Below are 65,162 nucleotides of genomic sequence, written 5' to 3'. Positions count from 1 at the left end.
TCCACACGCGGGGAGGAACAAGGCGAACAGGTGAGTCCGTTTAACAAAGGTTTATTAGAGGCACACACTGGAACACTGAAACAATGACACGACAGGGAACACAGAACAGAAGGGGTTTAAATACAAGAGGAGCGGGAGCTATGGTGATTGGGAAACAAGAGGCACGTGGGAGCAATTAACGGAGAACAGACAAAACCTAAGAGTAGACAGGACAGGGCGTGACAGGCAGTTGTGAATCGACCACCATCACAACCTGTCCAGCTGCAAGATTGTCTGTATTCTTGTGCCACTTGTGTCGCTTCTGTAGGTTAGGAAGATGATAGCGAATAAAGTTGGACCAGAAGTGGTCTGCCAGGACCTGGCTGTGTCACCATCGCTGTCTGCCCAATGAGTTCGCTGGAAGCGTAAATGACTTGTGGAAGCGATGCATCACGACGTCCCATGAGTAGTAAGTTCGGGGTGACTGGGTCTGGATCAGCAGCATCTGAGGAAATATATCCCTGTGACTTCGCATTGAGAATTCCCTCCACCTCAATCAAAACTGTCTGCAGAACAGATTCTGTGACAGTTTGGTCCTGCAGTACCACTCGAAGGGCTGCCTTCACTGACTTGATCTCCCGTTCCCATGCCCCCCCAAAATGAGGGGAACCTGGCGGGTTAAATCGGAACTCTATTTTCTGTCCAGCCAGCTGCTCTTGGATAGGAGCTTCTAAAGTTGGGAAGCTGGTCTGTAGTTCAGCTGCTCCACCTCAGAAATTGGTCCCTCTGTCTGCCAGGATTTCAAAGGGTTTGCCACGGCGAGCGATGACGCGACGTAATCCCATCAGAAAAGCATCAGTGTCAATGCTCTCCAGCAGGTCGAGGTGCACACAACTCGTTGTCATGCATATAAAGATGATCCCCCATCGCTTCTCTGTGCGTCGACCCACTTGATATTTTAAGGGCCGAAGCAGTCAACTCCGGTAGACCAGAAAGTGGCTTGTATAGACGGAGTTTTGCTGGGGGAAGGTCTGCCATTTGTGGGACTACAGGACTAGCACGCCACTTTTGACATTCCACACAGCTGTACTGATGCGTTTGATAGATTCTCTTCCGCGTAGGATCCAGTATCTTCTCCGAATTTCAGCGAATACACGCTCGGGACCCGGATGCAGGAGCTGGTTGTCATATTTCTTGATGAGGAGCCTGGTAACATGATGTTTCAGGTCAAGGATAATTGGATGCATGGTATCTAGATCCAGATCTTCTGCTCTTCGCAGCCTGCCTCCCACTCTTATCAGCCCGACAGCTATATCATACTCAGGAGCAAGCATGATTAGGCGGCTTTGTTTGGAGATGGGCTTCCCCACAGCAAGGAGTTTCACCTCTTCCTGGAAGGTCTCACTTTGGGATTGTCGTAGGAGATGTAATTCAGCTTCTTGTCCATCTGCAGCTGTCATGGTGGGGCTCACCAGGTCTTTGGCCGCCCCATGAAGGCTCGTATGAGTGGCTCTAACGAGGTCATCCCAGCTGTCGATGTTAGTAACATCCACTTCATGAGAAGAACAGGTAGCTGCTGCACAAAACACTGTCTTGCGTAGCGCATCCTCATCTTCTTCCTGAGCTACTTCCATTTGTAGCTCTGGCCAGGTGTCAGTAGGCTGGTGAAGAAATTGTGGACCCTGACTCCACCGGTTGGGCTGACTGAGCTCATGGAGTGTCTTCCCGTGGGTAAGGTCATCTGCTGGATTATCAGAGGTGCTGACATACTGCCAAGTTGACCCTTCGGTAAGTTCTTGGATTTCAGCGACCCTCGTTCCAACAAAAACCTTGTATCGACTTGAGTCTGATATCAGCCATGTCAACACTGTAGTTGAGTTGGTCCATAGTGTTATTGCTCCGTAGGCTCTTTCGGAGGCATCACAGAAGATGTGCGCTGGTCTGTTAGGCACTTCAGGGGCCAAGGTTCCTGGAACATAGCATCTTGGGATTTCCACTTGTGGGAGGTAGACCAGCTCGCTCTCCCATTGTGTCCATATTTCCAGTAGAGTCTTGGGTTGAATCTGCTCATCCCAGTCAACTCCCACTTTCCACAGGTCCTGGATGAGGATCTTGGCTCGAGTGGTGAATGGGATAAGATAGCCCAGTGGGTCATACTGCGAGGCCATCACCTTGTAGATGTTTCTCAGAGTCGGCTGAGAATACTTTACCGGTCGGTGTCTGTAGCCGAGGCGATCAGAGAGGCAGTTCCAACGTAGGCCTAAAGGTGGTTCCTCTGGGTCTTGTCGGGATTGGGAAAGCCACAGCTCGGAACTAGCCACTTTGGCTTCAGCAGGAAGGTGTTCCAAAACATTTGGATCGTCGCTGGCCCACTGCCTTATATCGAACCCTCCAGCAGAGAGTAGACTGCGCAGTCGGTCAACTAGGGCTTTAGCTTTATCAGCAGTGGTGATGCTTGTTAGACAGTTGTCCACATAAAATGCACTTTCAACTGTATGCAGGATGTCTTCATGTGCCTCTGGAGGGCATATGTTGCACAGCAAGGACTGCATGTTGTTCCAAATGGCAGAACCTGCCACTCATATACAGTCAGTTCCTCCTCTCTCTTCATACCTCTCCACAAGAAACGGAGCAGCGGTTTGTCTTCTGGTTGTAAGCAAACTTGGTGGAACATCGCTTTGATGTCACCGCTGACAGCCACACTGTGTTCTCGGAACCGAAGGAGTACGCCGAGAAGTGAAGGACCTAGGGTCGGCCCGGGCAGGAGCTGGCTATTTAGACAGTGTCCGTTGTGTTGGTAGGAACAGTTGTAGAGAATTCCTGCCTTTCTATTATGGTGGACAACATGGTGAGGCAGATGCCATGACTCCTGGGAGCTGTCTACTGTAGCTGAAGGAAGAGGTTTGGCATAACCTAACTGTTCAAGTTTATGGATTTCTTGACAGTAGGTATCTGCCAGAGCTGGATCTTTAGCTAGACGACGTTCAGTACTACGTAGCTGTGGGAGCAAAGTGTTCTTTGATGCCCAGAGGAGGGGACTATCCTTGCGCCTGAGAAGTGGAGTAGCATATCTAGTCACTCCATCCACTTCCACTTAAGTGGTGCGTTGCTCTAACAGGTATACAGCCTGTTGATCCTCTTTAGAATGTGTGGCAGTCTTTATGTTCACATAAGGCGAGATGTCAACTTCCCACAGACGTTCTACATGGCGCTGGAGCTCTGAGTTGGAAACATGGTGCTTTTATTGCTTTAGTCTTGTTTAAATTTAATGACAACTTATTGCTGTCTATCCATCTTTTAACAGCAATCAATTCTTCATTTATTTTTTAATAAGATTTGGATAATTGTCACTGCTATAAAATATATTTGTATCATCTGCAAATAAAATAAATTTTAGTGATGTAGATGTTTCAAAAATATCATTAATGTACAAATTGAACAAACTAGGTCCCAGTAATGATCCCTGGGGTACACCACAAACAATATCAAGATTTTTTGACTTTTTCTGTCCAATATTAATATACTGTACCATTCCACCTAAATAACTTCTTACCCAGTTCAATGCCACTCCTCTAATCCCATCCATGCTATCCAATTTGTCAAACAGAATTGAGTGATTTATTGTATCAAAAGCTTTTTTGAAGTCAATAAAAATTTCAATTGCATTTTTTTGTCAAGTGCACTGGTGATTTCTTCTATGACATATATTATAGCCATAGAAGCTGTTGTTTTATTTCTGAAGCCATATTGTCCATCATTAACTATGTCATGTTTATCAATGAGATTTTCTAGTCGTGTATTAAAGAGTTTTTCCAACATTTTTGAAAACTGAGGCAACAATGAGATCGGTTTATAGTTGGTAAACACGTGTTTATCATTATTTTTGTAGATGGTATTTCATTTTGTTTGGAACAGTGCCGGTTTGAAATGATAAGTTACAAATGCAGGTGTGTGGTTTGGCGATATGATTTATAACTTTTTTCACCAGGAACATATCTATGTCATGACAGTCAGTAGATTGATTGCTTTTGCATTTATAAACAAAATTTACAAGTTCTTGTTTGGTTATAGCTGCAAAAAACATTGAGTGTGTGTTTACTTTATTCTTTTCATTAAATTGTCTAATTGGGATGTCTAGAATTTCACCTGCTAAATCTGGTCCAATATTAACAAAAAAATCATCTATTGCTAATTCCATATTACATTTGTTTCCACGTGCATCTTGAAAATAGTTTACATGTCCTGTCTTTGTGGATTTGTATTTAATCAAACCATTCAATATGTCCCATGTTCTTTTTAGATAATTTTTATCATATAATATATTCCTATAGTACAGTTTTTTTACTGTCTCTTATTATATTAGTTAATTTATTTTTGTATATCTTATATCGTTGTTCTGCTTCTTTAGTTTTGGAATTGATAATTTTTTTATAAAGATTATTTTTCTTTTTACAAGCATTCAATATTCCTTTTGTAAGCCAAGGAGATATAGATTTATTTTTCTTGGAGCATTTTATAATGGGACAGTATTTATTATATAAGGAATCAAAAATTTCTAAGAAGGAGTTATATGCTTTGTCCACATTGGTCTCTCTATAAATCGAACTCCAATCCTGTGACAACAAGCTATTATTGAAAGCTTTAATGGTTTCCTCTGTTTCTTTTCGTTTGTGACCATGTCAGGTACTTTGTCTTTCTTTACTTCACACCCAGTAATGATAAAATGGGCAAATGGTCATTAATATCAGATATGAAGTGAAAATATATGTATCAACCTTATAAGCTTCTTTTATAAAATATATGTATCAACCTTATAAGCTTCTTTTATAAATTTACCTTGTAAGCTCTTCTGTTTTATTCTATGCTATTTTATATTATGGAGACCTGCTCAGATACTCAAGGCCTCTCAGTGTTCTTCTGCACAAAGATTAATAGCTGTATATCTTCTCCTGCACCAAAGAAAGGAGTGAACACATTCCATCTCTGCTCAGTTCCTCTCCGGCACCGGTGTATGTATCTTTTCCTGTCAAGGACGTACCAGGATGTTCCTAGTTATCTCACGGATGCATGTTCTCGTGATGTATTAACTGTCCACTAATAAGGCTGTTATTTTTCACCTGTCATGACCAATGACGTGTGTATATGGCAAACTGCGTATGTAAAATTCCTGTATTCCTCAATAAAAATCAGCCGTTTCAGCAGAGCAGGGAGAGTGTCTGAAGGCAACAGACAGGAGCAGAACACGGGTTCTGCTGGAGTTGCACGCTCTCCCCCTCATGAGCGGTGAAACAGTGACTGGACTTCTGATCATTTGACTCCACATTCTACCAACGAAAGGTGTTTATCTCCATCTTCTCCGTACCTGTGTTTGGTCTAACAGAAGAAAGACCAACAAAATTTGGCGTCACGAACAGGATTTTTTCTTTTTGAAGAAAAAGGAGTTTTTGGAGGACGATTTGACCAACCGACCCAGCGAACGATCTTGGCACAAAACACCGCGGTGGAAAACAAGGTAAGCAGAACCTTCTTTCTAAAATCTGCTCATTGGATTTATCCAAAGCCTTTGTGTCCAGAATCATAGTAGCTGTGGTCCTAAAATAATCGTTGGAGAAGAAAGTGGAGACAAGTGCAGAAAAAAGAGATTTTTTGTAATGGTTTAATGGTAAAATAAGATAAGGATTTTTACAATGGTTTAATGATAAATGAGATAAGAAAATAGAACAGAACAAGGGGTTGGAGGCCCAGGGTAATAAAAAGCCCTAAATTCCACTTAGAGAAGGGTTGGAGGCCCAGGACAAGGTCCTAAATTCCATTTTCCAGGTCGTGACTGACCACACTATTTACTGACGAGTGAATAGAAAATATAACGAGGTTATATAACGCTTGGTTGGAGTCCATAGGTGTGGGAAGCCTAAAATTCTACAGGTCAGGGACCTGGTTCGGGTTAAGGCCCTGGGAGGCGAGAGAACTCCCTAAATTTTATAGGTCGAGGACCTTTGCATGAAATGAGAAAAATGTTCTAATGTAACTGTTTTTGCATGAAATGAGAAAAATGTTTTAATGTAACTGTTTTTTGACACAAAACACACGCCACAGTTAGGGAACACGCTGTATGAATGTCAAGTCTCAATCAGCTTTGTCGGTAAAACAGATGGAGCTGACTGATTAACTTGAATTACATAATAAAAGAGACAGAATAAACTCCACATGAGAGTAAATAAGTCTCTTTAGACTAAACATATTATCTGCACTCACAATAGTGCAGATAGTAAGGATAAGAGTAAAAACACATAGATTTTTCATATCACAACCAATAGGGATTAGTTGAATAAGCGGTGATCACCACACCCACCACAGATAAGAAGGGTAATGAATGAATGAACTGTACTAACAATTGTATGTGTAAGTGAGAGAAATACAGCACGCCTTTGTGGATGCACTAGGTAAGATCTCCTCACTTGGATAAGGTTGAAGCAGGAGATACCTCAAAGGTCATTAGCGTTGTCTCACTAATTAATACTGGTGATTTAGAGCCCCCTATGGGCTAAAACCTCATCAGTCCAAATTGTCACCAAAATCAGCAACATACTAACAGATTGATGGAAAAAGAATATGATTGTGGAACGGAGGATGATGGATGGAGACCTAATGACATTCTGAGTACACTGGGAGAGCAATTAGCCTGCATAGAGACTGTAATAAATATGACAAGCAGCCCAGTAGAAGCTACGAAAAATAAGGTTTTATTGAGAAAGTCAGCAGAAAAAGCGATGAAGGAAAAAGGAGCAGATGTTAACAGCAGAGGAAACTGGAGTAAGATTTGGGAGAAAAAAGCTGCAGAGGCTAGAGAAAAAAGAGAAGAAGCTAAAGAAACTCTAAAGGTAGCTGGAGTGTTGAAAAGAAAGAAAATAAAAGTGAGGTTGAACAGCAGGCAGCTCGTGTGAGTAAGTACATGCAGTGGATAATGTTATGGAACACAGCCAGACCTAATATGAAGAAAGTGAAGAAGGAGAATAAATCTCCACCCCCGTACTCCTCAGCTACTGCTCCAGCAGCTGGAATGTATCCATTAATTAAAGTTACAAGCGGCACATTGGACATTCAGCCTGAAGTCCCACTGGATAGCATGAGTGAGTGGTCAGGTGTAACTATGACAACAGGATCAGACACTAAAGTCAAGCCCTCCACTTCTGAGACACATAATCCTTTTCTGCCAAGTAATGAAACATTAAACAGCAGCCCATCTGCAGACAACCCAGCTGCACCTTTCGAATTAAGGACTAAACGACAGGACATAGATAACTCACAGAAACAATTCACCACTCCCTACTTCAATCAGGGCCTGGTCGCACCTGACTATGGCACGGGTACGAGCTCCCATGCACCGCCTCCAGCGCCTTGGGCAAACAGCTCACCCATATGGCCTAAAACATCAGACCTAAACAAACCAACACCAATTTTTGCTACCTCCCAGTTAAAGGGAGAAGAGCAGGAAGACCCTAATAAAAGTGTAGTGGTAAAGATGGTTCTGGTAGGGCATGAATCATCTGATCCCCCTCCAGCGGCCAGTCAGAGTCATGAATCCCTCCTACAAGAGGAGTGGCAGAAGCCGCTCACGAAGGAAGAGTTTGAGGGAGAAGGGGACCTGCCTTCCCGCCCTCCATCCCCAGACCCAGACAGAAGACATACTAGGTCCATGGGCCCACCGACCTACCAATTACCCTTGGTGCAGAATAAACCCAACGCCCAGAAAGTCTATCAGCCGTATTCCCTTGGGGACATCCAGGCTTTAATAGATAAATTACCAGATATACAAGAGGGTGGAAACACTTGGCTCCCAGACTTTGACACCCTCACTACTGGACAGGACCTTGCATTGGGAGATTTCCGAGCAGTAATCACTAGATGCACGCCACGCTCACAGGCGGAGGCCCTAGAGAAGGATGCTGGCACAACTCGTGATTCTAATTCTGTACCTCTCGGTAGAGTGATAGCTCAATTAGGCCGAGCAGTCAGATAGATGTTCCCGCTGAAAGATAGCAGCACAATGTGCAAATTTAAATGGGATGCTAAACAAAATCCATCAATTTACCTGAACCAAGCCATTGACAATTGGGTGGCCCAAACTGGCCAACACCCATCCAAACGGGGCACGAGTAGTATGTGGTTTAAAAATGCAGTCCTGAAGGGAGTCTCTGACTCAGTGATTCAGAAAATGGAAGACAACCCTGATTTGCAGGATTGTGATTTTAGCATGTGGAAAAAACATCTTATTTTTAACCTCAACAAAGTACAGATAAAGGAAGAAAAAGACTCAGATAACTTAGAAGATTTGCAAAAACAATTGCTCAGGGTCCAATTACAAGCCGCGAAAAAGACTTTAGGTGAAAAGGGGGACAAGGTTAAGAAACAAATGGTTGCGTCCACAGCTACACCCCCACCACCGCAGACACTTCCTGATCAGGTTTCACCTGTAGCTTGGCAGCCGCAGCCACCATATTCAGGGCAGCCACAGCCACAATACTCAGGGCCATATGTGCCACCACAACAAAACACACCCATCCCATATGCTGCCCAGCGACCACCTTTTGCTGGTCGACCCAGAGGCGGTTTCAGGGGAAGGGGACAGTGGAGGCCAGTAGGCGGCAAAGGAGGACCACATGCTCAAGACATTTGCTACAACTGTGGTCAACCAGGACATTGGTCCAGGAACTGCCCCTTGCCATACAGCCCACAAAAGGAAGGTCGAGGCAGAGGCACCTTTTCAGGACGAGGAGGGCCTACCGGACCCCACACCCAGATGCCAATGATGGGCTGGGACCAGTGGGAGGGTGGTCCAAGACAATAGGACACTCCACAGAGAAACTCCGACGGTCAGGGAGCCACGGCAGACCCCCTGCTGTCAATAACTGTAGATGGACAACATCAACCATTTTTGGTTGACACTGGTGCCACCTGCTCCACCATACAAACTGTACCGCCCTCTAAGACATCTACACGCACTATCTCAGTTACGGGCTTCTCTGGGGAACAACAAACTCTGCCTTTCTCCCTGCCACTCCCAACTATGGTGGGAAACCAGACAGTACTGCACAGCTTCGTCTGTTCACCGACAGTTCCAGTCACCTTACTAGGAAGAGATCTCCTCATCAAGTTAGGAGCCACCATTTTGTGTGGTCCTACGGGACTTACTGTCACTCTGCCAGAAGGGACTATTTTGCCCTGCACCGGAGAAGCCAGTGATGGCATGTACTTGGCCCAAAAACTGCCTGACATATCAGACTGTGCTGAGATTTACTGGGCTCTGTTGGACACAGAAACCAAGGACACTCCTGGCTTAATGACCAGGAGTGTCCTTGTGACTGGAGAGAGTGTCTGAAGGCAACAGACAGGAGCAGAACGCGGGTTCTGCTGGAGGTGCACGCTCTCCCCCTCATGAGCGGTGAAACCGTGACTGGACTTCTGATCATTTGACTCCACATTCTACCAACGAAAGGGGTTTATCTCCATCTTCTCCGTACCTGTGTTTGGTCTAACAGAAGAAAGACCAACAGAAGAGACCACTGATTACACCATCTGCCATATCATCAGTAAAGATATTGGGTGTGTCCGAATCCACGGGAAGGATGCTTGTAAAAGTGCATTTTGAGGTCGATGACGTCACAGCGCAGCGACGAGTACTGTCCGAATTCCAAGAATACTCATTCTCGCGTCCTCGCTCCGCCCACATTTCGAGGATGGGTCTGTTATATCCTCACAGAAGAAGGCTATCCCAGGCTGTGAATTTTCAACAGGAAGAGAAAATGGGGAGAGCTACGAAGTTTTAAGTTTGTTAAAAACTAGCCGTAGAAACCTAAAAAGCTTAAAGCGGTTCAGTTTATAGACATTTTTCGTTTGTTTATTTGTTTTTAAATTACATTTTAGGCAGAAATCAGCCAGAACGAGTTTGTTTTGCAGGTCACAGTTATTCCCGTGTGTGTGTGTGCGTGTTGTGTGTGTGTGGTGAATTAAACTTGTCATTTGTTTTAAGGACAACGGAGCAAAGAAGCGTTTTTATTAAGCTTAGAGGTGAAGAGTGAAGCTGTTTATGTAACCTAGGCAACGCAGCTCCAGCGTCACACAGGGATTCACAACGAAACAGGTGGAGAGCGAGGGTGCAAAACAGAGGGACAGAGACACCAGAGAGCAGAAGTTTGTCTGCAACCTCTTTTATTGACTAAATAAAAGCCCCCGTCTAAAAATATACAACTAAAAAGTTTGAGTCCATAAAAGCAGTTTAAAACATGTCCTTCAAAAAGACCCGAAAAGATAGTTGGGCTCCTCCCAGATCCACAACATCACGAGGAGGGAATTTCCAGGATGGGAAAGGCGGCGTCCCGGCTTCAGCGTCCGACTCCAGCAGTCTCTGGTCTCACTCTCAGCAGGCACTCGTCTCAGGCGTGATCTCCCGGGGGCTCTCGCCGCTCCTCCCTGACAAGGACAGAACACTGGGGCAGAACTTTTGTCTGCGACGCAGTGCAATCTCTTTCTCGTAGGATCGGCCCATACGGCGCGTCACCCAGCATACAACAGAGGAAGCCGTTTACTCACGGATGCAGGCAGAGGTCCAACCTCTGCCCTGCTGTCATTCAAAGGCATTGCTCCCACTTGTCGCTGCACGCCAGGGATGAACCGGTCCTCCTGCGATCCAACGCGTTCTGTGCTGCGTCCACCTATATTAGTCCAGTCCCTCTGCCTTCTTGTTTCTTTGGTCTCTTTTTCCTCTCTCTTCCTGCAGTTCTGCAGCTTCTTCCCTTTATCAGCCTGCTAACTATGCGCACCCGGTGTGCTCTCCCAGTCACGCCCACCTCTTCAGGTGACTGTCATGTCAACAGTGGCAAAACAATCTAAACTAAACAGGCACATAAAACCAACAACACATGACAAAATCATGCAATAACACAAAACTGTTAAGAAATTCCAACAATTAATAAAAGAATTTAAAGCAACAGAAAAACACACATTCCACTGTGTGACATCCCCTCATATTTTAACTGTGACAGTCCCTGATACATCACTCCAGTGGCCGATAAGGTGCTGGTGGCTGACCAATGTTAGATCTTGCGGAACGCCAAAGTTCTGGCAGTCCTTCAGGCTGCAAAATAGGCACGTTGGGTATAACACAATAGAATGGAGGCTCAATTACCGTCTCAACCCCTGGGCCTACCTCATCTATCGGTTGGATACTGTCCACTGCTGGGGTGGTGCATAACATTAATGCATTTCGGTGAAGGACTCTCTCTCTTCCCCCTTTCTCTGGCTGCACTTTATACACCACACCTGTATCCCCAACTCTTTCCACTACAACATGTGGTTCTGAGGCCGAACCTGGGTGCAACTTTCCTTGCCCCTGCCTGTTCCTGTCCCTAATCCATACCCTCTCTCCTGGTGCTAATGGCAGAGCCTGTGCCCTTTTGTCATAGACCTTCTTGTTTTGGTTGACAGCAGCTGCCATATTTTTCTTTGCTGTTTCATAAGCAAAAGACAATTTTTGGTGGTGGTCTCTAACCCATCCTCCAAGATCATTACAAAGTGATCCCTGTTCCACTCCTAGGTTGACATCCACTGGCTGTCTCAAATGCCGCCCAAACATTAGGTATGATGGAGCGTACCCTGTGGCGCTATGAACTGTGTAGTTGTATGCCTGCGACAGCTCGGGGAGGAGTTCTGGCCACCTCTGCTGTCTCTCTGCCTCAAGTGAATGCAACATATGCAATAGTGTCTGGTTCAGTCGTTCAACCCCTCCATTTCCAGCAGGATGATATGGTGTGGTTTTGCTTTTTGTGATGCCATAACACCTGCATAACTGATACATTCATGCAGACTCGAAACTAGCCCCTCTATCTGAATGTAGCCTGGCAGGACAGCCAAAAGGCCTGATCACATGAGTCCATAGGGCATGTACGGTCGTCTGTGCAGTCTGACCTTTAGTGGGAACTGCCCATGCATAGTGTGTGAAAAGATCAGTCATAACCAAAATGTTCTGATATCGGTCTGTGGGCCTCCCTGATGTGAGGTAGTCCAGGGCCACAACCTCCAGTGGACATGAGACCACAATAGGCTTTAGTGGGGCTCTAGGCTGATCTCTATTTCGCAGGCTACAGGCAGCACAACCTAGATGGAACCCACGCCCCTCAATCTCCATTCCGGGCCAGAAAAAGAAACAACGTATCCTGGCCAGCGTTTTCTCCACACCTGCATGTGCAGCCACTTCATGGTATTTCCTCCACACCTCTTCCCGCCTTCCTACAGGGCAGAGGACTTGAAACAATGTTTCATTGGTGTTGGTGTCCATTACCTCCCTACAGAGCACTTCCCCATGAAGCCGAAGCCTTCTCCACTGGTGCAACCACTTCTGCACAGAATTGGGCAGCGTTCTCCTCACCCCCGCATCAGGGAGTGTCCCCTGAACCACGTACTGCTTCAGTATTTGTAGTTCCCCATCTTGTTCTTGAGCGTCCTTCCAGTCATCCATCTGTGGCAAAGGCTCCTGTCGCTCACTTAAGAGGGTGTTACAGGTGGTTGCACGGGCTGCTTGGCAATCTGCTGGAAACCTGGAAAGGGCATCAGCATTCGTATTTTCTTTTCCCGCCCTGTACTTGATTTCAAAATCAAAGGAAGCCGGTTGTGCCACCCAACGTTGTTCTGCTGCCCCCAGTCTGGCAATATGGATGTGGGCAACTGGATTGTTATCTGTATATGCCACAAACTTTGCCCCTGTCGAATAGTCCTTGAACTTCTCTGTAATTGCCCATTTTAGGGCTAAAAGTTCCAATTTGAACGAGTTGTAGTTGGTGTCATTCCGCTCTGTGGGGTGTAGACTCCTACTGGCATATTCAACCACATGTTCCTTGCCGTCTCGTACCTGGGCTAACACAGCACCCAAAACTTGGTTACTAGCATCAGTGTAAAGTACAAACGGCTTGGAGAAATCAGCATAGGCCAAAATGAGGGGTCTCACGAGGGCAGCCTTCTAAATTTCGAATGATTCCTGACATTTGGCGGACCACTGAATCTGCGTGTCTGATCTTTTATGGCAAGGACGCCCTATTAGAAGGGCATGCAGAGGTTGAGCCAACTTGGCAAATCCGGGAACAAATCGCCTGTAATAACCTGCTAGGCCTAAAAAGGCTCTGACCTGACGGGTGGTAGATGGAACAGGCCAGTCCTTGACAGCCTGGATTTTCTCGGGATCTGGTCCCACCCCATGTTGATCAACAAGATGCCCGAGGTACTTTACCTGCCGCTGAAGCAGCTTACATTTGTCCAACCTCAGTCTCAGCCCATGTTGCCACAGTTTCTGCAGAACACTCTCCAACTGTTGCAGGTGAGTAGAAAAATCAGGTGAGTTGATGACTATATAATCTAAATAAACCAACACCGATTCTGACAGGTGGCTGTTTAAACACCGCTGCATCAACCGTTGGAACGTGGCAGGGGCGTTACAAAGCCCGAAAGGCATGCGATCGAACTCAAACAAACCCAGAAGGGTGGTAAAAGCAGTTTTCTCACGATCCCGAGGGTCCATTTCTACTTGCCAGTATCCGCTGGCAAGATCCAATGTCGAAAACCACTCTGCTCTGGTCAAACATGTCAGGGTCTCCTCAATTCGTGGGAGTGGGAAGGCATCTTTGTGAGTTACTGCATTAAGTTTTCTATAATCAACGCAGAACCGCCAGCTACCATCCTTCTTCCTCACCAACACGATTGGGGCTGCCCAGGGACTACTACTCTCCCGAATGACCCCCTTATCCAACATATCGGCGAGTAGTGTCTTAATCTCCTTGTACATCAGTGCAACTAAAAAGTTTGAGTCCATAAAAGCAGTTTAAAACATGTCCTTCAAAAAGACCCGAAAAGATAGTTGGGCTCCTCCCAGATCCACAACGTCACGCGGAGGGAATTTCCAGGATGGGAAAGGCGGCGTCCCGGCTTCAGCGTCCGACTCCAGCAGTCTCTGGTCTCACTCTCAGCAGGCACTCGTCTCAGGCGTGATCTCCCGGGGGCTCTCGCCGCTCCTCCCTGACAAGGACAGAACACTGGGGCAGAACTTTTGTCTGCGACGCAGTGCAATCTCTTTCTCGTAGGATCGGCCCATACGGCGCGTCACCCAGCATACAACAGAGGAAGCCGTTTACTCACAGATGCAGGCAGAGGTCCAACCTCTGCCCTGCTGTCATTCAAAGGCATTGCTCCCACTTGTCGCTGCACGCCAGGGATGAACCGGTCCTCCTGCGATCCAACGCGTTCTGTGCTGCGTCCACCTATATTAGTCCAGTCCCTCTGCCTTCTTGTTTCTTTGGTCTCTTTTTCCTCTCTCTTCCTGCAGTTCTGCAGCTTCTTCCCTTTATCAGCCTGCTAACTATGCGCACCCGGTGTGCTCTCCCAGTCACACCCACCTCTTCAGGTGACTGTCATGTCAACAGTGGCAAAACAATCTAAACTAAACAGGCACATAAAACCAACAACACACGACAAAATCATGCAATAACACAAAACTGTTAAGAAATTCCAACAATTAATAAAAGAATTTAAAGCAACAGAAAAACACACATTCCACTGTGTGACATTTACACAAACAACCACAGAAGTTCTTCTGTGAAAAGTAGTTTTACATTCAGGGATTTACACAGCTGACACGTTTTAATGAAGTAAAAAGTGTTTGTGTGAAGAATATAATTTTTATCTTCTCATGTGGATTGTCACGCTGCCTCCTTCTCAACCCTCGACATCCTCCCCCGGAGGAATCCACACTCACTCAGCCCAGTCGAACTCCTCTACCCAGCATTCCCAGCGCCGGCCTTCCAGCTCACGTCACCCACCACGTCTACATAAGGAAGTGCAGCTCAACACCAAACCACTCAGTGTTCGTTTCTAACCAGACTATGCTCCGAGTTCTTACCAGATCCTATCGGATTACTCAAGCCTGTTCTTACCAGACCAGCCCAAGCCACTCACCCTGCCGACTCACAGTAAGTAAGCTTGTTTCCTTTTGGAGCGGCCGTGCTCACTAGCTTTGTACGGTTTGACTCCTAGAGCAAACGCGTGTCAATCTGCCCGGCGTCAGTCACTCTGCGCTTGGGTCAAAATACACGCAACAATCCGAACTCTCGCTCCGGTCCAGCTCAGCTCGAGTCAGGCCTTACAGGATGACTGAGTCCAATATTGACCCAGCAGAGTTCGAGACCCTGCGATCGCAGGTGGTCCAGATGGGAGCTACTCTGGGACGCCTAGCTGATAAAGTGGAGTCCATCGCCACAGTGGTTCTCCAACTTTCTGCTGCGCAGCAACAGCAGCGGACCTCCAGAGAATGGGAGTAACTGATCCTCCGCCTCCCGGAGAAGTGGGACAGAACGCACGGCTCCCCTGAGGGCATGCTAGCCACACTCGCGTGACCTTCGAGTGTCAGCCCCACCGCTATGCCACAGCCCGCTCTCGCGTGGCACTGCTCACCTCTCTCCTCACCGGCCGAGCTCAGGAGTGGGCCTCAGCCCTGTATAATAAGAAGTCGGAGGCCTGCAATGATTATGTTTTTGTGGCCGAACTAAGGAGAGCTTTTGTTTCCCCCAGCGGCGAGTTATCAGCGGAGGCCCAACTCCTTCAGCTCAGACAGGGTAATCAGACTGTGGCCCAGTACACGTCCCGTTTCCGAACCATGGCTGCCAAACTGAGATGGGGGGATGATGCCCGTGTATTCCAGACGGAATGATTGGGAGGGAGACCCCGGAAACCCTAGACGAGGCGGCCGACCTCGCTCTTCAAATGGACCTGCGTCTCTTTACCCGTCGAGCCGCTGAACCGCCAGTGACAATGGTCTCAGCGCCAGCTCGTCCTCGCCCAGCCACTGTGTCCCCTGATGAACCCATGCAGCTGGGACACCTGAACCCAGAGGAGAGAGAGAGAGACGCTACAGGGAGGGGTTGTGCGCCTACTGTGGTGCTCCTGGCCATCGACGTGTCACCTGTCCCCTCCGGCCGGGAAACGCAGACCCCAAGTAGGCAGTAGCAGAGGGGTCCTATTTGGAGTAACCTGCGCCCCCTCAACCCGCACCCTGCTCACAGTCACCCTTCATCTTTCCCAGGAACCCGTCGAGCTGAAGGCGCTCCTGGATTCCGGAGCAGCAGACTGCTTCATGGCCAAAGATCTCGCCTCTCGACTTCGGGTTCCCCTGTCATCCCTCTGCCAGACCATTCCCGTTACCTCCGTGGGTGAAACCCCTATCAGACCCTATCTAATCCGTCAGGAGACCGTTGGTCTCCGCATGGACATAAACTCCCACTCCGAGACACTCCGGTTCCTGATCGTGACAGCTCCTTTGTCCCCCCTGATTCTGGGTCACTCCTGGTTCCTGCGCCATAATCCCCAGATCTCCTAGTCGTCTGGCCGAGTGCTTACTTGGGGTGCTGCCTGCCAGTCTCATCGACCTCCTCAACCCGATTCAGAGCCCGGCCACCCAATTCCTGAGGATGTAGACAAGTCACAGTTCCCCTCCTGTTATCATGACCCGGCTCAGGTTTTCTCAAAGAACCCTACCACTGTCTTGCCTCCTCACCGCCCTTACGACCTGGAGATAAAATTTCTGCCCGGTTCTGTTCCACCTCGGGGCCGCTTGTACTCCCTGTCCCCAGCAGAGACTCAGGCCATGGATGCCTATATCACCGACGCCCTTCAACATGGGTTCATCTGCCCTTCCACCTCGCCAGGGGCCGCGGGTTTCTTCTTCGTGAAAAAGAAGGAAGGGGGTCTTCGCCCATGCATCGACTTCCGGGGTTTAAACAAGATCACGGTCCACGATCGTCACCCCTTGCCTTTAATGACTACCGCCCTGGATGTAGTGTCCCAGTCCACCATCTTCACTAAGTTGGACCTGCGCAGTGCGTACAATCTAGTCATGATAAAGCAAGGCGACGAGTGGAAGACCGCCTTTATCACCCCGACCGGCCACTGGGAATATCAAGTGATGCCTTTTGGCTTGTGCAACAGCCCCGCAGTTTTTCAATGCCTGATCACGGACGTCCTGAGGGACATGTTGGGCAGATGGGTTTTCGTGTACCTAGACGACATATTGATTTATTCCCAAACCCAAGAGGAACATGCCACGCACGTCCGAGCAGTCCTCTCCTGGCTATTGGAGAACCGGCTCTACTGCAAATTGGAGAAGTGTGCCTTCCATCAGGAGACTATTTCCTTCCTGGGGTTTGTCGTCTCATCCCAGGGTTTCTCAATGGACCCCCAGAAATTCCAGGCGGTGGCTCAATGGCCGATACCCACTTCTCTGAAGCAGCTGCAGAGCTTCCTGGGCTTTTCGAACTTCTACCGCCACTTCATACGCGGTTTCAGCTCCCTCGCGGCTCCTCTCACTGCCCTAACCAAGACAGCAAACCAGACCCGCCCGTTCCGTCTAACTCCTGAGGCCACACAGGCTTTCCACACCCTGGTCTGCCGTTTCACTACTGCTCCCATCCTCGTACATCCAGACCCATCAAGGCCTTTTGTCGTGGAGGTGGACGCTTCTGAGGTGGGGGCTGGGGCGGTCCTGTCCCAACACGGTCCCGACTCCAAACTGCATCCCTGTGCTTACTTCTCACGTAAATTCACACCAACCCAGAGTAATTACGGGGTAGGTGACAGGGAACTCCTGGGGATTCAATGGGCCTTGGAGGAATGGCGGCAGTGGTTGCTGGGTACAATGGACCCCTTTACCATCTGGACGGACCACCAGAACCTCATCCACATTCAGAATGCCCGGCAACTTAACCCCCGTCAGGCCCGCTGGGCGCTTTTCTTTGAACCATACCACTTCCACCTGGCCTATCGTCCTGGTTCAAAGAATCTGAAGGCTGACGCTCTCTCCCGCTGTTACACCCAATCTGCACCCGCCAGGGAACCGCCGCCTATTCTCCCAGCCCAGAAGATCATCGCAGCTCTCCACTGGCCGGTAGAGGACGCCATCCGGGTTGCCTTGCCCACCGATCCCGCACCTGCCGATGCGCCTCCCGACCGGCTTTATGTGCCTTCCTCCTGCCGCTCTGAAGCCCTGGCCTGGGGGCATGCATCCCGTCTGGCTGGACACCAAAGGGAGACACAAGCCCTCCAGTTCCTGCAACGTGCGCTATGGTGGCCCTCCATGGCCAAGGACGTAAAAGAATATGTGGCCGCCTGTCCCACTTGCGCCCGCTCCAAGACCCCAAACCAACCCCCGACTGGAGCTCTACAACCTCTCCCAATACCACACCGACCATGGTCCCACATCGGCCTAGACTTTGTAACAGGGTTACCTCCTGTCAACCAGCTCGAGACCATCCTAACCATCGTGGACAGGTTCTCGAAGGCGGTCCACCTGGTGGTGCTTCCTGGTCTGCCCACAGCCAAGCAGATGGCCGAGATCCTCCTGGAGCAGGTGGTGCGCCTCCATGGTTTCCCCCAGGACATTGTTTCGGATCGGGGACCCCAATTCATGTCCAGATTCTGGAAAGCCTTCTGTCGGCTGGTTGGTGCCAGTAGTAGTCTCTCCTCTGGTTACCACCCCCAAACCAATGGGCAGACCGAGCGTACCAATCAGCAACTTGGTCGGTACCTCCGCTGCTTTGCCTCGTCTCAGCCAACCACTTGGCCCAAATAACTCCTGTGGGCGGAGATGTCCCACAATCTCCAAATTTCCTCAGCCACTGGTCTCTCCCCGTTAGAGCTATGCTATGGATACCAACCCCCTCTGATTCCACGACCAGGAACCTGAGACTGAGGTCCCCGCTGCCCAGACCCTGGTCCGGCGTTGCCGCCTCGCCTGGATCCGTGCTCGGGCAACCATCCAGCGAGCAAACACGGAGTACGCTCGCCAGCACAGACGCCGCCACCGGACGGGGCCGACTTTCCAACCTGGCGACAGGGTATGGGTGTCTACCCGGAACATGCGCCTGCCCGCTGGCTCCCGGAAGCTCGCTGCACGGTTTGTGGGACCCTACCCGGTGGAGAAGGTCATTAACCCGGTGGCGTACCGCATCTGCCTGCCCAGGCCTCTCAAAGTCCATCCCGTCTTCCATGTGTCCCAGTTGAGGCCTGTACGGACTTCTCCCCTCGCTCCTCCTCCGGATCCCGAGCCTCCGCCTCGAGGGGTTGGCGAGGATGGGGTTTTCGCCGTACGGCGCCTGCTGGATGCCCGTCGCCGTGGCAGAGGCTGGAAGTACCTGGTGGATTGGGCGGATTACGGCCCTGAGGAACGTTCCTGGGAGCAGATGCGCGCGATCATGGACCTCTCGCTGATCTCTGATTTCTGGGCCCGTCGCCCTGGGACTTCTGGGGCCGTCCCTCAGGTGGGGGGTCCTGTCACGCTGCCTCCTTCTCAGCCCTCGACATCCTCCCCAGGAGGAACCCACACTCACTCAGCCCAGTCGAACTCCACTACCCAGCATTCCCAGCGCCGGCCTTCCGGTTCACGTCACCCACCACGTCTACATAAGGAAGTGCAGCTCAACACTAAACCACTCAGTCATCGTTTCTAACCAGACTATGCTCCGAGTTCTTACCAGATCCTATCGGATTACTCAAGCCTGTTCTGACCAGACCAGCTCAAGCCACTCACCCTGCTGACTCACAGTAAGTCAGCTTGTTTCCTTTTGGAGCTGCCATGCTCACTAGCTTTGCACGGTTTGAATCCTAGAGCAAACGCGTGTCAATCTGCCCGGCGTCAGTCACTCCACGCTTGGGTCAAAATACACGCAACAATCCGAACTCTCGCTCCGGTCCAGCTCAGCTCGAGTCAGGCCTTACATGGATAAATGTGAAAATGTGTTAATTGCCTTTTTGTCACCTGTGGTCTCTGATTTTCTCTGTAGGACTGCAGGTGTCCAGGGTCAGGAGAGGCTTTACCTGGTGGTCCTCCTGGGAGAGAGGCCTTCTACTGTCATCATGTTAATTTTATTTAGCTGTTTGATATTTGAACACATTTATTAAAACAAATACTAACTGACAACTCTTTTATCACCAGTTTTATTATTACAGATGTTTTTGAACATGTTACATGAACAGAAAATGTAAAGATGGTAAGGAGACAAGATTATTTATAATACGTTACACTTATTTACAGATCAAAACCGGTATGGACCAGTTATGTACGTTTAAAGCAGGATTAACCTGAGTGACTCTTCCTGGATCATTTATTTAAACCGAGTGAGCAGGAAGTCTTCAACAGTGCAGCTGGATCTGCTGCAGGAGGATCCAGACGTGGATGGAGGGCTGGAGCAGACCTGTGTCTGGACGTTTCTGGCCAGAGGAACATCATACAGGACGGTCTACAGAGAGAGCTTTGGGACGCTTCCTCTCACTGTCCACTCCATCGTCCATCTACAGGGACCGCTGGGCTGGCTCAGACGACGGCTGTTACATCTCTAAGATGTATTCAGAAATATGAAATGAGGAGATGGTTTATGGTTCCACTGGTATAACAATTGTGACTCTTCAGCAAATAAGACCACAGTGCTGTTTTTAATAGAGGTTCCTACATAAATGACTTGCCTGTTAACAGTAGTGGTGGTCTGCTGGTACCTCCTGCAGGACAGAGCAGCACTGACCTCCTCCACACACATCTTCCTCAGGCTCATCCTCCAGACCCACAACTTCACCAGCACAGAGGCAGATGTGCAGCACAGTGCATGCTGACCTGTAATAGATTAAAAAAGAGTTTTTTTATTGAAAAATGTAAAACAAAACATAACCTGCAGTACACTGGTTCTGTTCAGTTTAAAGAAAAGCAGCAGGGAAAACTACAGAGAATTTACATTTTTAAGACAGATCTAATCATTATTAGGCTTAAGTTGAATAAACAAATGCACATTGAAAACGCTTCAATGCTATTTTATTAAAAAGCCTGTTTTTTAAAAGCATTTTACCCTCATGTGATGCAAAATAAGTTCTAAGGTCCAATTTACATTAGAAAACATCCTACTGCATTCAACATTTATAATGCATTTGGTTTATATGAATTACCTACATGATAATACTCTGTAGTAATGTGTTGTGTACGTTTAACAAGTTCATTCTGTAGCTTAAAACATACACCATCTAAAGTTAACATGTAAGTCCTGAAAGCTTCTAGAATAAACAAAGTTACTTTACCTGAAAACGGTTGTGAACAAACGCTGCTGATGGACGTGAAGCTGCTGTAGCTCCTTAATATTCCTGCTCCATTTTCGCTAGCTTTAGCATTTTTCCTTTGCGTGTAGCTGCCGCCACGGCTGTGACGGGACCTACGGGCCACCGTAGAGGTGAAGGCTAGACTGTCCGAATTCAGAGCCGCTGGGTTCCGGTCTAGCGGTCTGGCAAGGACCCGGCCTTGCCAGACCGGCGAGGACCCGTACCCGTAAGCATCCTACCCGTGGATTCGGACACACCCATTATCAATAATTTTGGCACTGTGTGTTGTTATTCTACTTGGTTTGGCGATTACAGGATAAAATGACATGCTACACATTGTATTAAAATATGTGATTTATGAAGCAAAGATTAAAAGTTTGCTACACTCCTAGCTGTTCCGAATGCTCGTTTAAAAAGCCGTGGAGAAAGGGCTTTCTCTGTCTGTGCACCGAAGCTGTGGAACACATTACCACTGCTAGTGAGGCAAGCACCAACAGCTAGCATTTTTAAATCACGCCTGAAAACTCACTACTTCAACCTAGCTTATACCACATAATTATGGACCTCACTTACATCTGCACTGTTTAAAAATGGACTCCACAATTATCGACTTCCGTACTATTGAGGTTCTTTTTACAATGTTTTTTCTAATTTTTATTCACCCTGTGTCTTATAGATTTTTAGCTGTTATTTTTGGGAATTTTGTTGTATTTCCTTTTCATCTTTTTATCTGTGTTCGACATGATTGTATAACGCCGGTTTAATTAACCAACATTTTTAGTGTACAGCACCTTGTTTGGTTGTAATGCCTTGTGAATGCGCTTTATAAATAAAATTGGATTGGATTGGATTGGATACACTTCTATCAAGTGTTTTGTCCTGATATCAGTTAAAACCTGAATCTAAACGTTCACATGGAGTTTTCTTTTAGAAGGACCAGTTAAATCCTGGTATAGCTGCGGACAGCTGCTACTCTATAAGAGCTAGAGCATGGACCAGAGCACATTTGGACTTTTCCCAAGAGTTTATGGTGTTAGATTGCCCTCCAAACTTGCTCAAGCTGATTGCATAAGGAGGATCCAGCTAAACCCACACAGACCCAACATCACATTTTATAAGACTAAAAAGGATCTATTTCTGACTCCATAGCAACTCCAGGACACCTCCAGATGTTCTATGTCCAAGCTCTGGCCAGTCAGAGAGAAACCTCTTCATTGTTATGTTATCGCATATTTTCCCCCATTTTAACTGCATTTTTAAATTTTTTTTTATATTTTACATTTTTTTTTGTTCTTGTGAAATGCTGCCGCCTATATCACAGACCGTTTTCTTTATTTGTTTCTAAAATTAAGCAGCAGCCCTGATGGCTGATCTGTGTTGTATTAATGAATCAGGACCACCAGTTGTTTAAGTGAATCAACTTTATCTCTTGCTCCTAGCCTCACGTTACAGCCATCTTGAACACCGTCCTCTTATGCTCCACCCCCCAGCTACGGGTGCCCGCATATACAAATCTCAATACATCACATCTCCCTTTTAAACAAGCTCAGTTTTGTTTTGTTTTTTCTTCATTTGTCGGAACCTAACTTTTCAACTGTTATATATATAATCCACTTATACAGTTTAATTTTAACTTCAAATTTCTTTTCCTCTCCAACATCTTATCCCTGTCTGCAACTCAAGACATCTTTATTTTCTAACAGTACATGTGAACATAAACATTACTCTCTGAATCTCTCTGGCAATTTAACCTCTCTGCCAACTCTGGTTCGATAAGAGGTACCAGTTAATCTCCCTCTCACATTCTCCGTGATCTGAGCATTATCTGGTTCTGCCACACTCGTTTGTTCCCTTGCCAGATTCTCAGCTTGACCATTTATGGTCTGAGTGTCCATGTCACTATTAAAGTCCTGATTATTTGTGATGGGAACCATAGTCTCTTCTGTTTTCAGCAAATGTTTGCGGTTCCTCCTGTACTCTCTTCCATCTGGTGTGCGAACAACAAAGGAGCGTGGCTGCTGATGTTTGCGTACAACTACCGCTGGCTACCAGGTCTCTCCTCTCTGCATCCTAATGTTCTCCCCGTCGTACAGGTCTGACAGTGTCCTAGTCCTCCTGTCAAAGTAGATCTTCTGTTTCTCCTGTCTTTTTTTCAGTCTCTGCTGAATCGTGTCCACACCTCCAGGCGTAAGCAGCCAGGTTGATGTTGGCAACTTACTCTTGAGCCTCCAGCCCATGAGCATTTGAGCTGGTGAAAGACCAACACCTTCCATGGGTGTGTTTCTGTACTCCAACAGTGAAATATAAGGGGCTCCTTTACCGTCCTCTGATTTCTTTAAGAGATTTTTAATTGTCTGAACCATCCTTTCAGCCTGTCCATTCGACTGAGCATGTGTGGGACTTGATGTAATGTGCTTGAATTCCCACCTTTTTGCAAACTCCTGAAACTCAGCACTGGCATACCACGTCTGGTATACCATGCCTGGCGAAAATCGATTTCATGGCCACTATTACCCCTCTACTGGTAGTCTCAGTCAGCTTTAGTATCTCTGGGAACGTTGACAAGTAATCCACACACAGCAAAAATTCTGATCCCTTGTAGTTAAATAGATCTGTTCCCACTTTTTCCCATGGTCTGTTTGGTATTGAATGAGACAGTAGTGGCTCTTTGGGGTTACTGTTTCTGTTCTCATTACACACTGCACACTGTGCTACTATTTTCTCGATGTGTTTTGACATATTCAGCCAGTATAAAATGTCTCTCGCTCTTTCTTTGCACTTGACCCCTTCCTAGGTGTGACTCGTGGATTTTCTCCAGCATCTCTTGCCTGAGCTGCCTTGGAACAATGATTTTAGCTCCTTTGAACACTAGTCCTGATGTGAATGTAATATCATCTCTGAATGCCCAGTATGCTAAAATGTCTTTATGAACTGCATTTCTTTCTCCTGGCCATCCCTTCAATATCCTGTCTTTCAGCAACTGCATTTCATTGTCTTCTGGCGTAGCTTTCTGAAACTGTAGTAGCTTTTCATCTGACATTGGTAGCTGCAGTGTCAGCAGATTCACCTCCAACTCTTTGTCCAGTGGATCCTCAGTCTGTTCTTTGAGGAAAGCTCACCTTAGGGTGTTGGCAATGTAGAGTTCCTTTCTTGGTTTATACCTCACCTCTACGTTGTATCTCTGTAGTCTCAGCAGCATCCGCTGTAGCCTCATCGGAGCTTGATGTAGTGACTTCTTCAAGATGCTCTCCAATGGCTTGTGGTCGCTCTCCACATTGATGTTTTTCCCATAAACATACTGATGAAATTTCTCACAGCCGTACACAATAGCAAGCAGCTCCTTTTCAATCTGAGCGTGTCTTTGCTGGCAGTCTGTGAGAGCTCTCGATCCATAGGCCACAGATTGCCCCTCCTGCAACAGAACCGCACCTATTCTCTCCAAGCTAGCATCAACTGACAGTGTGACTTGCTGGTTGACGTCATAATACTTGAGTGTTGGAGCCTTACTGACCAGTTCCTTGAGATGCTCAAAACTCTTTCTTTGCTGTTCCTCCCAGTGCCACTCCACATCTGCTTCCAGCAGCTACCTCAAGGGGGAACTTTTATCTGACAGGTTCGTAATGAACTTTGCAAGGTACTGGATCATACCTAAAAACATCATCGATTCGGTCCTGTCCTGTGGTGGAGGTAGCTGAGTAACCGCTCTCACTTTTTCCTCATCTAGCTTTAACCCTTTGTCTGTCAGTGTGTGTCCGATGTACTTGATTTCCGTTGTTCTGATGATGCATTTTTTTTTGTTCAGTTTCAGCTTGGACTCTCTTACTCGGTCCAGAAGCCGCTTCAGTATTTGATCGTGCTGTTCCTTGGAGTCTCCCCACACCAGCAGATCATCTATGATGTTTACCACTCCATCCAAATCCTCGATCAGCTCTGCTATGGCTCTTTGAAAGACCTCTGGAGCTGATGAGATTCCAAAGGGTAGTCTCAGAAACCGGTATCGGCCAATGGGGGTATTAAATGTAGAAAGCTTGGAGCTCTCCTCATCCAGCTTGATCTGCCAGAAGCCTTGATTAGCATCTAGCACCGAGAAATATTTATCATTTGGCATTCTTGAAACCACTTCTTCTACTGTGAGTAATGGGTAGTGTTCACGTTTGATTGCTTGATTCAAGTCTTTAGGATCCATACAGATGCATATCTTGTTTGGTGTAACCACGGTAACCATACTGTTGACCCACTCTGTTGGCTCCATCTGCCTTGTTATAACTCCCATACTCTCCATCCGATGTAGTTCCTGCACTACTCTGTCCCTTATTGCAACTGGAATCTTTCTGGGAGCGTGCACTACAGGTTTAACTGTGTGATCTATCTGTATGTGGTGCTGATTTGGCAAACACCCAAGTCCATCAAACAGATCTGGAGTAAGAGCTTTCACTTGACTGGTTGTGATCTCACTTGCCCGGCATACATCTATAGCTTTATCCAATGTCAAATCAGCTTCTCTCAGCAGCCTTCCTCTCACTCGATCATTGATTATGCCGCAGACTATTCAGTCCCGTATCAAAGAGTCGTGTAGATCACCAAACTCACAGTCTTTAGCTTTATTTTTTAGTTCCATTACATATGCATCGATGCTTTCAGCTTGTTTCTGTGCTCTCGTGAAAAACATGTGCCTGACGCAAGGCCGGATTAACCATATGGGCAACTGGGCAATTGCCCAGGGCCACCGCGGTCAAGTGAGCCGTCAACCCCAAGAACTCTAAGGGGCCCAGGGCAGCAAGGGCACAAGCAAAATACTGTAGGCCTATCTGTAATCTCCCGCTTTATATTAAACTAGGGTGACCGTACGTCCGGTTTTCCCCGGACATGTCCACTTTTCACTCTCTGTCCGGGGCGTCCGGACTGGGAGTTCTTGTATTGATGAAAATGTCCGGATTTTCATCCAGGAGCAGGGATCGAATTATGGAGGAGCTGGATATCCTACACATCCAGGGGAGCCGGAAAAAAGTTTTCTACCTATATTACATCATTTATGGACTCTTTAGAGCAGAGAGCACAGAGAGCGGCACAGCGCATTGTTGCGCAGCGCTCCAGGCTGCTGCGTCCAGCGCACGGTCCATTCTCAAAGTGGCGCAACCAAAAACCTATAATTAGCACACGATTGTTCATGTCCGCACATGTTCTCTATTTTCTGTCTTATTTGTGCCTGAAGCACTCTGCTACTGCGCAGCTCATCACCTGTGCTGCGCGGTGCTGCGGTGATTTCACCTCACTGACACAGCAACGAAAGGCGCACTCCGCTTTGCGGTCAGAAGATCCCTTTGATCTGCTGAAAAGTAGCTGATGAGATGGAAAAGTAAGAATCTAGGCAGCAGATTTTCTGGAGAGTTTAGAGGAGATGCAGGAAGATGAGAGACAAACAGGACAGGAAATAGTTCAATAAAAACAAGAAAACAAAACAAAGTGTTGAAAAGTAAAATGTAGGTAGATTTATCTCCACTACACATTTTTACCTGTATAAAACAATAAGTTCTACACATGTCATATTTATACATCTGATACAATTCAGATCACCTTCAAAACTCAGTCACACACCCAGGGCCGTTTCAAGGCATTTTGGGGGCCAAGGCAAAATGACCACCCCCACCCCCCTATAACTGGGCTCCCCAGAAGCCTCTGTGTAATCCATACCCTCTCCAGGAGTGTTAGTTATACAGTGTTTATAAAAGCCCCTCAGACATTACTGACATGTTCTAATATTATCAGATGAAAAACTAAATTATCAGACATGCTGTCTCATCTGCTGCTTTTCTAAACTTGCTAAAAGTAACAAAACCATTTGAAAGCCACTATTAGTGGATTCTCTGAAAGTTTCCATGGAGTGTGGGACAACTTATTTTATCATTGATCCTATCGTCTAATCTCACAGCTGAAACAAGCATCCTTAATAATCTGTGCACAGGAAGCATACCGATGCTGTAGTAAAACAAAAGATTTAATAATTTATTATTAATAAAACCTTGTTGCAGCACTAAAGCAGAAAAATGAGATTTTGCAGTAAACATGCTAAATATTTACATACGAATTGTTTTAGAGCCCTTTTATTGGCAGAATCTGATATTAATTTAGTTCTTACAAAAATTGGGTCCCAACGTGGTTTGTGTGGCGTTGCCATAGTGTGACGTCATAGGCACAGATCCCCTGTTCTCTTGTTTGGAAATGGAAATATGGTCACCCTATATTAAACAAACTGTCCACCCGGGCTTTTGCGCTGCACAGAGACGCTTCGCTGCCTATGACTGAACGTCAGTTGAGAGTCAGTCTCATGCAGACTGACCAATGAAGAGAGGGCCTCAAGTTAAAACCCTCTCCTCATTGGTCAGTCCACACAAGGTGGGTCAAAGGTTACTCTGGGCGGGTTACGTGATGTCAGGCATTCAAATATTGAGTATATTTACTGCATATTACAGTAAAATATTCTGTATGTGACCACATTATGGTGATCCTCGGGTCGTGATGATGGGGCCCTTGAATATTGTTGCCCAGGGTACAACAAAGTGTTAATCTGGCCCTGGCCTGATGTATGGTAAAATTTTTCCTTGGCTCACAGTAGTCCTGAAACTTCTTCTTTAGCACAGCGATTTTATCTTTTTCCTCTACAGAGAAATGAAAAGTATTACATACTTTTATGGCTTTTTCCCCGGCCACGTGTAGGAATGTTGCGCATTGCACCTTTTCCCCCTTCTCCGCTGTGCCGCTGGCGGTGCAGAACAGCTCGAAGCGTTGCAGCCAGGTTCTCCAATTCTCCGCAAGGTTGCCTTGCAAACTGAGGTTCTGTAGAGGCTGAAACTGTGCCATTTTCTTTCCGTTTATTCTTCTGACACCATGTCGTATTAATGAATCAGGACCACCAGTTGTTTAAGTGAATCAACTTTATCTCTTGCTCCTAGCCTCACATGTTACAGCCATCTTGAACACAGTCCTCTTATGCTCCACCCCCCAGCTACGAGTGCCCGCATATACAAATCTCAATACATCACATGTGTGGAGCAGGACCTCCTCGCTGGTAGATGTAAATGTTTCTATGGTAGAAGGTAGAAACAGAAATGGGGATTCTCCACATGGTTTTTCTGTTTAAGCTCGATTCGCGCCATTGTTTCATCTCATTTCGTCATTCCTGTCAGCTGTGGAAACAGGAGGAATCTCCTTGGGTATGCTGCGCTTGGTGTCACAGATGTTGGAAACCTTCTCTACCAGAGTAGAAACAGTTTTCTCGCTCCAGTTTGAAAAGCTGAATCAAAACGCGTGGATTTGGCGCCACCTGGCGGCGATTTGCATTAATCACCGCTCCGGTGTACTTCCGACCCCCCGGTTCTCGAGGAAGTGCTCCGGGCTGTCCCCTAAACGCAACCTTCTCTCACCGTCCTTCCGCGGCTGTAAGACCATTATCACCCACCAGCATGGCCATGTCCATGTTTCAGAAGGTGACTCTGGCGACGTGCCTGCTGCTGTGTGTCGCGCTGCTGCTTCCCAAGATGCTGCTATCGAGGGGGAGGAAGGATGCTGCCCCTGAAGGTGCGTCGCCATTCCGGTTGCCCCTCCGCGTGTTAGCGGCCCTACTGCTCCCCGTTAGCTGCTGGGTCAGCCGGGAGGAGGCTGTTATTACAGCTGCTACTAAGGTTTACCTGTTTATGTAAGCGCCAGATCGTGCCTGTAGGTTCACTCTCCTCCCCGGTGGTTGCGCCAAAAATCTAAATACGTGCCTTACTCATCTGAGCCAACGCGCGCTGTCTGAATATGTGCAAGAAACAAAGAAAATAGACGCACCGTGTACGCTTTAAACGAGTATTAAAGAGGAAAGTATTTTTCTACGGTGGCACACATTTAAAAGGTTGGAAACGGAGCGTTTCAGTTTTGCTTAATTATGCAGGTCTACATGCATTCGTACTTATTTACACATCATTTTCACCAGCTGTCTCATTAAACAGAACTATCACTGCTGGGGCTGGAGCATGCAGCACAGACTCCTGCAGGATGTTAGCTGCAGTTATCCACCATCAATACAAGATTTCATGTTTCATTGTGTTCATTGTCATCACATTAACTTTATTTATTACAATTATTAAGAGATTTTGTTTAATTTTTGCTCACTGACGAATTATTTAAAAATCACTGTGATTTTTGGTTTGTAATCTAAAAGCTACATAAACAAATTACATCTTGTAAAACCTCCCACAATTCAATCAGCTTCACAACATTTCATTTCAAGGTATTTAGTAGAAGAAGAGTTTTTTTTTCTTGTATGGTGCCTTCAAAAAGGCGCTTCACAGTAATAGAAAATCTCAGAGTAAATGCTGTAACATTACCAGACTAAATAACGCTTCAAAAGCATCCAAAACAATCTATACAGTTTTACTCAATTACCATTTTGTGGAAAACCAAATAATAGCCTTTTTCTATTACTTTGTAACAGTACTGATAGAGAAAAGAGACAAAAAGTGATTCTCACAGACCCCCTATGCTGCTAGCTAACATGCTACATAGCTCACCAGTTTAAATAAAGTCACCATTGTCAAGAATTCTCACAGATGCAGCCGGAACAAGTTTATCCCTAAACTAACCGAGTCAGTAAAGGCCTCCATCTTCCTAATCTTTTAACTATGAAGCAGGAACCAAATTATGGAATATTCAGGGTTGTGTTGAATCAGGCGCCTTCTCCTCTGTGATGCTCTTTATCATTTCTCAGCAGGTTCGGGTCAGTTTCCTCCCATGATGCACCGTCAGGTGGCCCCAGAGAGCCGAGGCCAGAGGACCGCAGGGTCCGGTGGCCCAGTCACCAGGGCCAAAGGAGCTGGCACAGGGGCAGGAACTGGAGGCAAATCCAACCTGGCAGGACAGATCATCCCGGTGTACGGTTTCGGCATCTTACTCTACATCCTCTACATTCTGTTTAAGGTAAAAATATAACAAGGGGCCTACAAGTGATAATGCTGCAGGATTTCATAACTGTATCTTCTCAGCAGCAGCACTGCAGGTGCTCTCCATGTCCAACATGTGTGTAAGCCAGGTCCTTAGTCAGCCTAAAGTTACGCACATTTTTCTGCTAAGTTTTCTTTCATAAATCCCAAAGTTTGCGTGGAAAGTTGCTTACGCAGTTTTCCAAGCCTGTTTTGTGTGTAAGCAAGCTTGATAAATGAGGCCCCTGGACATTAGTAAAACGGAGTTCAGTCCTACCAAAGACGTGTAGAAATATTAAACCTCTTCATAGAAGCTGTGTGCCAACATGAGGTGGGCTAAAAGATCTCAAAAAGCAAACACACCATGGCCCGTTTTAAAGGAACCCAGGTGATTTGAAGCCCTGCGGGCCTCATATGGTTCAGAGGTGACTTTTCCACTCAGGACCAGGGTGGTCAGCAATAGAAAACATCATTTAAAAACTGTTCTGTTACTCAGGTCTCTTCGTCAGATATTCAGATCTGTTGCTGTTCTGAAACATTTAAATGACAAAAGAAGAACTCTATGAGGGGACGAATACTTTTCACAGAGTTGTAGCTCTCTGTTCAAAGTCAGAAGTGTTTCTCTTAATTGTAAAAGAAGAAATAGGGTTTTAAAACTCATAATCATATTTTTTTCCTGGTAGATCACATCTAAAGGCAGCAGCAAGCCGTCAGAAGGAAGGTTTCCTCCCGTTCGCTCTGAGAACATGAAGAGGAAGATCAGTAAGCTCCACCTCTGCTTTCTGTTTAGTTTGCATCTCATTTCTGCTGTTCTGCGCATTTATTTTTGAACGTTTAGACACATGTGCCAGTTTTAAAAGCTGTGCAGTCATTATGAGATGATGAAGTCATCCTTTACACAAACATCTGGATCATAAAGGTATAAAACCAAAGATCCAACAATGAGTGGTGACCATTTCCCTTCCTATTCTTCTGTTTCTCCCAGCGGACTTTGAGCTGGCCCAGCTGCAGGAGAAGCTGAGGGAGACGGAGCTCGTGATGGAGAAAATCGTCTCCACGGCCCACCACAGTCCTGACAGGTGGGTGTGCACTTACCTGTCACCTACGCTACGTCACGTGGCTTGGAGGAGAAAAGGCAGAGGAAGGTTTAGGTGTTTTTTGGGTCCATCCTGCTTACGAACGTGTCGTAGAATGTTCCAGGCAACAAAAGGGTCAGTGTTAAGAGCCTGAACAGCAGCTAAAGTCAGACGATGGTAAAACCGGAAACATTTCAGATTTGTTTTGTGTGCAACGTGGTAAAGGTGAAGATGTGCTTTTTTATTGTGCTGAGGCAGAAAGCACAGATGAGATGTTTGCTCTGCAGGGTGAAAGGGGTGATGCCAGACCAAGAGGAGAGTCTCCTGCAGCAGCTGACGGAGATAACTCGTGTGATGCAGGAGGGCCAGCTGGTGGAGGGGATCGTTCATGAGAAGAAGACTCCAGAAGAAGACTGGGAAGGTAAATGCTGCACCATCTTTCAGACAGATGGGCTTTGGCTGAGAAAAGAACACACATTTTATTTCTTTTAAGCAGATTATCCTGAAGAACCTTCACCATACTGGGAACACGGCCCCTGCTGTTGTCAGCACGGTGCGGCAGAAGCTCAGTTAGAGAGAACGGAGGTGGAAAACCTTCCTGATCAGGTGACAGGATCAGGTGGTCTGGGTGCAGACATCATGCAGGAGCCTGCTTCTGCAGCAGATGTGATTCCACAGAGACACGTGGAAGTGGAGCAGAAACAGGATGCCAACGAGATAAAGGAAGAAGGTGGTCACAGGGATCCAGAATTCCAGGAGGAGCAACAAGCTCAAGTCCTTCAGGAGTTGGAGCTCATTCTAAAAACCACCTCAGTGTTGGAGCAGGGGACACCAGAGGACATCATCCGACCGGCGGGGACACAAATGTCCTGCGGCTCGGTCAGACGGAGGCACAAGAAAAGGACGAAGAAAGCCACGCACTGTGACTGAAGGGATGAGAGAAACCTGATCCTGGTTCTGCTTAGAAGGATCGATGTTATCAGACACAGGAAGACCAGCAGCTGCGTGTGTCGTAGATCACCACATGGTCAGCACCATGTTGTTTTACAGCATCGAAGTGCTCCAGATGTAGAAAAGGTCAGCAGGGATGGACAGCATGCACACACCACTCACTGGATCTGTTCAAACATGTATTATAACTCTGTAAGTTATTAAACTTAGATGTGAATTTCAAAAATAAATGTAAAGCAGAATAAAATCACATTTTTTTATTTAATTAACATAAAATGTCTATTTCTTTTTGGGATTCTTTAAAAAGGTTTTCCAAGAGTTCCTAAAATGCATAAATGACAGAAACAGCAGTATTTGGCGTTCTGCGTGGAGTGTGACGGCATGTTGGGATTGAAGTTGAGATGTTTAGAAATAAAAGTCATAGGTTGAGAAAACATTGAAAGTGAATTCAGAAGAAAAAAAGCTGATGTGCTTTATGGAATTGCTGTTCTTTTATTGCAGCCGTTGGTTCTGGGTGATCGATTCCACAACCCAGTGAGCCACAAACTCTTCAGAACATCTGAAGCTAAGAACAATTTATTGTTCTCTGGTAAAACTCAGGCTGAAACCTGAACTGAATATTTAAACGACTAAAACTATCCACCTGTTGATAAGTGGATAGGTGCTGCGTCTGCAGTGATGCGGGCATTGTGGGTCTGTCATGGTGAAGAGAGCTGAGCCATAAGACAAAGCTCTCGACTTAGCGGTCGGTCTACGTTCCTACCCTCACCTATGGTCACGAGCTTTGGGTAGTGACCGACTGGTAAATTCAGAATAGATTTTAAGATCCTCCTTCTTACACATAAAGCTCTTAATAATCAAGCTCCATCATACATCTTAGGTGTGTTCTTGCTGTGTCGTATCTCTAATTCCATGCTGTAGTTCTTTTTTAAAACACAGAGCAGTTTTGTTTACCTGTTTTCCTGCTATGTTTTGTTTGCGGCTGCAAAATTCGTCAGGCTGACCCAGACCCGGCATCCATCATACATCAGTGATCTGATTGTTCCATACGTTCCTAACCGAGCACTTCGCTCTCAGACTGCAGGTCTACTGGTGGTTCCCAGAATATCTAAAATTAGGATGGGAGGCAGATCTTTTAGTTATCAGGCTCCTCTCCTGTGGAACCAACTCCCAGCTTTAGTCCGTGAGGCAGACACTTTGTCTACTTTTAAGAATAGGCTTAAAACATTTTTATTTGATAGGGCCTATGGTTAAAATCTGATGTTAGCCTAAATCTGGACAAGTGGGGGAGTAGAGGGAGGTGGAGTGTACAGTCGGTAAAGACGGCTCTCCCTTGTCCTGCCTCCAACATGCCTCCATCTAAATAGGATATATTATCCGGAGTTATCTCTGTAGTTATGCTGCTATAGGCTTAGACTGCTGGAGGACATACTGACCACTTTTCACACTCTACTGCTTTCTTCTACAATCTGCTCTTTAACTGTATTATTTTCTGCTATTTCAGCTGTTAACTTTATTTTCTCTCTAAGTGTTTTTCTCCCCAGAAGAAGCTAAAACGATGTTCTGCTGAGCTGTGGTGGCCTCATGGAGGGGGCCATCGACTAGCACACTGCTGCTAACCACTAAAACATTCTTCCTCTCCTGATAGTAGCTTTTTGCTTTCCTTGACGTTGGATGTGCTACTACTAGTTTACCCGTTTAATTATAGATCCACTAGGATTAATACAAGTTTATCTTTCACCAAATAGAATATTTACTAAGACATCACAATATAACCATAGACACATTACTAGTCTTTGTGAGTGTGTGTGTGTGTGTGTGTGCTCTGTCTTCTCGATCCCCAGTGAGTCGTGGAGGATGGCTGCTTATACTGAGCCAGGATTCTCTGGAGGTTTCTTCCTGTTAAAAGGGAGTTTTCCTCTCCACTGTCGCTAAATGCTTGCTTAGTATGAGGATTGCGGTAAAGACTCTGACACTAGTCAGTGACTCGATGCAATTTGCTGGGTTCCTTATATAGGAAACACATGAGTAGACCTGCTGCTCCTCCACATCGAGAGTTGTGGTGGCTCGGGCATCTGATTAGGATGCCTCCTGGTGAGGTTTTCCACGCACGTCTAACTGGGAGGAGACCTAAAGGAAGACCCAGGATATGATGGAGGGTTTATGTCTCTTGGGATTCCCCCAGAAGTGTTGCCCAAATGGCTGAGTGAGGGAAGTCTGGGCCTTTCTCCTCAGGCTGCTGCTCCCACGACCCAACCTCCGATAAGCAGAAGAGAACAGATGGGCCGCTAAAACAAAACATATCAATAAAATTTATTGTGAAATGCAAAGTTACAACGGTGTGTTTATTGAAGACGTGGGTCCGTGCTGTTTTTGTTGATGACCTTTTAATGACTTTATTCGTGGAATTCCAGCTTCATTCTGGAAACAACAGTTTACCGTTGTCCTCAGCATTTTAATTTTATTGTTAGAGCAGCAGATTATTAATGCTTCTAAAGCGAAGTGTCCCATAACAGACGTTTAGATATCTGGGCAATCCATCCCATTATGTAAATATCAGAGGTGTGACCAAGTCAGCTTTGCAAGTCATGAGTAAGCCACAAGTCTTTCCAGTCATGTCTCAAGTCAAGTCTAAGTCAAAGACGTCCAAGTAGAGTCCAAAGTCAATGATGTGGAAGTCCAGGTCAAGTCCAAGTCTTTAACTTTGAATTTTCAAGTCATAATCGTCATCTGTCTAACTTTCATTTAATGACAATGATAATAAATAAATTCCAGAAATGAAGCTTCTTAAAGCGTTGTTTGTTTGTTCAAACAAGCAGAAAGTGCAACTGGAACTGATTCTAAACAAAGTGCTGATGCTTTTAACAAGATCAAACCCAGAACCAAGCATGAGTCATGATTTCTGTCCATGTCGTGCCACTTTTGTGCTAAAATATAAAATACGCTCAAGTTATCAAGTCAACAGATGCAAGTCAATTCAAGTCGCAAGCCATTGGAGTTCAAGTGCAAGTCAAGTCATAAGCGTTTATAGATTTTTATCAAGTCAAGTCAGAAGTCATTAAAATAATGACTTGAGTCCAAGACGTGACTCGAGTCCACACTTCTGGTAAATATCCAGTCTAGCCACATTCCACAGAAAGGGCTCAGCCATGGGGCAGAATCTACGGATGTATTTCAAACTGTCTCTACATGCAGTCGAACAGTGGTAGGACCAATCTGAGAAACGAACATTGTGAAATAGTCATCACTATGGAAACCTGTCAACAGGACAGTCACACCCAGTCTAAATCAACCAAATTTGAAGCAAAAGTCGCTTCAAACAAGATCGCTCCTGAGCTGATGCCATCTTTGCAGTTTTTCTCCATTACAGCTCTGGTGCTAAGCCTGCCCATCATTCCTCTACATCGAGCGCTGATTGGAATGACATAAAAATGTTTAGACTAATGGTAGACCTGCTGAGGCTCCAGTAGGCCGCGGTTAGTTTGTCTAAATGTCTAGACTATAAAAATGTTGACTTGTGCTCATGTCCATACTGACTAGACCAGGGGTCGGCAACCTGTTCCCATCAAAGAGCCATTATTACCCATTTCCCACAGTAAAGAAAACGCTGGGAGCCACAGCAGCCGCGGCGTTGTGGGCGGGGCCTACCCTCAGACAGCAGAGAGCTGCTCACAACAGGTGACAGCAGCCGGTACTGGTCACTCGTGTACGTCAAAGCTATCAATAGAAGATAATCAATAAAACGATTTAATAAAGTGGATCCAGAAGTTGTAGCCCGTCTCTGCCTACAATATTTTGATATTTTTCACCCTGTTGGTGGTTTTACTGAGCAGGTGCCACTTTTGTCATACGTTTCTTTTTAAAACATGTTTAGACTGTTCAGAATACAAGTCCAGGCTCTGTCACGTTTGATTGTTGTAATTAAACAATCTGCTGCTCGCAGATAAACGGAGAAGGAAGTGACGCGCCACCATCAGCGTCAGCCTGAAGAAGCCGGCAGCCGTCGGCGAAACTGTAGCTACAAACAGGTAAACAAAACTGTTTCTGTGTTTAAAAAAGAACGAAAGCATGGATTTAGAAAGACACAGCAAGAACACACCTAAGAAGTCTGAAACATGTCTGCTTGTTGTTCTCCTATAGAAGCCTAAACTAGAATTTGCTAATGAGCTTTCTTGGTTAAAATATGCTCTTGAATGTTTTTATTTACATAAATATTTCAAGAAACACGTTTTTCATTGCTGCTTCACCAAGACATGACTCTGAGAATGTCCTCATGATCCTGAAATGCTGGTTAAAACAAATTACTTTCAACCTCTTATAAAACAAACGTGTCTGTTGATGATTATGCCCACTACAATACTGAAGCACCTGCATACTTGCTACCGATTTGCTAACTTTCTATAATATTTTGATATTTAAGTTGAAAACATGAACTGCTGTAACACAAATTTCAAATGTTCTAGATGAGCACTTGTTTCTAATCAACTAATCATTATTTCTGTGATTAGTCAGCTTTTTCCTTTTCATTAAACCCATGGAAAAATTACAATTATCTCACTGAAAATGGTTTAACAGTGTTGCACATGTATAATCTGCACTGATTTTCACAGTTACGGCATTCTTCAAACTATAATAATAAAATAAAGTGAAGTTATTTACAATTGATTACTTCAAGTTCCTACTATTTACATTTTATGCATCAATACTGTAAATGGCTGTTTATGTCCGTCAAAATAAACGGCCAAATATGGGAACTGTCCGGTCAACACAAGCCCTGCTTTTAACTGTTCTGTTTTCTTGTGAAAATTGTTGAAAATAGATTAAATTAAACTTGATTAACACCAGAGCCAGTTGCAGCACACCATTATCTCCATCACTGTAAATGAGGGAAAAACAAAATGATCGGATCCTTTTCTGACCTTCCCCACCTACAAAGTTTAATTACAACAATCAAACGTGACAGAGCCTGGACTTGTATTCTGAACAGTCTAAACATGTTTTAAAAAGAAACGTATGACAAAAGTGGCACCTGCTCAGTAAAACCACCAACAGGGTGAAAAATATCAAAATATTGTAGGCAGAGACGGGCTACAACTTCTGGATCCACTTTATATAAATCGTTTTATTGATTATCTTCTATTGATAGCTTTGACGTACACGAGCGACCGGTACCGGCTGCTGTCACCTGTTGTAATTGGTTAAAGCTGTCTGAGGGTAGGCCCCGCCCACAACGCCGCGGCTGCTGTAGCTCCCAGTGTTTTCTTTATTGTGGGAAACGGGTAATACTGGCTCTTTGATGGGAACAGGTTGCCGACCCCTGGATTAGGGTGAAGTAAAAAACGGCGTTCAATGTCCGGAAAAAAAACGTCATTTTTTCCGGCGTTCTACGGAACCATTAAGAACGGCTCTGGCTGGTGTCAAATACGGCGTTCTGGGAGTTTTCGCTATGTTTTACGACGTCTTGACACATCAAACGGCGTTTTTTTTTCGCCATCTCTAAACTAGACGGGTTGGGAAAGTGGCGTATTTTGGCGGTTCTGGCTTTCCTTAAAGCACATATGATTACGCACAAGCGTGACCCGTCAACCCGGTGTCACAGTAAGACTGGGTTGGACCTGTTCAGGTTTACGCAGACAATCTTTACATTTAGAACTGGCATACAGATATAAAATTAATGCAGTAAAATATAAAGCATTTTATTTAAATATCCATTCATTATTTTACAAGCACAGAGAGCCGCATTAGATGGATGGAAGAGCCGCATGCGGCTCCAGAGCCGCGGGTTGCCGACCCCCGGACTAGACTCAGGTCCAAATACTTACTCAAATTAATGACTGGACTCATGGGCACAAATGACTCCAGAGAAAGAAACTAGCAATATGAAGATACTTTATATAGTGCAGGCCATTTTCTCAAGTCCTGTTGGGTTATTTCCAGGTTCTGTCATTTTCAGTTCATAACAAATCGAATTTAAATGAACTTTAACTCAATATTTTGTTAACGGAAAGGTTGCCACGACCCGGCCTTTGTTGAAAACAGAAAACCTGGCATTTCCCCATCCAGCTGAAAAGGAGATTTTGTCGTTGTAACCTTCCCTGCAATGCGATAGACACACTGGACTGTTTTGTGGTTATTTTACTGTCCAATTCTTACATAGTTCATCTTTAATTACAATAATTAAATTCTAGAAAAAAACGCAGCTGCACCGAGGGACATTTCAAAGGGAAACAGAAACACAGCTCAAAAAAAATTGGGTTTATTACTCATAGAATGGTACATTTTACCCATACAAAAGCAGCATCAAGTGGGTTGATGCAAGCAAAGACTCATTCTGAATGAACAGTTTAGCGAGTGGCACATGACAACAACCTTCCCGTCTGAGGGATCCTCAAATGAAGGGTCTTCAGGATGGTCTGACAGGAACCAGGTGTCCGGGGGTCTTGTTGCCTCAGTGCTCCATCGGCTCATCAGGTGCTTCTCCAGCACCAGGTTCAACTGCAGGCTGAGCAACCTGCAGCAATGAAGATTTTTCAAATCAAGGTTAGATTTTAAAATGGGACAAAATGTGATTTTTAAGGCAAGCAAGTGTTTTCTCTGATTAAATGTCCTGAAGTGAGATCCTTGGTGTACCTTTCTCTGCGGCCTCTCCTCCAGCCCTTCCAGGAATGGAGCAACATCATCGTCGTCATAAATGGTGAACTCCATGTCCTTACCCACAATGCCAATGGAAACATTCTAAAAAGATCAAGCACATAGCTCAGAAACGCCTCACTCACTGATATACAGACATCTGTAGGTTCAAAACACACAAATGGTCAGCCATAGCCATAAAAAGTGAGCATTACATAATACAACTGCTTTCCACAAAACCTTCTCATGCTGCTGGATGGTGACCGGCTACAGCACACCAACGTTTTAGAACGTGGTTGCGGAGTTAAAGCTGGGGGGAAGGAGAGATCGGTACCTTGGTGGTGAGGTCCTGCTCGGCGGGGAGCGTTTCTCTCAGAGCACGAAGGCCATGTTGGACCAGGTCATTCAGATTACCTGGAAACAAAACAAACTCGTCAGTGTGACAGAACTGGTGATGAAACTAGAAAACAAGGCAGTGAAAAGGCCTGCAGCAGATTTCTTTAGTTCTTTAATTTTCTCTCACATCAGATTTCACATCAGACCAAATCTAACCAGAGTAAAAACCAAATGGAGTTGTCAGACTGCCCTCTGTGATACTCAGATGTTCTTTTATGTTGGTGCTTGTTTGCTGATCTCATCATTCAAATCTGACAAAACCTGTGAAAACGAGAAATCAACATTGTGTCCATGGAGCTGTGATAGACAACAACCCCTGTTGTCATCCTACAGTGCGAGTGTTGATATGTTCTGACTGACTTTGGCATGAAGCCTTTTTTGAGGCATGTGCTGAGGTGTGAAGGAGGACGAGGAATAAAAAGCAGGTTCCTACAGTCAGAGAATTTGTCCATGAGCCTTTCCAGGTAGGTACGAGCAGACTGAGAGCGTGCTCCGATGGACATGGCCCTGCAGTCAAAGTAGTTTGCTGATGGGCAGGTCTGAAAGATGTGCGGTCCCATGTCCTGTGTGATGGAGAGTAAACACTTTAGCGAGCAGCATGATACTCAACGCGAGTAAACATAGCGTGAGGATAAACTTACATCAAAGCCAGCAATGAGGAGTCCAACACCATAGGGCCTCCTCCCATACCTCTGTGTGGGGATTTGGGTTTCTGGGGTTTCAGTTAAAGACCATCGCTAGTGTTTACAACCTAATAAAAGCAGCATGGACTTGGAACAGGTATACCAGCATTAGAGAAGGTCAAAGGTCTGAAGGATACTGCTGCCGACAAGAGAAACGAGACGTGAAATTGGTAGGGGACGATCAAAGACGAATCTAGAGTCCAAGCACTCCTGCCGCATGAAGTTACTGGAAGAGAGAAGATGATTGGTGTTAGTCTACTCAGCCTTGCGGAGTGTGAGAATGCAAAAGATGGTTTCAATCAGGTAAACAGCACTGTATTTATATACCCCCCCAAGGTGCTTCACAACACATCCAGTCACTGACCCATTCATGCACTGATGGTTATGAAGCACAGCTGCCCTGGGGCTAGCAGACGGGTGAGGTCACCACCAGCAGAGACACCCATCCATCGCCTGCGCTGAGACGCTGACGTCCTTCACCACTTCATTCAGAATTAGTCTGAAGCCAGATTTAACCAGACCTTCCAGGAAGTTGCTATTTTGTAATTATTGAGCCTTTTTGAGTCAAGGCTATAGGATGAAAACGTGTCGACTCCAGAAGAGTCATCCTTAAGTACTACCTCTAAAATCTGCAAATGTCGATTTCCTGAAACAGCAGAGCCCTGACAGCTACAGGTGGATTTTAGGATCATAATGAGTCACTACAAAGGTCCATTTATTATTAAAACAAAAACATGTACTTCACAATCAAATATTTAATTTTTATTACAGAACAAGCTTTTATTTCTTAAAGTAATCAATGATCAGCTTTATGCTGCATTTTTACAACAAATAGGTGCCTAAGTCACTCCCATCTACTTCTGGACCATGGGCCATTGGCAGAATGAAGAAATGAATGCAAGTCAATGGGGGATAAAAACGCTACTTTCTATACCTGCTTGTTATGTACCATTGATTTCACATATGATGTCTGTTAGGGCTGCACAATATATCGAACAAAGTATCATCATCGGGATAACAGGACATGCGATAGGCCCATCGCAAAACACGCCAAAAACAGCGATAAATGTTTGGTTCAACATTTCCATCCGTGTCATACATCAACTTTTTGTAAACCAGCTCTGTTTTTTACTCGGAAGTACTATTTGACCAATCAAATGTAGCCTTTCTGATATGCGGCCAATCAGATAGGTCCGTTCACGTAATACGCCCGCCCCCTACGTAGACCCTTAGAATGGAAAGCAACACCCGAACTGAGTTAGTGGCGCCGTTCCCTTGTTCGTCATGTTTATGTTTATGTATTTAGCAGACGCTTTTGTCCAAAGCGACTTACAAGTGATAATCGGCATGTTGCCCTTGAGGCTAACAACAATAACAACAACAACGTTGACATCAGTCATGGAGAGGGGGAACGGGTGCAGGGAGAGTGCTAGTTTAGCTCTCTGAAGAGCCGGGTCTTCAGGAGTTTCTTGAAAATTGAAAAGGAAGCTGCAGTTCTGGTAGTGCTTGGAAGGTCATTCCACATGTGTGGAACGATGCATGAGAAGAGTCTGGATTGTCCTGAGCGTGGTGTAGGCACTGCTAGCCGACAATCCTGTGATGACCGGAGCGGCCGGGCCGAGACGTAAGCCTTTGCAAGAGGACTCAGGTAGATGGGAGCCGTACCATCTCGGACTTTGTATGCTAGTGTTAGCCATTTGAATTTGATGCGTACTGCTAGCGGTAGCCAGTGGAGCTCAATGAACAGAGGGGTGACGTGTGCTCTTTTTGGCTGATTGAAGACCAGACGCGCCGCTGCGTTCTGGACCATTTGAAGAGGTCTCACAGTACAGCCTGGAAGACCAGTTAGAAGGGCGTTGCAGTAATCGAGGCAGGAGATGACAGTAGATTGCACCAGGAGCTGGGTGGCATGTTGTGTCAGGTATGGTCTGATCTTTCCTATGTTTTACAGCGCAAAGCGGCATGAACGAGCAACAGAGGCAACATGATCTTTAAGGTCAGGTGTTCATCAATCACAACACCCAGATTTCGAACTGCCTTTGAAGGAGCCAGAGATAGGAAGTCATTTTGGATTGAGATATTGTGCTGTATGGATGGTTTTGCTGGGATGACAAGTAGTTCAGTTTTAGAGAGATTGAATTAGAGATGGTGGGATTTCATCCATTTTGATATGTCAGAGAGACAGCTTGATATTCATGCAGAGACAGTGTGGTTGTCTGGTGGAAATGACCGATAGAGTTCGGTGTCATGCTGGCTCAGAGCAACAAACACACTTTGTGCTGATGTTTCTGGACTCAGCGCTGCTTTCAAATGTGAACGTGAGTCCGCTCGGTGTCGTTAATCATTTTTACCGGGCTGACTCCGACACGTGCCGGTGAACCAACCCACCTTCATGTCACTAGTGTTAGCCCCAGGCTTCGGTTAGCTTCCAGCTAAAAGGCTACAGCACTCTCCTCCCAGTCCCACCCTGCTAAAGAGGGCCTGGAAAAGTTCCCCCACACATCAAAGTGATTTTTCCTTTATGAGCTTTTATGACCTTGTTAATCAGGATAGTTGATTTGCTGCTGCACATAAACTGTCAGTCAGAAGCTCTGCTAGCCGCTTATCTTAGAGGAGCTAGTTCAATTAGTTAGCTTGTTATCAGAATCATAGTTGCAGTTTCATCATCTGAGCTGCTTTTAAGATCTAGGTGAACTTGTTCAATTTGGGGTTAAAACCAAACGTTTTCACATATTTTCCATGTAGTTTTTTTTGCCAGTTCCTCTTCTGAAAGGTAGACAATTGTTTTTCTCTTTCCCTCAGAAAATCTTAATGTTCTCCTAGTTTGGCCCAGCACAGTTCACTTCCCAATTGTAGCAACAGCCTTCTATCATAACCACATAAGTGGAGAAAATGTTCAGTAGCAATGAGAGAATTTGCTGTTGCATTTAAGTGATGTTAACTATTATTTAACATTTAAACTTATTTTCTGATGTTTTTATTTCTTCAGAAAACCCTGGTAAGGGATATTTTTCTGTATTTGGAGCATCAGAAAAGGTTTTATGGTGGAGGTGATGTTTTAAAGTCACTGAGAAACTGCATGCATGCAGTTTGTTGTTTTGCTGCTAATACAGCAGCAGGTGCAGCTGCATATTTTTGCAATAAAAATGTTATGTTGTAATGGAATTCATGCATTAGTTTTTGTTTGCTTTGAACCCAGAGCAGACGTCACACGCCAGACGACATCAACACTGCATACTTTAGTATTTGTTCATTTATCGTGAGTAATATCGATATTGCAATATTAAGCACTGTTATCGAATATCGCAGGTTTTCCTAATATCGTGCAGCCCTAATGTCTGTGAATTTTAAAGACACATTTTGATACTAAGAAAGCACTTGTCTTCGAACGAGGGCAAGTTATTTTAGGTTTTGTGTGAAAATAAGTCTAGGACTACAAATACGAATCAAAGTGACATCATTGAACCAGACACGGAGAAAAGCTGAGGGATAATGGCTGCAACTTCAGCAAACACCCAAATCTTTCCTTCAGGCCATGTGGTAAGTAGCAGCTATGCTAGGGGAGATGTCATATATGCGACGTACCGACGTCTGATTTGTAGTCATGCTAATAATAAACTTTTACAAACCGATACAATTCAAAGTACGTGAGTGTAGTGGCTGAAACACACATCATTGCTTTCCATTTAAATTGCGGTACAACATGTGTGCGACCCAGGGCCTAAGGCAAAGCAGATTAGAAAATCTCTTTTAGCCCCGTTCAGGGTTCCCCCAGCACTTTATAAGCCTGGCGGACCGCCAGGCTTTGCTTGGCCACCCGCCAGGCTAAGCGTCATGCCCCGCCCCCCTCCCTGACCCTTACGTGTCTGATGACACGAACGGCACAATGAAACTAGAGTCCTCCATCAGCTGATACTGGTGAGAAACAGCAGCGGAACGTGTGAAAATAAATGTGACCATAACCGTAACTCAGACTTTCGGCAGATTAGACGGTGATATCGAAATAGTACTGGAACCAACTTAAAGGGACTATAAGGAAGTTTGAGTCAAAACATGTATAGAAATAATAAATTTCTTCTTCATACATTCTCCTGCAATGCCCTGGTCCTGTAGAATGAGCCCTGGCATTTTTACTGTGATTGCCTGTTTTTCTGTAAAATCACAGAAAAAGAGAGATGCTCGGGTCGAGCAGGCTGCTTCATGCGCGTTCACGCTCAGGCATAGCCCATAGCATTTGCTATCCGTAGCTTTAGCAGCAGAGAGAGGGGCAGTGCCACTTTGTCGCTGTTCCTAACACCTAGTGACAAAGCTAGCTACATTTCTGAGGACCCTTAGCTACTTTCCTTTGTTGGCTGTGCTGAAGAGAAAGGTACAGAACCAAATTACTTAACCCTTTGATGCATAATGGTCATTACAGTGGACAGGTACTCAAAATTGTTATTTATTTGTTTTTGCTATTAAGCACAGCTGTTGAAGACTTTATTGCATTTGAGCCCCTCCGTTTGGACTTCAGTAAGCCAAGCCAACATATTTCATGCTCAGAATGCATGCTGCCCACTGAGGTGGACATGTAATAAATTATTTGTAAATTATAAAATTTTACAAAAAATATTTGTTGAAATTTGTTTCATTCGCACCTAAAGACGAATGAAAAAAATTGTTTAAAAAATCATGGTTGAAGATTTCATAATTCATGCATCAGAGGGTTAATTAATTGGCTGCTGTGTTCTCCTGTCCTCTGGGCCACCCACCCACACCCACACACACACACACACACACACACACACACACGCACACACCTGTCTCAGCTGTTATTTTCGTTAAGGAGTGTGCACGTACAGCATGCGCGCCTCGTGCACGAGCTTACTTTTGAAGCTGCCGTTACACGTTAGGCCTGAGTGGCGATCGTGAGCATAAAAACTTCCTCACAGTCCCTTTAACTAAACCACCCTCATGAGTTCCATGTGAAATTGGACAGATTATTAATAATTGTAAATGATCCTACCAAAGCAGCCTGGCATCAGCTGTCAGTCCAGCGATGGAGATGCCAATATGGTTGTCGACATGTAGGATCTTCTTCTGATGGGCAGCCAGTTCAGACTGGGCTCTCTGCAAGGTAACAAACCCATTAATCATGTGATCATAACAGCATCATGACCTGTGATCCAGCTTCAGAATCAAAACTCGTTTCTTCTTAGAGGAGGATTTCTTTCACAATATAATAAAACACAGATTTCACAATTAAAGCCTACTGCACACTGGAAGCATCAGCGGTGCGGAACATCACTGTTTCAAATAGAACCCATTAAGAGTCTACGGGGGTGATTCAAACCAGCCACAGCTGTGGACATTTTCAGACGGGTTCCAGGAGCAGCTCGCCGAGCCGCTAAAAATAGGATCGGGTTCTATTTTAGCCGCAAGCCACTTCTGGGACTCGACAATTTCTGCAGTTAACATAAGGCTAGACAGGAAATCACACATGGTTTCAGTGTAAAATCCCCAATAATTTTCAAAATAAAAGTATATTGCAGTCATGCAATTTCATATCTATATAGATTATGTCAATACAAATGATGGCTTACTCCCTGCATCGTTCCAGAAGTGCAGCTGTGTGTTTTCATGTCTTTAATCCTGGCAGTGGAGGAACAACATCATATGATATCAAACATTATTTCCCTCTTTTGGGTTTAATGGTGGACGGCATAAACTCGAGGGATTTTGTGATCTCGTGAGTCGAGCGAGGAGCACAGTGGAGAAGCCGCTTCGTGGCTGACGTTCGCAGCTGAGACTCTCCCTGTGTACACTGGAGTGCGGCGATTGTTGTGAGTAAACCTTTCTTCTGCCGTTCCGCGCCGCTGATGCTTTTAGTGCACAGTAGAGGTAAGACTTTGACTTTCATCATACAAAAGAAATACAGTAAATGTTTGCATGTAAAGCAGGGTCGGGCTATTTGTAGAATTTTTCCCACCATCAATCGTCAGTCCCAAAAATGACGATGGGCGACGTATTCGTGCTTGTGACGACATGATACATGGACTGACTTGTGAACACAGAAGTTTAAACGCTGATTTATTTTTAATGGAAGCGCAGCTCACGTTTGCTGGAAGAGAAATTTAGATTTTGTTTTTGTTTAATTTTGTATTTGTAGTTTGGTAGAGGGAAGTATAAACAGCCCGTATTAAACTAGAGCTGAAACAACTAATCGATTTAATCGATTATAATCGATTATTAAAATAGTTAACAACTTTTTTAGTCATCGATTAGTTGTTTAATAATCATATTTTACCGCATAAAGTCTATTTTTTACCACAATCTGACATCGGTTACAATCTGTTAAATTTGCCGCCAGTGTGTGGCAGTAATGAGCCACTGATCTACCAGTGGAGCCGTAGAAGAAGAAATGAGCCAATAAGTGCCCTCGGTTTTCACGACGTATCACGTTACTGACGCTCATCTTGCTGTGAGAGATGGCGGATCAACAAGAAATACGGAAGAAAAATAGAAGCGACAAAACAAGAGAAACCCCGGACAAAAACCTCACGAGTATGGGAGCACTTCACTCTAGATGCCTTGAAAAGACCGGTGACCTGCAAAATATGCAAAAACCATGGCACGACGTCCCTAAGTGAACATTTGAGACGAAAACGTGGGGGCTGATGCAGCAGAGGAATGTCCGGTAAGTAACAGAAAATAAACAAGCTAACGCAGATCACATTTGGGACTTAGTGTTAGCTGAGTTCGTTATAGTGGATGTTAAACATGTTTTTTTTGCCGCGTCAGTTTACGGTGTTCTACTTCTGATTGACTAGATGCAATCGTGAATCTCCTCCGTGTTGTGAATCATGCGCTTGCCAAATTTAGCACGTCTGTTTATAAGAATGTTCTCGTTAAGAGAAAAACGGCACAAACCCATAACTGTGTTCTTCATTCAAAAAAGGACAACTCTGCGGAGAAAAATATACAGACGAGCTGTGTCCAGGTGAATATAACGCGGCATAGTTGTACGCTTTCAATTTTTAAATACAGGAGAAATTCAGAAAGTCCTTTTTTTAACTATTAAAAGGCTGTTTTACTATCTAACGCTGTAAAATGCCTCACAACACATTTTTGTCAAAATAAATGATCACTGTATATTGTTAATTAATTCAAATAATGTAATATTGATTTAGTGTTGTAGTGTGTGTGCTGCTTTATTTTATATGTGTACTTAATTCAGTTTATTTGTGTTTCTTATGCAGAAAAAAACTAGCAACGATGGACAACTACATGGGGAACAAGACACTCACCCCCAGCAATGCATACCACTTACAAACTCTATTCCAGATTCTACATTATTTTTTATGGAATTTACCTCTTATATTTTGATGCCAAAAAATTATTCTGGACTGATATTTTGCACTGTTTAGCTCATTTTACACCGCTGACTGTGTTCATGTGCAATAAAATAGATTGCAGTCAACTGCACAATTCTCTTATGTTTTTCTTTTTCTTAACTGAAATGTATTCATCACTTGTATAGGTTAAATAGCTAAACAATAACAAACCGATTAATCGATTAATCGAAAAAATAATCGACAGATTAATCGATTATGAAAATAATCGTTAGTTGCAGCCCTATATTAAACACATTTAAAGTGTTAAAAAGAAGCCTAGTCTTTGTTTCCCTACAGTGCCCACCATTGTGGTATTTTATTTAAACAAAACTAGACTACTGACTTTCTTTTATCAGTTTGAGTAGATGGAATGAATCGCTGCTGCATTTGGACTCTTTGAGGAGGGAGCGTTTGATCGCTGCCAGCGGCCACATGATCCATTTATCTCCGTCACCTTAATTTTTAAAATAATAATTCAATTTCCATTCACTTACAATTAATATTTAGTTCAAACAAGCTGAACAGAGTGCCCCAGTGACATAGAAACAATGTAATTAAACAATTTCCCTCAAATAAGGAACATTTGACCTGCTGCAGCCTGAACGCACATTCCTTCTTCTCTGCGTCAATCTGAACTTGTCCCCTGCTGCTTGTGTATAATCAAATGTCTCTAGGGAGCTTGCTAAAGAGGTTGTGAGGTTCTGGACTTTCTCCTCAGACAGACTTGTGGATGTTTTAATGTTCTGGATGAATCTGTGCTCCGCTGACACACTCAAAGCAGGTGCTGAATAACAAGCACTACTTAAGCCAAAGTTTTAAAATCTGGAAAATTTTCTCCAAATGAAATAAGCAGAAGTCTACCAGACTCTGAAAGATGGAAGGCTTTCCACTTTCCATTCAACACCGCGCTCTTGTGCACGGTCACAGACGCTCTCTGAGCACACTGCTTGCGTGCGCGCTGTCAGCAGCAAGAGGCGGAGAAAGTGCGAGATAATGCTCAGATGCGCTGATGAAGATCTTTCCTTGATTGTTACCTCTGCGATGTTCTCTGTGCGTAATGTGTAAAATATTTGTTATTAACAAACATACTCATATGCAAACAAATAAACATATCGCCTCTTGTAAAAACAACAGCAACGGCTCAGCCCATCATCACCCAACCCTAATGTAAAGACTCAAATAACAAACAAAACATTGCTTTTAAATATTGATTTGGCAGAACACAAAATACTGCAACATTTCAGTGTATCAATGTTTTCTTACATTCCTACCAGTTACTGTGAAACTAATTTAATTCCAATTTGTCTGTTAAACATTTCTAGTTCATCAGTAGGATGAACGCTGCTCTGGTCATGTGGTTATAGCTGACTGGCTAGGAGGTGGAGTCACTGGTTGCTGCAGAGTTTTTTTGCCTTCTGTTTCACTGCCTGCAGCCATTTCTTGGTTCAGAGTCTGACAAAAAGCCATAAAACTGAGCTAAATGCCCAGCAACACCACCATTTTTCAGATGAGTTGTGTTTCTGTGGAGCATACAAGTTACCTTACACTGTTTACTGATCACCTCATGTTATTTTGTCATGAGTAAAAATCGTGTAACTCCCCCACAAGTACTGTGGGTCCACTCACATCCTCCCCCTGCACCTGAGGGGTGCACCCACTTCCTGTCGTGGAGTTGGCATGGCAACAAAACTACATTCAGATAGGCTGACTCAAACCACACTATACAGAGCTGTTTCAGGTAGGGATGGGGCAGATCTGATCCAGTATCGGAATCAGGCTCCGATATGGACTTAAATCACGGATCGGAAAATTCCGACCCAACTTGCACAAATTTCCGATCCAGAAATATGTCTTGTGTAATGTCTAAATAAGACATCCCAGGCTGGGAGGCACTGTCTGTGCCCCGAAGGCACAGAGAGATGACGCGGCTCCTTTCAGGAAGTCTGCTCACAGCAGTTACAGGTAGCTGGCTAGCATGAGCAGCGCCAAACTTTTATACACAAAATGTCCACTGTGTGGAAATATTTTACTCTGGAAGCTCCGTAAAGCAAGACAGCAACGTGCAATGTTTGCAAAGCTGTTGTTCCAAGAGGTGGAACCTCCGTCGCAACTTTCAACACTACTAATTTAATCAAACATTTGAAAAAACACCACCCGAGGGAGCATGAGGAGTTTTTAACGAGGGGGAAGAAAAGAGAAAAGCGACACCAAGAATCGCTACTGGAGTCATTCAAGAAGCAAAGTAAACTCCCCGCAGACAACGTGAAAGCCATGGGGATTACAGAAAAGCTGCTCAACTTCATTGTACTTGGTGACCAACCGCTATCGGTGGTGGAAAATGAGGGATTTCGCTGCCTGATTGAACACTTGGAGCCAAGGTACAGTTTACCCTCCAGGACATATTTATCAGAGACAGCGCTACCTGAACTATACAACCGAGTGTCAGCCAAGTTAGCCGGGAAGCTGAAAGGAGTTCCAGCCCTGAGCTTCACTACAGATATTTGGACTTCAGATGTCTGCCCAATGTCACTGATAAGTCTTACAGTGCACTGGGTTGACTCCGGGACACATCACTTCTGTTACGCGGTGCTTCAGGTCAAAAAGTGCCGGGGTTCACACAACCGAGCTACAATCGCAGCCGCCATTGCAGAGATGCTAAATAACTGGGGGATTCCTCTGCAAAAGGTGCACGTCATTCTACGGGACAACGCAAGTAACGTGAAAGCTGCTTTGGAAGACATGGCGGTTCCTAGCCTGGGATGTTTTGCTCACACGCTGCAGCTCGTAGTGCATGAAGGGCTGATGTCGCAACGCAGTGTTAGCGATGCATTAGCAAACAGCCGAAAGATTGTCGCACATTTCAAGCATTCCCAACTGGCGCAGTCTCGCTTGGAAGACCTGCAGCGTGAAATGCAGGGAGCGGGAACCACATCCACTCCAGCTCGTCTCGTTCAAGACGTCCAGACAAGATGGAATAGCTCTTTCTACATGGTCAAGCATAGGGTTGTCACGGTAACCGGTATAGCGGTAAACCCCGGTAAAAAAGTTGACAATAAAAATAACCGGCCAGTTTTTAAAAAACTAAATTATCTCGGTGGGTTTACTGTGGCCGCGGTTTAGGCGCGGTGACCCTGACCAGCCACCGTCGCTTCTGCTGCAGCGCACACGCACTTTTTAGTTTGCAACCAAAGCTTTGAAGCTGAAATAATGGCTGGAGGAGGAGACGGCAGCGCCCAGGACATCCATCAGCCCTCAAAGAAGACTAAATCGGAAGTTTGGGCATATTTTGGATATCTGAAAATTGCTGAGGGACAGTTAATAGAAGACTGCTATCCCGTTTGCAGAACGTGCAGGAGAAAAGTGTCTGCAAAAGGCAGCAACACTTCGAATCTAATGGCACATTTGCGTGACCATCACCCACGTCTCTACAGCCAGTGCAAGGTAAGTTAACATTAGCATTTTAGCTTAAACGTGAGGACTTTTGGTTGAGGGAGAATGTAACGAGTCACTATATGCTGCAGCCGCAGCGTCCTCTGCCAGCATTTAAACCGTGTCACGGACACCCTGTTGCTGCATGAGGCATCTTATTTGTTTATGATGAAGAGAAATATACAATTAGTTCCTTGGCATTGATTTGTTTACTTATTCAATGCCATTTATACTTGAACATTTGGATTTGATTACATAGTGTAGTAGTTATTTTAGTAATTTGTTTAAAGTGGCTATTTATTTTAAATACATATTTTTTTTAAGGTTGACTTGTACAGTGCTCAAGTCAAGTGTGGAATGGAGTTTTAGATTTTCATTTTGATAATGAAGAAAACAAGTATATGAGAAAACAAGTGGTGTTTCTTTGATTTGTGTACATATTGTTTATGTTTTGAATGTTTGGATTTGTATAATTTAAACCCACACTGACTACTGTAACATGTTCCAGAAAAAGAAGCTATTTGTTCCTTTACTTGTGAAAAGTTGCACTTTTGCTAAGGCTTTGTGTTATTTTAGGTTTAATAAACACTGTTAAACCTTTTCAAAACTATTTCAGTTTATGTAGAACAGGACTATCAATGCTTTCTGAACATATGCAACACCGTTTAAAAAATACCGCGATAATACCGAAAACCGTGATAATTTTGGTCACAATAACCGTGAGGTTTAATTTTCATACTGTGACAACCCTAGTCAAGCGTCTTCTGACTGAGAAGCGAGCTCTCTGTGCTTATGCTGCCGACCACAACTTACCCGCAACTTTATCAGCCAACGAGTGGGGTTTACTGGAAAAAACTGACCGTGCTGGAACCGTTCGAGGAGTTGACGAGGAAAATCAGCTCAGCGACCTCCACTGCAGCCGACGTTATCACCGTTTTAAAACGTCTGCTAGCAGAAAACAGTACCGACAGCGGCATCAAAACAATGAAGAGCACACTCCTCCAAGCTGTCAACAGGCGATTCAGCAGCATCGAAAGTGAATCCCTCTACGCTGTTGCGACTCTACTGGATGCTCGTTACAAGGACAGGTGAGGCATATTTTATTAATGCATTAATTATTAATATTGTCTAAGTTTAAATATAATGTTTATTATCTCTATGGGTCTGTGTGCATCCAGGCAGGCCAGGCTCTTGCAGCAGCAACAAATAAAGTTGTACTCAACCCCTTTTATTTTTTGTGTCAGATTCTTTACTGGGGGAGAAGCTGCCAGGACGGCAAAGAATCTCCTCAAGCAAGAGATGGAGCAAGCGCTGGCCAAGGCATCAGCTGACAAAGCAGGGACAAGGAAGCCAGAACCAGAGCCAGCAGAAAAGGTTGCTCACGTGGATGCTAGTTCTCCTCCTACCACAAGTAAGAGTAGCTTTAGCAGTCTGTATGACAAAATTCTGGAGGAACATGATGAACCTGCACAAGGTACCCAGGCAGCAGTTATCCAGATGCAAATGTACTTGAAAGAACCAACAATGGGTGAGCTAGACAGCCCTTTCCAGTACTGGGCAGACAACCATGCCCGCTTTCCTCTCCTTGCTGCTGTTGCAGTAAAGTTCCTGAGTGCTCCTTCAACGAGTGTTGAAAGTGAAAGACTGTTTAGTACAGCATCCAATAGACCCTTTTACTGTTTGTAAACAATGTGACGTCAGCGAGAATGCGCGCGCAGCTTGGCAACAGAGAATGGTGTTGTTTCAGGCTTTGTCAAGCTACGCTGCGGGGTTATCACCGGCAAATCTTGAATGTTATCAGAATCAGAATCAGAAAAGGTTTATTGCCATTGTTAGTGAATAAACGATTCACAAACTAGGAACTTGCTTCGGTACTAACGTGCTACATATGACATGAATAATATAATTAAAAAATAGAATAGAGTAGAATAAAGTAGAATAAAATATAATAACTAGCATAAAACTTTGCTATAAAAAATGGCAGGTAAAGGTAATATGGCCGATAACGTAACGTTATGTCAAGTACCGAAGACGAGCATGGTTGTGTGTTTATAAGCTGTTCACAAGTCTAACGGCAGATGGAAAGAAGCTGTTCTTATGGCGAGAGGTTCTGGTCCGGATGGACCGTAACCTCCTGCCTGAGGGAAGCGGCTCAAAAAGTCTGTGACCCGGGTGAGAAGGGTCAGCTGCTATCCGACCTGCACGCCCCCGAGTTCTGGAGACGTACAGGTCCTGGAGAGATGGAAGGCTGCAGCCAATCACCTTCTCAGCAGAGCGCACAATGCGCTGCAGTCTGTGTTTGTCCCTCACTGTGGCTCCAGCGTACCACACAGCGATGGAGGAAGTGAGGATGGACTCAATGATGGCCGTGTAAAACTGCACCATCATCTGGGTCGGCAGCTTGGCCTTTTTCAACTGCCGCAGAAAGTACATCCTCTGCTGGGCCTTTTTGATCAGGGAGCTGATGGATGGCTCCCACCTAAGGTCATGTGTGATGGTGGTTCCGAGGAAGCGGAAGGAGTCCACAGTGGTGACGGCGGTGTCCGTCAGGACGAGGGGGAGAGACGGGGCTGTGACTTTCCTGAAGTCCACAATCATCTCCACTGTCTTCTGAGCATTGAGCTCCAGGTTGTTGCTGCTGCACCAGTACACCAGCCGTTCCACTTCTCTCCTGTAGGCGGACTCATCACCGTCAGAGATGAGCCCGATGAGGGTGGTGTCGTCCGCAAACTTGATTAGTTTAACGGAGTCATGCTCGAGGTGCAGCAGTTTGTGTACAGGGAGAAGAGCAGAGGAGAAAGTACACAGCCCTGTGGAGATCCTGTACTAATTGTCTGAATGGTGGAAACATTCTTCCCCAGCCGCACGCACTGCCTTCGGTCCGTCAGGAAGTCAGTGATCCACCTGCAGGTGGAGTTGGGTACGTTGAGCATGGAGAGCTTGTCCTGGAGCAGAGCAGGGAGGATGCTGTTGAACGCAGAGCTGAAGTCCACAAACAGGATCCTAGCGTAGGTGCCCGGGGAGTCCAGGTGCTGCAGGATGAAGTGGAGGGCCAGGTTGATGGCATCGTCTACAGACCTATTGGGTCTGTATGCGAACTGCAGAGGGTCCAGGAGGGGGGAGGTGAAGGACTTGAGATGGGGGAGGACCAGGCGCTCAAAAGACTTCATGACTACAGACGTCAGCGCCACAGGCCTATAATAATTCCGTTCAGTGACATGGGGTTTCTTAGGCACAGGAACAATGGTGGACAGCTTAAAGCAGGCTGGAACATGGCAGGTCTCCAAGGAGATGGTAAAGATGTCCGTGAAGATTGGAGACAGTACCTCTGCGCAGTGTCTCAGGGTTGCGGGGGAGACACCGTCTGGGCCCGGGGATTTCCGAGGATTTTGTTTATGGAAAACCCTAAGCACTTCCTCTTCTGTCACTGAGATGGTAATGGGGGGGGAGGGGTGGTCAGTGGGGACTGAACTATTCACAGTGGTGAAGATGGTGGGGGAGGCATATGACACCAGAGTGGCTGAAGAAGCCTGTGCAGTAGGGGGTGTGGGGGATGGGTGTTGCATTTCAAACCTTGCATAAAAGGAGTTAAGTTGTTCAGCCAGTTGTCGGTCATCAGCAGCATGTCGGGCTCTGGGCTTGTAGTTTGTGATTTGCCTGAGCCCTCTCCAGACAGAGGCGGAGTCATTGTTGGTGAACTGCTCCTTTAGTCGCTTGAGATCTCGCCTTCTTCAACTCTTGAGAACCTGTACTTGGCGCCCTTATAGCTTTCTCTGTCCTCGGCTCTGTGGGCTGCTTCTTTCTCTCTCCTCAGCTGTCTCAGTCTGGGTGTGAACCAGGGCTTATCGTTGTTAAAAATGACCCTGGTTTTTGTTGGAATAATGCTGTCCTCACAGAATTTTATGTATGATGTCACAATGTCTGTATATTCATCCAAATTGTCTGTGGCAGATCCAAACACATTCCAGTCTGTTGTGTCCAAACACACGCGAAGCTCCTCCACAGCCTCGCAGGTCCACTTGTTAGTAGTTCTCACTGCAGGCTTGGAGAGCTTCAGCCTCTGCCTATATGAGGGGATGAGGTGAATCATGGCATGGTCTGAGAAGCCGAGGGCAGCTCGCTGCACGGCCCGATAAGCTCCACTAACTGTGGTGTAGCAGTGGTCCAGCGTGTTCTGCTCTCTTGTCGGGCATTTAACAAACTGTTTGTACTTAGGCAATTCCTGGCTCAGATTTCCCTTGTTAAAGTCGCTGAGGATAATAACTAGAGAGTCCGGAAAGGTCTGTTCCACACTTAGGATCTGCTCCGCGAGCGCACGTTGCGCTTCGTGCACGTCCGCGCACGGCGGGATGTAAACAGCGGCCAGAATGAATGAAGCGAACTCACGTGGGGAGTAGAATGGCTTACAGTTTTATATTATTAAACTCACTTTAACGAATGGCAACAGACTCCCGGATCCCTGTGGCATTACGGAATGGGTGGAAGATGTAGGTGCGTGGCCAGATATCCAGTGGCCCGATATATGTATACGTTTTTAGTGGAGAGGCCCAGTAAGTACACACGTGAGAAGCTATGGGCATACAAATCGTTAGCAGCATACAACTATGTTGTCTGTGGCCACGTACAGAAAGTAAAATATCACGACATAGACTCTGAGTTTTGCGTCTTGAAGGCAGAAGTCCTTCCTAGCCAAAGACAAGGACACAAGACTGCTATGTACGAGGCTTGGGTCATAGTAAACAAACCAGAGAACTACGTCTTCACAGCCAACTGTACCTGCATGGCAGGGTGAGTATAGCATAGGTTTCTTTTTTTAGCGTGCTCAGAGTACATTCGTGTTAATTTTAGAGAAATAGAGAAAGCGTATAAATTTGTTTAATTCTGTCATTTTGATGTTCCAGACTTGGGTCATGCTGCAGCCACGCAGCAGCAATTTTATTCAGAGTTGAGCTTTGTGTTAGGATGGGAAAAACAGAAAAAGGCTGCAGTTACCCTTTTGATGGCCTGCAGCCACAGACGCCTCCGATTTTGTTGAAATGGATGTGCTCCCTTCGGAATTCTGTAAAGTTTCAGTCCACTGCTTGAAGAGAAGCGATTCTGGCATCCATACACGCAACAACCCGACATGTTTATGTGCTCAGAACTTCAAAACAAAGGGTTTAAAACGCTGTTTTAGTATCGAGTGTGAATGAGAAAGCCTTCACTCTCGTTGCCAGGCTGCGCGCGCAACTTTTGATGACGTAGGTAGTAAAAGGGTCTATATTGTGGATGAAAAAAGGAATGGTCTGACAGCAGAAAGAGCAGAAATGCTTATATTCCTCAGAAAGAACCTGTCATTGTTTAAGTGAGATTAGATGAACAACATTTAAGTACCTCACGCATTTACATTTTTTTTCAAGAATAGTTCCAGACTCTGACAAGATTGTTAACTTTATCTAGGTCACCTGCAATGCAAAATCTCCAATGCTTGAATTGTACTTTTCAGATGCACACTGTTGCTGTTTGTTTACATTGCACTTTTCTTTAATTCAAAATGTTTAACATTTGAAAACTTTTGTTTTTTTTACTGCTACATGAGCAAAGACTTACTGAATTTGTCTCAGATGCACTTTTTTTTGATAGTGTGATTTTATACTTGAAAATTACATTTTTGATACTACAAAAGACAGTGAACTTAATTTGTGGGGATTGGATAAAGCCCTCTATTTTATTTGGAGTAGTTTTATGGAAGTTTACCCTTTTCAATTCATATTTGACAATTTAAAAATGTGTTACTGCCTAGTGTGATTATTTGGACCTGGGCTGTTTAGTTCAATTGAAAGGGTTTGTTTCTTTGATTGTGCATAATGCACTTGCGTCCAGTAACCCTGCCTTGAAATTGAATAAATTTCAATTTGAAACATTAGTTGCTTTTTTATTTTTATTTTAGGATAGACAATTAGTTGTTTTATGACCTCGCTTATCTCAACTTATCTTTTGGGACATGGTGCTGGGCTCTTACTTGTAGGGCTTTCTCTCAATTACATATCATTCTTGTAGAAAAGAGTTTATTATAGCCTTATAAAATCAACCATAATAATAATCATAATGACATTAAAACAAATATTCCTCTAGTATCGAAATAATATCGGTATCGGTAGATATTCAAATTCAGTTATCGGAATCGGAAGTGAAAAAATGTGGATCGATGCATCCCTAGTTTCAGGCTGAGTAGTGCTCCTACAAAACTAGCTATAGAGTCATGCTGCATCACGTAAAGTTTGGTATTCTTGACAACCATAAACTTTACCTTCATCCTATGATAATTCTAGTTTTCCTTGTGGATGGGAATCAGCAAAAGGCCAGCATTTTCAACAACACAGAAACTTGTAAATGTCAATAAGAGACCACGTTCAGGTCCCTTACTGACATCAAGTGAGAGGAATCTAGACTGGTGACAGTTTCAGCAGTGAGATGTACCTTTAGTGCAACCAGGACTGCATGTGTTTTGGATTTCAGTCCTACAGTTGCAGATCCTTGCTTCACCGCCTCCATGGCATATTCGATCTGATGGATCCGCCCCTGTGAGTGCACAAAAACGAGCATAAGCAACTTGTGTGACATCTACACTTGGTGACTCATGCTGAGGAAAACTTACCTGTGGGCTCCATACTGTCACATCATTGTCGTACTGGTTGCGGAACTACAGATAAAGAAAAACAAATCCAAAATTAGATTTAGAAGTCTTACATTACAGAATAATCATCAATGGTTGAACTTACATAATCGTCTTGCATTTTATTAACTGTTTTCTCACGTATTTCTTTGACGCGATAAGTTAACAATGTCCGTGCCTGTAGGTCTACAGCCAGGTCTTCTCTACCCAGAGGTTTTAAATTACTTTAATGAATAAATAACTGATAATCTCGCGATTTTGCTAAGCTCCCTCCGAACCACAAGCAGCCTTCAGACTGGCTGAGGTCATATTCCTGCTCGATTTCTGTGTACCAATTGTTTAGTAAAATGCTGACATTAGAAATACTTGTGGATCAATTCGTAGCTATCTTAGCTTTACCACACGGACAGACAAAATAAGTCACTATCAAAATGAACGGTGAGCTGAGAAACCGAAAGCACAGCCTACCCCGAGCATTGCTAAGGCTAACTTAGAAGCTAATGTTAGCTAACAATTAGTGTTAGCCTGCTGCCGGCTTTGGACTCATCTAAATAAGTAATGTTGTCATATCGATTACAATTTCGGGGGTCATTACGTATTATTCAATGTAACACAGTAAAGCAAACACACTGGTTTATGCGAGTAGGCAGTCATAATCAGTGTAGCGCCAACAGTTTCCAAGGCTGTTTTGCTTACTCACAATACAGACAAAACTAAGCTAGTTATGTTAGCTCACACCGACTAAATTGATCCTCTAAATGATAAATGAACAGGCATAACGGTAAACTAACTATTTTATTTTTGTGTAAATAATGTATAATTTTAAACTGGCAAGACTAAATGAAATTTCATTCAAACCTACCATTTCTGATTAGGAGTGTGCGATGCGGTCCACACTTCTCGATTCTCGATTTCTTTTCCTGGGCGTTACGTCAGGGAAAAGCAGCAGAGCCCTGATTTCAAATCTCTGATCGACTGAGTGAACAAACGTTATTTATTTATTTATTTATTTATTTATTTATTTATTTATTTATGAAAATAAAATTTAAAAGACACACTTCTCCTTAGGGCTTTATTTGACTTTCAATTTTTTTAACACTTGCACATATTATTATTATTATTATTATTATTATTATTATTATTATTGATGATGATGATGATGATGATGATGATGATGATGATGATGTTGTTTAACCACCAAATAATTGCAGCCACTGCTGCAACTCCCCACTCCCCACAGGAATTGGTCAAATGTGGAGAAGCAATTTCACCAATGTGTGATGACTAATGGGACTTTAAGAATTACAAACATTTTAATTAAGAATCAATCTATTTTAGTATAGAAATTTGTTACATGCAAGTGACTGCCACATTTGACTGAAAAGTCTATGAGACCAAGATAGAGATAAGAAAGTTTATGAAAATTAATTAGAGAAAGAAAAGGAGATGTAGGTATTCGAGTCCCACTAGTTGTCACACTGGTGTGGGAAAGGTGTTCTCTGCATTTGATCCATCTCCTTGGGGAGCAGTGAGCTGCAGACATGGCTGCACTCGGGACTCATTTGGTGGTTTAACCCTTTTTTTAAGGTCTTTGGTATGGCCCAAACATATTTGAACCAGGGATTTGAACTCACCATTCCCCAGGCTCAGGGTAGACCCTCATACCACTAGGCCCCTGAGTCAATTGCAACTTGTGGTTACACAAACAGCACAACCAATGTATTAATCATATATTTATTTACCAAAAATAACCTAAACTAAAATGTAAAAATAATGTGGAAAAAATGACCTCATGCAGGCTTTTTTTAAACTTTTTTTTATTTCGTTTATTTATTTGTAATAATTTTTTTTAAATTTACATTTATTTTTGTTTTATCATCTTTATTTGTTGTTTGTACATTGACTCTGTTGTCTTTCTTTTTTTATTGATTGTAAAGAAAGAGGACCTGCTCGAAAATGAGATGGCTCATCTCAAGCGGTTTACATCCTCATAAAATTTAAGTCAAAATAAATAAATATATGTAGTTTTTCTGAACATTTTGCGAAGGTTTTTTCTCCTCATCACTACAGAAACCTCTCATCTTTACACATGCAGTGATGGTGCTTGAACACTAGGTGGAAGCAGTAAATGAGGAAATCCAACAGATTTTACCAAATTGGTGACACTCAAAAACATGCGTCACTGACTGCTGTTACAGCAGAAACCAGTGGGAAGGAGAACTAGCTGAACCAAGACAAAATGAGAGATATTGTACCCACATTTGTCCATTTTTGGTCTCTCACTGTGTTCACACCTATTTAATCTACACTCAGGCTTTACTTATCCCAACAATATTCAGATTTTTACATAAACAAGGATGAGAAATAGAGCTAAAGCACAACAGGGTCTAGGGGGCGCTATAGCTACCCCTGGATTAGTCATAGCACCCCCAAGTAAATATTATATATTTTTTTACAATTTAATTTAAATTTCACGTGTGGATGTGATAATATTTAACATACAAAACAAAAATAATCAGTAAATTACCATATGGTTAGTAAAAACTTAAACCAAAACAGGAAACTGATGTAAACCTTTGACCTCATTTTCCACCTGTGAACGAGTGAAAGGTAGAGCTAGCGGTAAAATGGATCGGTTTTTGTTGCCCACATTTCCACGGGTTCAGTCAGAAATGAATGAATGTTTGGAAGTGATCTCAGACCCACAAAAACCTACGGATCTGGATGAAGAGAGTCAACAGTTTGCCGGTTTTTGGGAGTAAGATGGCGCTCGCGCGGGTGCACACTGCGAGCTGCTCGTCCTCTTTATGCAGTGGTACCTTGCTTTTTATTGACGTTTTATTGGCTTTTATGCATTTTGTTGTCTCTGATGCTTTTTTGTATGGTGTGGATTCTCTGGTGACATACGATCGAGCTGCGCTGCTGAGGCTTCGTCCTCCCGTTGATGTAGCGGGTTGCGCGAGCTGGGAACCTCACGGATGGCGCTGCTGGTTGGACTGCCCGCGTGCTCTCTCCCCCCAAGCCGTGATGTGTCGGCCCTCTGTCTGCCCCAGCTCGAGAAGGAAACATCGGAGAAGACGGGGAAAGAGAGGTAGCCGGTGCGTGAGACGTCGGGCTGGAACCCTGAAGAAGCAGCTGGTCCGATTCGGCCCAGCTTCTGACCCGGTGGTTCCAAGATGTCCCATGGAATACTCTGCGCCCTGCCTAGGGAACTTGGCCGGCTCTGAGGGTGAACTGGCACCGCGCCACGGCCAATCGGCTCGAAGATCTCGCCAGACTGGGGTTTGCTGGCAGAATCTGCGCTCGGTTACAGGCACAGAGTTAAAGGAGACTGCTCGTGCACGATCTCGGTGCTGCAGCCCCGCCCCAGACCCGGTTTGGTCTAGTCAATACCAGGTCTGTGCTGAACAAAACATTTATTCTTTGTGACTTTTTTATTCAGCATGACTTGAGTTTTCTCTGCATCTGTGAGTCATGGATCCCGTTTGGTGACTCAAGCGCCCTACTGGAGCTGGTACCACCTGGCTGCTCCTGTTTTAATATCCCCAGACCACGGGGCAGAGGTGGAGGGCTGGTTGCTGTTTTTAAATCCAGCTTTCCTTGTAAACAGCTTACACCCACCATGTCATTTTCTTCCTTTGAACTGTGCGTATTTGAACTGTGCATCTCTCCCCGCCTGCTCGTCGTGCTGATTTATCGCCCTCCAAAGACTGACTCTAACTTCCTCAATGATTTCTGTGATCTTGTGGCAGACTGCATCCTAAAATATGATTATGTCCTATTTTTTGGTGATTTTAACATCCATATCTGCTGTCCTGACAATGTGCTTGCTAAAGGATTTTTAAATTTGCTAGATTCATTCAATCTAACTCAATGGGTATCATCCCCAACTCATGCCAGGGGTCACACCCTGGACCTGGTTCTCTCTTTTGGTCTGCCTGTCATGAACCTTGTGACTTTGCCTCCTGTGTTCTCTGACCGCTCTCCTATACTCTGTGATGTTACATTGCCATGTCCTGTCCCTGTGTGTGAAGCTCCAGCTACTAGGTTTAGAGCACTGGATGCAGAAACTGTTTCAAAGTTTGTGGACTGTATGTCTGTAAGGTTAGAGACCTTTAACCCTGATCCATCTAACATTGATCATTAATCACAACACTTTGATTTACTTTGTAATCAGGTCCTGGACGTGGTTGCCCCTCTCAAACTTTGCAAGTCTCGGCCTAGGAGGGAGCCTTGGCTCTCTGATGTCACATGGGCTTGCAGGCGGGCGTGTAGAGCCTCTGAGAGAAAGTGGAAAAAGGATGGCCTACAGGTCTCGCGTGAGTTGTTCAGAGCATCTCTGGTTGCTTATCAGGATGCTGTGAGGTCTGCCAGAACGGCCTATTTTGCAGACATCATTGAAACAAACTCCAATAATCCTAAGATTCTCTACAAAACACTAAACTCAATTCTGGTGTATCAGGAGCCTAGCTCCATGTCTCCTACAGCTGCTGGAAACTCTGAAGCTGTTCACAGATTCTTTGTTGATAAAGTGTCAGGCATTAGAGCAGCTATTTCTGGTAACTCTGTTGACCCGGTTGCAGTTCCTCCATCACCACCGACCCTGAGCTCCCTCAGTACTCTTTCATACTCTGAGCTGAGTAAGCTTGTTGCGAGGCAGAAGCCATCTGGCTCTCCACTTGACGTTCTGCCACCTCGTCTCTGGAAGGCTGCCTTTCCGTGTCTTGGCCCATCACTTGGTCAGATTATCAATGGGAGCCTCAGCACAGGTGTGGTCCCAGCTGCTTTGAAAGCAGCAGTTATTCGGCCGACCCTGAAGAAACCTGGTGCTGATGTCTCTGTGATAGAAAATTACAGGCCTATCTCTACCCTGCCTTTTACATTAAAACTGCTTGAGAAAGTCGTTTATCAGCAGCTGGTCTCACATTTAGCTGACTCTGATCTGTTTGAGGTTTTCCAATCAGGGTTCAGGTCTGACCATTGCACAGAGTCAGCTCTACTGAGGGTCCTAAATGACATCTATCTATCACTAGATCAGGGTACTTCTGTGGTGCTTCTGTTGTTAGACCTGACAGCAGCCTTGGACACAGTTGACCACGTGATTCTACTCGATCGCTTGGAACGATGGGTTGGGATCAAAGGGTCAGCTCTGGACTGGTTTAGATCATATCTCCACAAAAGGACATTCTGCGTTAAACTGGGTGATGTTTTTTCTTCTTGGGAGGGGCTCCGCTGGGGGGTCCCGCAGGGATTGATCCTTGGTCCTCTTTTGTTTGCCATTTATCTGCTACCTCTGGGGTCAATCATTCGTTAACATGGCCTATCATTCCATCTCTATGCTGACGATTGCCAGATTTACTCTCCATTGTGTCAGGAAAAAGGTCACTCTATCCAGTCCTTTGTGTCCTGTATTAACGAGGTAAAGTCTTGGCTAATGGCCAACATTCTGCATCTGAATGAGGGAAAGACAGAGCTCATTGTTTTTCACCCCAACAGCAGGAATGTGGATCGTTATGTTGATCTTGGCCCTCTTTCTCCCTACTCAAAACCAGTTGTTACCAGTTTGGGGGTGAAAATTGATGCTGGACTTAAATTTGATGCTCACATCAATTCTGTGATCCGGTCCAGTTTCTTTCACCTGAGACGCCTTGCAAAAATCAAGCCTATGCTGTCGAGAGCCCACTTGGAGCGGGTACTGCATGCCTTTGTAATTTCTAGGCTTGATTACTGCAACTCTCTCTATGCAGGGTTGTGTCAGTCAACACTGCGTCGCCTACAGGTTGTGCAGAACAGCACAGCCAGGTTCCTGACTGGGGCCAGGAAACGGGACCACATCAGTCCAGTTCTGGCCTCGCTGCACTGGCTTCTGGTTTGCTATCGCTCACAATTCAAAATCCTCGTCTTTGTTTATCATTTCTTCCAGGGTGGTGCTCCCCCCTCTCTAGCCACACTCCTGAACAGACATTCTCCATCACGCGCTCTGCGCTCCTCTGACCAAGGCCTGCTCGCTGTCCCTCGTTCTAGGTGTCGTACTCGCGGGGACCGGGCTGTCATAGTCCTGGCACCGTCTCTCTGGAACCAGTTGCCACCCTCAGTTAGGCTGTCCCCATCTCTGCCAGTCTTTAAGAGTCGCGTAAAAACACACCTCCTCCGCTTGGCGTTTCCTGAACATGTTTGAATTCGGCTTTCTTTTACGTTGAATTTCTTTCACAGTTTTCATTGGTTCACTCTATCCCTTGTTTTACCCATCTGTCCTGTACTAGAATGTTTCACCTATTTTGTAATTTGAATTGCTTTTATTTTTGATTTATTCAATATATTTACCTTCAACTGAACCATGTTCAGCGCTTTGGGCTTCCTGACAGGGTTGCGGAAGGCGCTTTATAAATAATGCTTTGATTGATTGATTGATTGATTGATTGATTGATTGAACCCTCAACTGCCGCAGCAGTCGAGGGTTTTGCTGCTGGAAATGCTAACACTAATGTTAGCTAACCTTGCCACACTATAGATGGTTTTCTGTGTGGCTGTATGTGTTTATGATTTCATGGAAAAGTCAGCGATTGTTCATATGTTAATGATGTGTATTAATGATTGTTTCAGGTGTTGTTGAGGTGTTGTGCACGTATGTGTATCTGCTAGTGTTGAAGGTGTTTTAGAGAACAATGACCACTTCCTTCATAGCACCCTCAATAAAAGACTAGCTCCTTCACAGCACCTGCAGAAAAACATTTCTGGAGCCGCCACTGGTCGCACTCCTTGTGTCAAGCCACTCTTAAACAAGAGACGGTGTCAGAGGTGTCTCGCATGATCTAAAGACAAAAAAGACTGGACTGCTGTTGAGTGGTCCAACGTTGTGTTCTCTGATAAAAGTAAAATTTACATTTCCCTTGGAAACCAAGGTCCCAGAGCCTGGAGGAAGAGAGGAGGTTACAGAATCCACGTTGCTTCAGGTCCAGTGTAAAGCTTCCACAGTCAGTGATGCTTTGGGGGAGCATGTCATCTGCTGGTGTTGGTCCATTATGTTTTCTGAGGCCCAATGTCAACACAGTTATCTGAAAGTTATAGAGCACTTCATGCTTGCTGCTGCTGACCAACTTTGTGGAGATTTCATTGTCCAGCAGGACTTGACCCCTACACACAATGTCAAAGCTACCAGTTCCTGGTTTAAGGATCGTGGTATCCCTGTTCTTGATTGGCCAGCAAACTCACCTGACCTTAACTCCATTAAAAAAATTATGTGGAATTGTGAAGAGGAAGATACAATGCGCCTGACCCAACAATTCAGAAGAGCTGAAGGCCACCATCAGAGCAACATGGGCAGTGCCACAGACTCCAAGCCGCCCTGCATTGCTGCAGTAATCCAGGCCAAAGGAGCCCCAACTAAATATTGAGTGCTGTACATGTTCAACTTTCCTGCTGGCCAACATTTCTAAAATGTCTTCTTTTGCATTGGTCTTAATTTTATTCTTATATTCTGAGATACTGAATTTGATATTTTCCTTAGTTGTCTGATACAACATCAACATTAAACTAAATAAACATTTGAAATATATCAGTGAGTAATTAATGAATACAATATACAAGTTTCACTTTTTGTATGGAATTACTGAAATAAATCAACTTTGTCATGAGATTGTAATTTTATGACCAGGACCTGTACTATTTCATAACTGTTAATCACAATATGTTGAATATTTGTGTGTGTGTGTGTGTGTGTGTGTGTGTGTGTGTGTGTGTGTGTGTGTGATGTAGAACAGGAGAACACACCTCTGAACATTTATGACAAATACAGACCCGTGGACTTTAGTTCACAGCTCTGTATTTATTTTACAATATGACAAACATAGACAAAATCATAATAA

At 44.9% G+C, this 65,162-nt stretch overlaps 2 protein-coding genes across 5 annotated transcripts; one reads left to right on the top strand and one right to left on the bottom strand.

Annotated features, from left to right (window-relative positions):
• The first annotated feature begins 28,437 nt into the window (after nucleotides 1-28,437).
• Nucleotides 28,438-32,396, top strand: ric3b (RIC3 acetylcholine receptor chaperone b). Of its 4 annotated transcripts, none has more exons than XM_054737488.2 (6): nucleotides 28,438-28,722; nucleotides 29,897-30,102; nucleotides 30,788-30,866; nucleotides 31,090-31,183; nucleotides 31,468-31,601; nucleotides 31,677-32,396. In XM_054737488.2, the coding sequence occupies exons 1-6, from the start codon at nucleotides 28,608-28,610 to the stop codon at nucleotides 32,108-32,110; spliced, it is 1,062 nt and encodes a 353-aa protein (XP_054593463.1). In that variant the 5' UTR covers nucleotides 28,438-28,607; the 3' UTR covers nucleotides 32,111-32,396. The 4 variants fall into 4 exon arrangements, with proteins under 4 accessions (XP_054593463.1, XP_070406305.1, XP_015832263.1 ...); XM_070550204.1 differs by having other exon boundaries at nucleotides 31,674-32,396; XM_015976777.3 differs by having other exon boundaries at nucleotides 29,894-30,102.
• Nucleotides 32,397-38,371: 5,975 nt separating this feature from the next.
• Nucleotides 38,372-58,274, bottom strand: psma1 (proteasome 20S subunit alpha 1). The gene is made up of 10 exons (XM_015976774.3): nucleotides 58,160-58,274; nucleotides 57,280-57,324; nucleotides 57,102-57,203; nucleotides 44,846-44,949; nucleotides 39,978-40,066; nucleotides 39,799-39,869; nucleotides 39,591-39,720; nucleotides 39,096-39,175; nucleotides 38,762-38,866; nucleotides 38,372-38,642 (listed from the first exon to the last, which is right to left on the bottom strand). The coding sequence occupies exons 1-10, from the start codon at nucleotides 58,160-58,162 to the stop codon at nucleotides 38,580-38,582; spliced, it is 792 nt and encodes a 263-aa protein (XP_015832260.1). The 5' UTR covers nucleotides 58,163-58,274; the 3' UTR covers nucleotides 38,372-38,579.
• Nucleotides 58,275-65,162: the final 6,888 nt, after the last annotated feature.

The sequence above is a fragment of the Nothobranchius furzeri genome, chromosome 4 (genome assembly GCF_043380555.1).
Source record: "Nothobranchius furzeri strain GRZ-AD chromosome 4, NfurGRZ-RIMD1, whole genome shotgun sequence".
In the NCBI taxonomy this organism is placed as follows: Eukaryota; Metazoa; Chordata; class Actinopteri; order Cyprinodontiformes; family Nothobranchiidae; genus Nothobranchius; species Nothobranchius furzeri.
This window is presented reverse-complemented; position numbering and strand designations above follow the sequence as displayed.

Coding starts and splice junctions, on each gene's coding strand:
- ric3b (XM_070550203.1), top strand. CDS start 28,608: ATGGCCATGTCCATGTTTCAGAAGGTGACTCTGGCGACGTGCCTGCTG. Junction 30,103..30,787: donor TCCTCTACATTCTGTTTAAG/GTAAAAATATAA, acceptor TTTTCCTGGTAG/ATCACATCTAAAGGCAGCAG. Junction 30,867..31,089: donor GAACATGAAGAGGAAGATCA/GTAAGCTCCACC, acceptor TGTTTCTCCCAG/CGGACTTTGAGCTGGCCCAG.
- psma1 (XM_015976774.3), bottom strand. Junction 57,204..57,279: donor TGACAGTATGGAGCCCACAG/GTAAGTTTTCCT, acceptor GTGCACTCACAG/GGGCGGATCCATCAGATCGA. Junction 38,643..38,761: donor AGGAGAGGCCGCAGAGAAAG/GTACACCAAGGA, acceptor TCATTGCTGCAG/GTTGCTCAGCCTGCAGTTGA.